The 61,990-nt window shown below is 43.5% G+C and overlaps 1 protein-coding gene across 1 annotated transcript; it reads right to left on the reverse strand.

The window, feature by feature from the left end:
* Window positions 1-38,723: 38,723 nt before the first annotated feature.
* Fzd4 (frizzled class receptor 4) lies at window positions 38,724-43,752 on the reverse strand. The gene is made up of 2 exons (XM_032893262.1): window positions 43,144-43,752; window positions 38,724-41,094 (listed from the first exon to the last, which is right to left on the reverse strand). Exons 1-2 carry the CDS (start codon window positions 43,429-43,431, stop codon window positions 39,766-39,768), a joined length of 1,617 nt encoding a protein of 538 aa, XP_032749153.1. The 5' UTR covers window positions 43,432-43,752; the 3' UTR covers window positions 38,724-39,765.
* Window positions 43,753-61,990: the final 18,238 nt, after the last annotated feature.

The following is a 61,990-nucleotide window of genomic DNA, read 5'->3' on the forward strand; positions in this document are numbered from 1 at the left end:
CTCCAACCCATCTCCTCTCCCACACAGTTCGCTCCCTCTATCCAACTCTAATGCCTATTTTTTTCTTCTTCCAAGTAAGATTCAAACATTTTGTTTCTTTGGGTCTGTGGATTGTAGCGTGTGTTATCCTGTACTTTATGGCCAATACCCACTTATAAGTGAGTTCATACCATGCATGTCCTTTGGGGTCTGGATTATCTCACTCAGAATATTTTCTAGTTCCACCCATTTGCTTGCAAAATTTATAATGTCCTCATTTGTTTTAAAGATTTATTTATTTTATGTATGAGTACAGTGTTGCTGTCTTCAGACATACCAGAAGAAGGCATCAGATCCCATTACAGATGGTTATGAGCCACCATGTGGTTGCTGGGAATTGAACTAGGGATCTTAACCACTGAGCCATCACTCCAGCCCAATGCCCTCATTTTTAATAGCTGAATAGAATTTTATTGCATGAATGAACCTCATTTTCTTTATCCATTCTTCAAGTGATGGAAATATGGGTTGTTTCCAGTCTCTAGCTATTATGAATAAAGCTGTTATGAACATAGTGGAGCATGCGTCCTTGTGGTATGGTGGAGCATCTTTTGGGTATATGCCCAGGAGTGATATAGCTGGATCTTCAGGTAGAACTATTCCCAATTTTCTGATAAACTGCCAACCTGATTTCCAGAGTGCTTGTACAAGTTTGCACTCCCACCAGCAAAGGAGGACAGTTCTCCTTTTCCATATCTTTAACACCATGTGCTCCTACTTGAATTTTTGATCTCAGCCATTCTGACCAGTGTAATCGGCTCTCAGGATCATTTTGATTTGCATTTTCCTGATAACTACAGATTTTGAACATGTCTTTAAGTGTTTCTTAGCCATTAGAGGTTCCTTTGTTGGGAAGTTTCAGTTTAGCTCTGTACCCCACTTTTTAATTGGGTTATTGGAGTTGTTGGTGTCTAAGCTCATGAGTCCTTGATAGATTTTGGATGTGGCCCTCTGTTGGATATAGGGTTAGTGAAGATCTTTTCCCATTCTGTAGACCTCAAGTAACCCCAGATACAATAAATCTAATAAAAAAGAAAGTGGGAAATAGCTTTGAACGTACAGGAGACACTTTACTGAACAGAACACCCACAGCTCAGGCACTAAGATCGACAATTGAAAATGGGAACTTATGAAACTGAAAAGCTTCTGTAAAGTCAAGGGTGCTGTCAATAGGGCACATCAGTGACTTCTATTGAGCTCTACTCAGGTTGACAAAGCCTGCCTTGTGTCACCTATCAGATACTATGCCGCTTACCCCAAGAATGCTTCACTTCATATAGTGCGTCTTCAGTGGTATATAAGTCACTTGTTTTTACTTTTGTATAAGTTGTTTATTTGCACATTTTTATTCACTACTTGATCAAAATTATTTCTTCTCCAATGAGAGATTCCAACCTAAGCCTTACATGTTTGCAGGTGTGTTGCCCCTAAGTCTTTGAACATAACTATCATAACTGTTTTAGTATCATTTCTAGCTAATTCTCATATCTAGTTATTTTTGTATTGTTTTATAGTAATTAAAGATTAGTATATTTATCTATTTATTTGTGTATATGTATTCATATGTGTTTGGGTACATGAGTGCCATTGTGTACATGTGAAAGTCAGAGGACACTTGTAGAAGTAGCTTTTCTCCTTCCACCATGTGTGTTCCAGAAGTTAAATTCAGTGTGTCAGGCTTAGCAGAAAGTATGTTTACCCACTGAGCATCCCTGCCTTTCCACCTTTTAATAATTTTGAATTGTGTCTTCAACAGTGTGATATGTTACAGAGACTGTTTTCTGTCATATTCATTCAAAAGCTGATACTGTCATTTTAGCCAGAAATTAATATGGTTAAGTTCAATCTCTGAATCCTTGTCTAATGCAGGCATTACTGGAAATACCTATTTCCTTCTTTCTGACTTAGACAGCTTGGAGTCTGTCTATTGTGTGAATACGTAGTTCAAGGACCAAGAAGAGACTTAGACCATCATGTGTGAGAAAATTTAGGTCAGGCCACCTAATTGCTATATAGGTTTTTGTCACTGTGACAAGATACTTGCCATACATAACTTATGAATTAAAGGAATTATTTCGGTTTATGATGTCATAGCTCTTAATACCATTGATTCTGGCCCATAGGGAGACAGAGAAAGCATCATGACTATAAAAACAAGCTGAAAGCTACTCATTCCATGGCATACAAGAAGGAGATAAGAGGGAGCAGAGAGACAGAGAAATATCCAGGATATGGCCCAAAGAATATTTTTTCATAGCCTTCTTCCTCCAGATAATTCTTGATTTCTAATGTTTCCAGAATATTCTAAAGCAATGTCTCTATTTAGAGATCAACCTTCAATACATGAACCCTTCTTAACTGAATCATAACAATTCTTTCTTGGACCTGTCCTGCTCCTAGCTTGTGGTAGGTATGGTCACTGTGGATGCTGCTGTTGGTAAGACTGCACAGTTCTAATCTTTATCTGTCCTGCTTAGTACTGACCACAGTATGTCTTCAACGGAAAAAAATTCTATTTAAAATGCAAATTTTACACATGACATTTCTTTGTCTCAGTGACTTTTTACTTGTCTGCTTTTTCTCTTTCCAATGCCTTCAGGTAATGGGGTTTATTTTTTTCCCTATATTTTCTACATTTGTAGTTTTTATTTGTCAAAGAATGGGTTGTATAGAAATTATTTTGCTCTAGAAGTGTGACATCCATATTTCTAAAAATGTACATTTTAGAAATTGTTCCACAGGAATTCAAAACGAGACTAGAGGAAAAAGCCATTCAGCATCTTTAACAATAGTACAGGGAAACCTGCAGGAGACTTCAGGAATTGGATGAAAAGGCAACTTGGCGTTGGGAGACTCAGACCCCTGCTTTCCAGGGCTCCAGTAAATGGCTGGAAACAGCCTGAACTGAAAGGTGAAGAACCCCTGTATATAGATGTCCTTTGTTTTGAGAGGCAAGATAATGATTTGGGATGATATTTTCACAGGAGGAAGAGAACATTGTGACTTATCCTGAAGGGTCACAGTAACACCCTGCTCTCTGCATAGCGAAGCAACAACAAAACAGAGAAATAATTCCCCACAAGTCTAAGTAAGTGAAATGGGGAGCATGGATGGTGTTACGTACAAGACGCAGGTGACTCATATGCTGCTGCACTGCCCAAGGCCAAAGGAGTGGGGTGGTACCTCATAATGGCCTCTTCCATAGAGTTTCTGAGCAACTGGAAAGCAGTTTGGCCTGTTTGAGAGACTTCTTCCCACAGTATTCTTGTTACTGCTTGTGTAACCTTTGGAAAGGGCTGTTGACATAAATTTTTTTGCAATCTACTTTTAGTAAGTGTTCAACCTCTCCTCTAGCCCACCACCCAGCAGAGGTAGTGGAAGAGAAAAGTTTTTAGGATATGAGAGAAGGAGAGCTATTCATCAATAGTTCTTTGGGGTGAACTCAGACTTCTTTGGCATTAGTCCAGTCCCATAGCAAACACCAAATATGACTCCGCAAGCCACAGACCCGTCCTCTAGGCAGGCAGACATCAAGCACAAACCAGCGGCTATAGTTCAATCTTGAAGAAACTGGAAAGCTCGCCAACCAGCCTGAAGCAAGCCTGCAGAAATATCGAGCTGCTGCAGGAACCTCCTGAGAAGTTCTTGGGCGAGTTTCTCTCAGTGGCCGCGTTTCTCTCAGTGGCCGCATTACCACAAGCTGAGCTCAACAGTGCTATGTAAGACGAATCAACACATGCGTGGCGTCAGTGAATGATAGCGAGGCAGAGCAAACCAAACCAATGCTTGGTGCTCGTCTCCCAATGTCTGTGGGGCCATATTTATCCTCCTTCACCACAGGTCCTGTCACATGTTTGCCATATTAAGAGATCCTTTCAACTGTGTCTGCTCCAGCAAAACACCCTTTCACTTTTGTCTGCTTCAGGAAAACATCCACGTGTCTGCTTTAACAAGGTATCTTTTCTCCTGTGTGCCCCAGCAAAACATCATTTGACATCACTAACTTTCTGAAGAAACTAAAAGTTTCTACTCCACGGGGCCTTTTGAACCTTGTGAGCTTCAGGAGCTTTCTGAGACGTAGAAGTTTTATTTCCTTTTTAAATCCCAATGAGCCACCATGCTCCTTCCAATAGTTTAATATTGGAATATTTTAATTAGGAGAAATTTGCTACAAAACAGATGTCTTGGGTACCTTTTCATCACCATAACAAAATACCATCACCGAGGCAACTTATAAAAGAAAACGCTTAATTCGGTTTAAAGTTCCAGAGAGTTAGAGTCCATGACCTTCATGGCAGAGAGCGGGGCAGCAGACAATCAGACGAAGCACGAGAACAGTAACTGAGAGCTTATGTCCTTATCCACAAGAAGGAGGCAGAGGGAGAGACATTGGGAATGGAATGGGCTTTTGAAACCTCAAAGCCTGCACTCAGTGACACACCCCCTCAAACAAGGCTACACTTCCAAATACTTCCCAAATAGTTCCATTGACTGGAGAGTAAGTATGGGAGCCATTTTCAAACCACCACAATAGAGTGAGAATACAAACAGAAACGGGAGTTGAACCCTGGGGAAGAAACAGACTAGAGGACAAACCAATGGCTAAAAAGATTCAGAGAGCCTGGAGAGTGTGTACAGTGACAGAAGAGAGTCACAAAGGAATGCTGGTTAATAACACTGGAGATTCAAATTAACTGGGGAAGGCAAAGCTCAAGGAGCTCCCAGTGGGTCCTCAGTCAGAATATCACCACTGACCTTTGCAGAAGCAATGAATGACAGGTTGGGGAATGTTTACAAGTGAAGGGAAGGTGTGGAGGGGTCCACATCATCCTGCATCTCAGGGGCCTCCAATGCTTTCCACCATTTTCCATACATACATTTCATAACCACATACCACGTGATTTTCAAAGAAAATCGTTACTGAGGGTTCTCCACCCATATCAGTTGGTTTACGATTCCTTAAATCCCTGCAGTGGTTTGAAAGCCATACATATCCAGTGAAAACTGTACTTTTGCTCTGGAAGTTTGATCTTTCCCCAGGCTGGCTGTAGGTTGTGTGCTGTTCTATCACAATGCGAGTCAGTGACATCAAACCATCGCTCTGTCCAGCCACCATCACAACCGTAGATGAGCAACACTCTGAATGATAATGGTTAGAAGTTTACTGTATGAGACGCATTTCTGACGTAGTTTTTGATTTATGATAAGTTTCCCAGGCCATAACCCCACCACAAGCTAAGGAGCATCAGCATACAAAACCATTTTTGCTAGCATGTTTTTGTGGCCATCCTTTAAAGCAAAGCCACCTAATTAATTATGCCTTCAAAAATTTCAAGCAAGCAATTAGCCAAAAAGGTTATGGCAGAAAATTTCAGTAGTATATTAGTAAATTTTCCTACTTCAAAAGATATAATTTCATTAAATCAATCTTCCTGTAGATTTGAATTCCAAGTTGTCAGTTGCTAATGTGTGAGTCTGGGCTGAATCTTCCTGAGAAGCAGGCTCCTGGCAGAGTTAATGATAACAATAGCAGTGCCAACCGTGTGATTGTATTCCTCAGGGCATTGCCGTAAGCTTGCTATGTAATAAATGGTGCCACACAGAACAATTTTGTCTTGTAGTACAGATATCTTTTTGCTTTTAGAGGGCAAAATAAACAAACAAAGCAAAACAAATGAACAGAAAGAAACAGAAATAAGGATGTTTGCTTGAACTCACTAAAGTGGCAGAGTTGGAATTTGAACAAACAAGGTACTCAGTGGCTGAAAATTATCATTATAACTTGTAAATTCATTTAAGAAATACTTTCAAAAATCTTTGAGCATGAGCATCAGTTAGACTGATCCAAGTTTGAAATTTATATGGAAGACTGAAGGTTAATGTGTTCTTTCTGAGTTTTAAAAAAATATGCTGAGCTGCTGAGAGTGTCTCGTATCTCGCAAGTGTTTGAGGATGTTGGTGGGAACTCAAGTGGGGATTTTAGTGAGTGTGAGTGGGGTTTTTAGTGGGTGTGAGCGGGGTTTTTAGTGAGTGTGAGTGGGGATTTTAGTGAGTGTGAGTGGGGTTTTTAGTGGGTGTGAGTGGGGTTTTTAGTGGGTGTGAGTGGGGTTTTTAGTGGGTGTGAGTGGGGTTTTTAGTGGGGTTTTTAGTGTGAGTGGGGTTTTTAGTGGAGTGTGAGTGGGGTTTTTAGTGAGTGTGAGTGGGGTTTTTAGGGAGTGTGAGTGGGGTTTTTAGTGAGTGTGAGTGGGGGTTTTTAGGGAGTGTGAGTGGGGTTTTTAGGGAGTGTGAGTGGGGTTTTTAGGGAGTGTGAGTGGGGTTTTTAGGTAGTGTGAGTGGGGTTTTAGGGGTGTGAGTGGGGTTTTTAGGGGCGTGTGAGTGGGGTTTTAGTGGGTGTGAGTGGGTTCAGCTTTACGACCTGGGAACGTGTCAGGCTCATGGCCTGCCTGTCTGAGGACAGCTCAGAACGAAGGGACAAATGGCACAGCAGTTGGGGACGCACTCGCATCAGTCCAGCTGCCTGGCAACTGTACAATGGAGACCATTTAACTGAAAGGGACAGTCTTCGTAAGAGACCAGGACTCAGTGGGACTGAGAGGCATAAAACCAGAATTGGGACTTAGAAAAAAAATAAACACAATACCAAAAACAAATGTTTACCACCACAGATAATGAATGATGTTCTGGGAAGACGGAAGGTTAACAACGAACTGGGGAGAGACAGACAGACCCAGGGTGTTGTAATGCTCAGTGCTGGCTTAGGAGTCAGAAAGAGGTTATTACAGAGCTGGCCTTGGTATAGTTCTTACTCCCTTTGAATCTCCGTTCCTTCGTAAAAACAGTGTTAGTGTCTATTCTGGAGTCTTGTGGTGAGGGAATGAGATAATGTAAGAGAAAGGCCAAAGGTATTACTCAAGTATGCAAAACTCTGCTCAGACTTGTCATATTATACAACCAAAAAAGTTTTTAAAAAAATTGAATAGAACCTATTGAAAAACTAAATCGCATAGCAGCTAACTAAATATTGTATAAGCATTTATAATTATGTCACACACACAACTAATGTGGAAATGATAACAAATTCTTATGAAGAGTATTAGATAAAAATGCACATGAGTATGATTTCTATAGAAAATTATTTATATAAAAAATTAACGGTGGTTGCTATTTGGATTGAACGATTACAGATGGTTTTGGTTTTCCCCATATATACTAAAACCCAGAGGTTTACAAACCTTTCCAGGTTTTCTGCCGTGAGAATGCATTGCTTGTGTGAAACATGGATGTGTGATTGGAGACAAGCCATCATGGATGTTTTAATGTGTGCGGCTTTCACCCCTGTCATCCTGGGGTTCTAATTTGCTGGCCCTCAAACCTGCCACAGGTTAACCCCTGAGAAAATGGCAACAATCCAGCAGAAACCCAAAACGTGTACCTAGAATGAGAGGGATTTGATTTCACTTACTGCGGGTGGATTTTTTTTTTTTTTTTTTTTTTGTCTGCCTGGGTGTGTGCTGCTCTGAGAGGAAGTATGTGTCATTGGGAAAGAATTTAATTCTTTGCACAGAAAATGACGGGCCAGTGAACAAGGGAGAAATAGAGTGCATGCTTCTCCAAGGTTCTCCTTCACACACAGGGGAGCTGGTCTTCCTAACATCGGTGGGGGGAGGGGGGGAGGTCAGTCATCTGCTCACCCACACAAACTTTAGGGCCATGCTGTGTTGGAAGAGCAGGAATATGGAGCCTTCCTGATCCTCTTGAGGTGCTGGTGTGTTTTGAGCTTTGGCTTATAAAGCTGGCATGTTTTGTGAGGAAGTTGACACCTCTATGAGCCTCAGTTTCTCAATTGTAAAATTCTATCCATCTGCCACCCCTGAGAGAAGATCCACTGAGAAAATGATCATATTTTGTCCCACTTTGTCCCCCCACAAGATCACATGTAAGCTTGCTGTCCATTAAATAAAATGACAGAGGTGTTCCAACTGTCATTTAAAGTACACGATTGATGTTGGCAATTTTATCTGTGAGCATGGCCCTCCAAGGTGTAGTGTGTGCATCTATATGCATAAATGTATGTCATATTTAGAGATGACCCTTTATTTTTCAGAAAAAAAACTAAATTAAGTGTAGTAAAGTGCTAAATCAAGATGGTGAGGAAACCTTTAAACTTTGCCCTAGAAACTTGTCAAATTGTTCTTAGCGTTTCCCAGAAGTATTATATGGAAGGCAAGGTAGCTTTGCCCTCACTAAATGTTAATTGCCTCTCAACACGAAGAGCAAAAGGTAGTTTTTGTTCATTTAACAGTAGAGTTGAACTATTTTATTTGAAGACCCTGACTTGACTGCCATTCCACAGTGGCAGCATCCCACAGTGACACATATTTTTAATTTTTAATTTTTGGATGAAAATAGCCTAGACACCAATAAGCTAAGGAGGAGTATTGATCTCAGCTGATATCCTGGCTAGTGTTGGCCACTCTCCAAGCCAATGTGTGTAAGCATCACCGGTTGTGTAGCAGTTTAACAACTGCCTGCCATACACTAGGCGTTATACTAGGACCTGAAAATGAAGCAATCAGAAGACATAGTTCTTCTCTCTCTCTCTCTCTCTCTCTCTCTCTCTCTCTCTCACACACACACACACACACACACACACACACACACACACACACACACACACACACACACACACACACACTTGGGTAGGATACAAAAAGAGAAGAAAATTATTATTATGCAGTAAAAACCAGATATGTGTCCCAAGGGCTGAGATCTAACATCCATCTGTTCTTAGCCATTTCATCAATGGCTAATTTAAGCCAATTAAATCAAGCTTAATTGTGGGTATGTGTAAAAATGAACAGAAATATGGAGCAAATGTTTGAGAGAGAAACACAGCGTTGATCAACATTTATTTAAAGGATGAAAGTGGCAAGGGGGTGGTGAGAAGGCTGTTCCTTTGTTACATGTGATTTTCCATATCTCCTTAAGATTGTGAATCAAGGATTCAGGGATACATTGTTTCAGTAGTGAATGTATGACTGCACTGTGCTGGAGACAGAAGAAAAGCCAACTCTTTCCTCCAACACCCACATTTTGCTATTTCATCTGTCCCTTTTTAAATGTCCCACTTTAAAATTATTGCCTCACTACCATCAAGACCTTCATTCCCTTCTCTGGTTCATTGTCTTCACAGAAGTTACCAAAACCTGGCGTTCCAGGGCTGGAGAGATGGCTCAGCAGGTAAGGTGGCATACTCTTCTTGCAGAGGACCCAAGTTCTGTTCCCACTACGCATGGCAGACATCTCGAAACTACCTGCAACTCTAGCTTTAGGAGATACGATGTGGGCTGGAGAGATGGCTCAGCAGTTCAGAGCACTGACTCCCCTGGAAAAGGTCCTAAGTTCAATTCCCAGCAACCACATGGTGGCTCACAGCCATCTGTAATAAGATCTAGTACCCTCATCGGGTGTGTCTGAAGAGAGTGACAATGTACTCATATACATACATACATACATACATACATACATACATACATACATACATACATACAATAAATCTTAAAAGGAAGAGAAAGATATGGTGCCCTCCTCTGGCCTCTGTGCTCACCTGCAGTCATGTGCACGTACACACACAGAGACACTCCATGGAATGGAGTTTTTAAAATAATTTTAAAGTGAGATTTTAAAAGATCTTGTATCTTATATAATTTAATTAAACACAAAAGTATAAGTCTCCCTAACCAGAGCATAGTCTCTATGTAAGCTGAAACTTCTGTGTCTTCATTTTATAACTTCAAACCCTGTGGCCTAGGATACCAAGCAGGTGCTCTGCGGGCTGACGTCCTGAGTCCATGGAACAGAATACCAACAGCATTGCTTCTGGATGGAGGGGCTACAGATTCTTCCCTTCCTCCTCCCTTTTCTCCTCTTCCTCTCCCCCCTTCTCCTCTTCCTCTTCTTCCTGTTACATGGTATATGAGCTTTTTAGTAGAAATATATTAATTTTATTATTTAAGAAAGCTTTTAAAATTAAAAACCGTAACATTATTACCTGGTTGTGGATAAATGGGACTCTGACAAAGAACACAATGGGAGGAAGATACGTTAGTGGGAGTCAAGCCAAGGAGTCCTAAGAAACCTGGTGAGCTGAAGACAAAGCCCCCCCCCCCCGCAGTTCCTACAGTCTTTTCTGTCACCTGTTTTCTTTCCAGACTCTGGGATAAATGCCAAGTCAGGGGTCACTGGCTTACAAAGGGTCTTCTGCTTCATAGTTTCCCATCCTCAAACAGTGGAGCCCAGAAACTCACCCTCATCTTTCCACCCAGCCAATGTTTTCTTTTTTGCATCTGGTTCCTACTTAGGTTTCAGCCAATTCTTTGTTGAGCCACTGGCCTCTTATTTTCCTTGGGAACTGGACTCTGTTTAGGCCATAAAAGGGATGAAATGCATCACCCGATACTTCTCTATTCAGCTATTGAAGCCGTGCCCCAGATGGAGGCCTTGAGGGCCACGCTCGCCCATTGTGGACAGCAACATCTACACCCATCCCTTTGAAGACGGCACATGTGAAAATGAACTCGGAGCTTTTGCCATTTTTCTCTCTCATTTTCCCTCTCTTCTGTTGCTGTGTACAGTGAATGACTAGGGAGACCCACAGCCCATCTACATGTTGAAGTGTAGCCTACCCTGAGGATAGAGGGACGGTGGCCAGTATGGTTCAAAAGTTAGGGGACTTGGATTCTTACTATTATCCTACCACTAAATTGCTACCTGATCCTGCTCAGACCATGTGGATTGTGCTCCACAGTCTTCATCTGTAGACCTTTGAGATGTTTCTACAGTCCCTGCCCAGGCCAGCTTTGTTAATTGAGGACCAACAGTGACACCTGGTGGTTCATTTCGAGCCATGCCGTTCGTTTCTCCACTGGTCAGCCGTAGAGAAACAAGTGTCTTCTTGGCCTGCTCACCTTCTTAGCCCCTGGCCCACCCTTGTCAATCATCATTGCCCTCACTTTGTCTCCTGGCAGACTCAGAAGAATTCATCCACCTCCCTCCACAAGTCGCTTCCAGCCGCCATCTAGCAGGTTCTATTAAAGTCAAGGTAAAAACCACAGTCATACTTGGGAATAAGAGAACTTCAGCCTTGGCTGTTCTGTCAGCTGGCCTGACAGCTTTAGAGAAGACACAGGCAACCACTGCTAAAGTAGTAGAAGTAGAGATTTGTGTCCTAGGGACCCTAGCTTATAAAACTATCAGACTCCAGTTTCATGCCTTGGTTTCCCTATGTACAAAATAAGAGGAAGTTGCCACTAATGCTATCTTCAAACATAGCTTGTGTGTTCATTGACTCATTCGTTGGACATTTAATGAGCATTGATCTGTGCCAGCAATGCAGACTTAAAGGCCCATGGTTACAGTTTTCAAGCCCCGATCTTGTGTAATGAAGAGGACGGATAGATAAGAAAACTCTCGATACCAGGCAGACAGATGTCATAAGGTAGATGGTATGAGAAATAGAGAAATGGCTCAGGGGACAAGAGTGCATCCTATTGAGGTACGTGGATCTGAGCTGAGATCTATAGCACTCACATAAAGAGCTGGGTGTGTCTGCTCAAGCCCTTATAATCCCAACATTGTGGGGATCAGAAACTGCAGGAGTGCTGATCATCGCTATAGCTACAGGTTCAGTAAGATGATTTCCACAGAATAAGGTGGAAAGTGATAGAACAGGATACTTAATATCCTCCTCTGGGCTCCATCGGTACACACACACACACACACACACACACACACACACACACGCACGCACGCACGCACACACAGAGCTCCTATTCAAAATTACTTGTTTACTGGATAACTAAATGAAATATTTTTAAAAAGCAAATTACTTAACGTGACAGAATAAATCTGTAGGTTTTTAAACTCTTTGCTCAATCCAGTTCGAGTTCATCCAGGCAAGCCTTACAGGTTGTCACATGCTCAGTGTTTTAGGATGTGATTTAAGTTTCAAAGATTTTACCCTTCTATAGTAAGTGGCTCCCTTCCCACGTGGTCTCTGCAGCCTACTGAGGAATTTCCCAGGATACCTCACTGATAGTCTTGATAATTCCGGGTTCACGAACTTCTTTTATTATAGCCCCGATACCTGTTTGTTTTAGGAAATGCTGTTCCTGTAGCAGGTCATGCTCCACCTTGGGGTGTATTCATGCTCTCAGACCTTTACAAATCCATACATTCCCCGAGGAACATGAGACAGAAAACAGTGGTCCAGGCTGTGGAAAAGGAAAGGCTTCTTAGCCTGGCCCATTAGCAACTGCAGTAAAGGAAGCTGCAGGCAGCATACTCAGTTCAGGAGGTAAACCCTTCCAAGTAAACTTGAAGCTGAGATCCCTTCCATAGTTAAGGCCACAGGAACAGAGGCGCTCCCAGAACCAAGACGGACCAAAATAGATCATCTCCATCTTACTTTCTCAGCAAATGCCTTCAGGAAGGGGATTGTTGGTTTCCTGGGATGGACCACCAACCATAGTAACAAGAAAGCTTTAGGGATACTTTATAAATAGGTGAAACACAGCAATAATCGATGGAATATTCTTCTCTCTTTTATCATGTGACATTGGTCAACCTAAACAAAATCAGTTTCTGAGCCTGAATTCTAGCTCTGGGTTTGCTAAACTACATGATGCTCGGGCAATGACTTAAACTCTTTGAGCCTTAATTTCGTCTCTAGTTTTTCTTCAATCCTTCCTTCCTTCCTTCCTTCCTTCCTTCCTTCCTTCCTTCCTTCCTTCTTTCCTTCCCTCCTTTCTTCCTTACCTCCTTCCTTCTTTCCTTCCTTCCTTCCTTCCTTCCGTTTAGTTTTGTTTTGGTTTACTAGACCTTGCTATATAGCCCAGGATAGCCTTGAACTTGTCATTTTCCTGCCTCAGTCTTCCAGGTGATGGGATCAAAGCTTGTGCCACCAAGGAGTCTTTGAAGTGGACAGAATGCCCTTGCCAATCATTATGAGTATTAAATCAGATTATAATTGTCTAGTACAGGGCACAATACCTGGATCAGAAAAAATAAATGATTCTGTATCCTTTCATGCCTGAGCAGAAGAAAATGTTTTAGAGAACTTTGAAACTTGACCCAGAGAATTTTCTTCTCATCTTGCTCAGTCAAACACACAAGCAAGTACTCTGGTGACCCAGATGAAGAGAGACTCCCAGACCTGCATCCTGGTTCATGTTCCCCATGTTTTTCATTTATTCACGTGACATATTTGTTTGTCTCCTATCCCTGCATCTCTTGAGATGTGTGGCATGTAATATGTATAGGCATAGAAGGTTTAGGAGCTTGAATTAAATTTGAGCTACAACATACTCATAAATGACTATAAAACCCTTGCAAGGTAGCTAGCTTTAATTTTCCAAGTACAAAAATGCACACCTAGCTTTCAATATTTGGCAAAAAGTAAAAATATTCAGTTAATAATTTTATATTAATTATACAATGAATCAATACTATATTGCATATCAGTGACTTAACTAAGATTTAATTTTAATTTTATCCATTCTTTTTCAATCATTTAATGTAATTATTGTAAAATTTGAGATCCTGTGTATAACTGGATTTCAGTCAGAGCTGAAGGAGACTATGTACCACTAACGGGGTGAAAGATCATTGAATACTCCCTAGACTCCATGCTCTGCACTCCTCACCTCTAAGGTTGTAAGGCACTTTATAAGCTGCAGTATCCTAGGATCTTACAAATGTCACGATATAGGTTTGTTTGTTTTTGAATGGAGATTTAGTAAATTACTATTATGGGACAAATATCTGAATTGGCATTTAGTCTGTAGAATAAATATAAGGAAAGATGGCTTTCCCTTTGCAAATGACAAAGGGAATACCGGTAGAAGTTAATAGATTTAGCTACAGTGGGTAACCGTGCTCTGAAGAAACAGAACTAGCCTGGAATCTGCACTTCACCCCCACCCTCCAGCTCTTTGTAAAACGAGCAATAGAAAAAGTAGTTCAAGAGCCACCCTGGAGACTTCCACTCAGTTGCCCCTAAGGTGTGTTTTCTTGTTTAATATAATCTTAAATTTTTGGGGAAAATCTTACATGGTTGAAAAAAAAAACATGTTTTCAAGAGACCCCTTGAACACTGGAGAGGAAACCCTTGCTCTTGTGAGGTTTGGTAGATCATTGACACCCAGTAGAAAAGTATTGAAAGTATTCTTCTCAAGGCTCAAGAAGTGAACAGGCGGGGAGCTGCTGGTGGTTAATTGTTCACCAGCTCTGGGAGATGTGCCTGGGAGGGCAGCGGGAGTGAAACATTGCCCAGCTCTGATTTAGATGCAGGAATGTACTGGGGAGGCAAGGAAGGTCAAGGGAGCAGTCGGCACCTGAGACAGCTCCCATGGGCAAAATTCCTGTGAGAGGAAAACGGAGTGAATTCAGAGAGGGAGGAAAGGGCCTCTGGCCTCAGAATTTGTTTCCTAACTCCTATGGTCTTTTCCAAAACCCGATTTTTTTTTTAAAAAAAAAAAAGCGGTGAGGTCATGTTTGGCTTTCCACCCCAACAAACTCTCCTAAATTTTATATCTGGGATCACAGAATGAGGGACAGGAGAAATAAAGATAAATTAATAAGATATTTGCCCTGGCCTCTGAGCCAAACTGGAGAATGGAATGAACTGACTTAAAGGCCCTGGGACCTGGGTTCAAGTGCTGGTTCTGTCTCATCGTGCAATCTTAGGCAATAGAAACGTCCCTGCGTCTCAGGTTGCTAAACTGGAAGAGTCCCGTGATAAAGCTTCTCTCCACGTTGCTGCCGTGGCTAACTGATAAGGAGAAAGCTCCTGCTTCCTTTTCCAATTGTTGTTTAGTTGAAAGGTAGTCAAGGCAGTATCTAGCTGTTTAAAATTGCCCAAGGTCTCCCACACCCCCTGGGAAAAGTCCCGAGGCTCCATCCCTGTGTGATCTGATCCTAGCTCATCTAATAGAGCATCCCTTCTCTCTGCCTCCTCCTCACTACCCCCATACCCCCACCTCATGGAAGTTTCTGATTTGTGACCCTTCTAGAATCAACACTGTAGGTGGTGAGGCTTGATGCTTTATTCCTTAACCTTTTCTGAAGTTCCCCTGTCACCCAAGGGAGTTACCTTTCAAAGGCCTCCCTCCCGTACAATCCTCCACGCAGCCTTGGTCCTCTCCTGGGCTTAGAACTTAGCCCACTGTGGTTCAGCTTGCTAGCCCCAGATAGAAGCTGACAAGGAGCATGTTGCATTTCTCTTAAAGTACAAAAGTTTGCTGGCTGCCTGCCTGCCTGGTTTCTGTTATAGAGACTCGGATTAAATTTCCCTTGGACTAGTTTGTAAAAGCCCTAGATGTTGGATGGGAAAGTGATTTGCTTTTTCTCTTGGCAGGGAATTCTCCAAGTGAGAACAGCGTTGAAAAATAACCGTTTAACTAGAGCTCCAGCATGGGGTATGCATGTGCCCTGTGTGTGTGAACATGTGCGTGTACGTGCCTGAGTCTGGCCAGGTTGATAAGCTCCTTCTCATTGGTTGACAAACTCCAGAGGCAGAAACCAAGATAGGAAACAGTTTTTGTAAATATGATGACCTTATTAGCAACATAGTTTCATGGTTGGAATTCAGAGTTGATTCCACACTCCCAGCATTTGAGGCAGATGGGAAATCTTAATCAAATCATCAGAAAGAAAGATTCTTGACCATTCTGGATGTGTGTGTGTGTGTGGGGGGGTGTTATTAAGAACATTATGGTAACTGTTACTTCATTTTACTAAAGACCTATTATGTGCCAAATGCTTGTTTAATGTTTACAACTACACAAATTCAGGGTTTTTTTTTTTAATTTTTTTTTTAGATGGGAAAAGAGGACACGAAGGAGAAGAGTCCTGTAAGACACTCTCCTTCTGTAGGAGCTGGATTTGAATTACCATGTAAGTATGTCTGCCTCTAGATATTACCCTATATCCTGACCTGTGGGAGGCATTCGTCACGCGCTGTTTTGATAGCAAATACGACCACCCTTCATGATTGTTCGACTTCTAAGAAGTGTTTATTTAAACTTTGGGGTTTGGTTGGTGTCAGTTTGGAAAACAGTTGAGGTGAGAAGTGAGCAGGTAAACAAGGCAGGCACCCCTAGAAGCTCCTCTTTCAGTCTTCCTTCTAAGTATTTCTTTTCCTGTAGCAGCAGCTAAAATCCTTTATGAAAAAGATGCTAAGCTGCATGAAAGTACTCCTGTTTCTATCTTTAGGGAACAAGTTAAACATGCCCAAAGTAATTCTGTCTGCCATCTTTTTTTTTCTTCTTGAACTATAACCTTAATCTGAGCATGCTCTCTAATGAACACCTTAAATATGTTCCAGAATGTGGCTACCTTCAAAAGGCTTTCTCATATGAATGTTTAGGCTTCCCCTGCAATAAAAGCCCCCTTCTTTTCTTCATAGAGGGAGTTGCTTTTGAAATAGTTACCACAATCCCCTGCCTGCTACAGGTAAAAGAATCTTTCTTCACTCTTTTGTTTCTTTACTGTGTTTGCTTTGGCTTTGCATGACTAAGATGCTGACTCCATGCTTTTTGTTGGAATGACTGGAGCTTGGTGCTTCACCCCATCCTCTCACCCATCAAAGGAGGAAAACTAAAATGAAGCAGATCTTGAGTCCATCACATCATATTGTCTACAACCAATTTCTTTCTAAACCTCACCAAAACACAAGCCTTACTTAGAGGCGACCTGTATTATACGAAGTTTGTTTGAGGGAACTCAAGGATAAGAAGTATGGCTGTGCTTCCTAAGCAGGTTGGGAAGGCAAAGCTGAGAAATCGGCATACAGACTGGAAGAGCTACTTCCTGGATTGCACTTTCTCTTGAGCCTGGTTTCCTCTGCATCTCCACATGAAGCCAAGCCTCTTATTTCCAAAAGACACAAACTTTAGTTAGGGTTATACTTTTGCATTTTTGTTGATGACTTGGGAAAAGGATCAGACCTTCATATTTCAGCCATCTCTACTTCCTTTCTCCTTGGAGAGACCTCTGAAAGGCCATACTCTCTCTCCCTCCCTGCATCAGGGTCACCAACAAACCTGGCTCATCAAGTGTTCTACATTGTCACACTAACATGTTAAAGCAGGAAAGTGTTTCTGTTCTCCTAATGATTTCCATCCTTTCGTTAGTTTGGAAGCGAAGCAAGGAAAGGGAGACCTGTGGTCAGTGCCTCCCCGAAAGTGTCAGTAAGTAGCCAAGGGTGCTTGAGCATAGTCTCAAACTACTTCTTAGATGAAGACTTACCAGAGTCCCTGAATTCTATTTACGGATTGATTTGAGATTGCTGACTGACCTGACTTGGATGGGCTCACTCAGCCCTGTCAGTTCTGCCAGAGGCCAGGAGTCACATGGATGTCAACAGGAAGGAACATGACAGAGGAAAACGACCTGGGACTGAACAGACAGCAGATACCTCAAGGCTTCTCTTTTTTGTTTTTTCAATGAGAAGAGAGTTATACCCTAGAGAGAATACAACATCACAGATTATATCAGAAGTGAAATTCTTATCTTGGTCAAATGGAGCTTATGAGGCTCCATAAGCTGGCTCTGCGGTGGACACTCTCCATTCATCGTTGAATAGCATCCCTGCAACAGTGAACTGATAGCAGGTCTGATCTAGGCTTTTATTAATACCACATTTTAGCATTACCTCTGCCCCTTTCTTTCTCTTTCTGTACTATCCGAAAAGAGTAAGACACGAATGGAAACGCTTCTGTGTGTGGTTCCATTTCCCAATCCTGGGCACTTAAATCATTCAGGCTCAACCTTAAAGCCTTTGATCATCAAGTTAATTTTTTCACACATTTAACAAAAATCTACATTAGTATAAAATGTATCTGCCCACTATATACCCATGTATAAAAGATATACCACACTGTGATCTATATTGGCATGTAACCACTTAGGTCATTATTATATCAATAGATATATTGCTATTATAGGCCACTCATTTAAAAATACAGCAGTTTTTTCTGGATGCTCAGTTGCTACCCTGATAATTGTTTGTGAAAACTCACTATCCTGGGATGAGGGGGGATATCCTTGCTAGGAGCTGAGTCTAATCACTAGATTTAAAAAAAGAAGGCAGGAATAGTGGTTTACATTTCTAATTCCAGCAATGGGAAGGCAGAGACAAATGGATCCCTGGGAATCAATGGCCAGTAGCTAACTTACTTGTAAGCTCCAGGCCAATGAGCGACTATGTTACCAGTGAGAGATGCCACTACAAAATGAGGTGGGTGTCACTGAATAAAAATACCCAAAGTTGTCCTCTGGCCTTCATATGTATGTGCACACACATGAACACATACTTAAACAGATACATGTACCCATATACTCCCATGAACACCTAAACACTCATATGTAATCTATGCTGGGCCTGAGGGATTTCAGGAGACATGGAATTGGGACTATATTTGGAGAGGGAGGATTTTTGTGAAGGTGTTTGTACAGCAAAGGCAAGGATGTCACTGAAATCATCTTCTGTCTGATGTATTTATTCTTCCTTACTCCAAAAAATATAAGTAACTCTTCCTGGATACCTTTCATTACCTTTTTGGAGAAGTGTTTCCTTGTGGGTCTGATGGTTGGTCAAACATGAACATTTCCTTTGAGGCCTGGTAGCTAAGGCATTTTCTAGGAAAATTACAGATCTTGATAGTTGGTCTGCAGTATCTTTGTACATTTGAGTCAGCCACCTTGTATCCTCAAGTGCCATTTACCTGTAGTTTTGAGGTTAATGAGGCTGGGACACTGTATGTTTGGAGGGTAGCTGGAGATCAGTGATCCAGAGTCCAAGTTAAAGTTAAATCTTTGCCAAGCTGTGCTGGTCCATCTGGTAAAGACGGATAGTCGTTCACATCCAAGGGGCTAACCACAGCTGATGGAGCCTAGGACACAATCCTACAATAAAATATCCATTCAAGTACACTGCTTAAAGGACCAGGAGTAGTGGCCAAGGAGCTGATCATATTTATTAACGGGCCAGGCCTGCTTGCTTCCACACTAAACACATGTCAACTGGCTACCTGTGGACGTGTGATTCATCTACGCAAATCCAGATCTCGTGGATCTCCTAGTCTGCTCCTTTCACACGATGTCAAACCTCCAGAAATGGAACGACTACTTTCGTAAATATAGCGGAACAAAGCCATACATAACTTGAGCCAATTGCTGACCCATGAAAGGTAAAAAGCAAAACTATCTTCCTTAGACAGAGACAAGAGCAAATAAAAGACATTGGGGGGAATTGTATCATCCTTTCCTTACCTCTCCTATAACTCTGTGACATTCAACAACTGGCTTCCCTAGTGGTGACTTCCTGAAAGCATAGAAAATTTAGTTAACCCTTCCCTCACATTTTTGCTTGAATCTGAATAATGGGGAATACAAACAAGCACACTGAGGAACAAGGCCATTTTCTAAGCATAAGTGATAGCCTTGAGTTGGAAGCAGGTATCCCTCATTCTGTTCACCTTGCTCAACCGTGCTAGGAGGAGAATGAACCGCACCAAAGTAAAGGAAGGAAACAGTGTTAAAGATTATCTACACAGAGATAATGGTTTTCCTGTTCTCAGACTGCCTAGTGTCCAAACATTCCGCAGCACATATAGGAGAGGTCAAGAAGGTAAACTACAAAGAGGGACATGAGGGGAAAAACTCTGGCAGTCAACTTCCTAGTCTATTCAACGCAAGCTCATATATCCTTGGTGACAGCAGTTCAGTTGCTATCTAGCAGTTATGGTTTTGTTTTAATATTCTCACATTCATTCATTGGAATTCACATCCATTAGTAGTTATACATGCATGGACATCTATGTAATATGTGTGTTAACATGGCACTTGCTTATAGTAGTAAAAAATGGAAAATAACTTAAGTTACCACCAGTTTAGGTTTAGATCAGCCATAGATTAGAACACAGGGACAAATATTATTTCTGTAATGAGGATTTGCAGAAATACACCCAAGATCAGAAGCAAGTACAGAAATAAGTGCCACCCTATGTGTTATGTAGTGGTGTTGTCACTACTATGAACATTGTAATAGTATTAGCAGAAAACTCATATTTTTATTACATGTGCTGATACGGTCAAGTGACAGATAATTATAATCACAGTAATATAGTATATGTGTATATATAATTTTGCATAAACATTATAAAATGCCTATGAGGGGAAAACCAATATTAAAATGTTTGATTTTGTGTTTAAAGATTTGTTGTTTACAGTTTTACAGCAAGCTTTGGCTCGTAGAATCTTTCTGCCCTCTGTTCCTCCACAAATGTCCCCTGAGACATTTGGAGTTGTGGAGTTTCTGGCGCGTGAACTGAAGAGTAGCAACAGTAGGCATGCGGAAAGAGGGAAGCAGCAAGAGGCCTGACCAGTATAGATGGGTGTACGGAAGGCTTTGGAGAAAGAAAAGAGAGGGGGAATGACATCATAATATTCTAATCTCAAAAAATAAAATGATTAAAAATATCGTTACAAAAAGACTTTTTTTTTACAAAATTTTTAGTTATGTGTATGTGGGGGAGGTATGTATCCTCGGAGGCCAGAGGTGCCAGACCCCTCTGCCATTGTAGCTGGAGTTACAATGTAGGTGCTAACCTGTCTCTCCAGATCCCCTCTTATTTTTCCTTTTTTTAAAATATAAGATGGGAAACCCATTAAACGATAAGGAAAAGCTTGGAAACAAAACTTTTGAAAGAATATCACTTGAGAATTCTGAACCACATGAATATATAACTCTTCAGAAATTCAAATATACATGCAACTTAGAAAAAGAAGAAGAATGTGATGAACGCTAGGAAAGAGAACCCCACGTCCCCCAGGAGACTGCAACAAGGAACGTAGGCCAGCCTGTAGAGCCTGGGGAACATCCCTGAGAAATTAACCTCGGAACTGGGATGAGAAAAATAAATAGGCAAAGGGCAAACAGGTGATGTGAGGCTGCCCGGGGGGAAAAGATATCATCGCTACCTCCTCCCCCACCATCCCAGAAAGAGCCAGCCACTCAAAGAACAGAAAGATACACAGCTGACTGGGACTCACAGGACGGCAGGCAGGCTGAGAGAGGACGCAGCCGCTGACTGCTGAGAGAGGACGCAGCCGCTGACTGCTGGGAGAAAAAGCAATGCACAGCCTATGTTTAAAGCAACGCACAGCCTGACTTTGGACTAAGAGCAGCACAAAGCCATTGAAGAGATGGAAGCAAGAAAGTGATGGGATCAAGGTTACAGTTTAAATGAGTCTAGGGCCAGTGAGGAGATGAGACCGGAGGAAGCAAGAGGGGATGCTGACAACGCGTAGAGCTGACAAATCACTGCGGAGAACAGCCTGGCAGTTTCTCTTTAAAGTTAAACATACACCTACCCTATGACCTAGCAATTTCAGTCTCAGGTTTGTATCCAAGTTAAACGAAAACATGTGCTCACAAAGATATTTGTACAGGATTTGATAGCGACAATATTTGCAAGATCAAAATCTTTGCTGAAAAAAAAACCTATCAGTTTTCTATCAAAAAATTTGATAAGCAAATAGTTGTGCATTTATATTCTGGGATACTACTCACTACTCAGCTGCACAATAGTTGATTCTTAAATCCAAAAAATGCAAAAAAAAAAAAAAACAACAACAACAACACAGCAGCAGTAAGTATATGTCTACATATGCTTCATAATTTCATGGATGTGAATAAAATTCTTATACGGAGAAAATAATCTAGAGTTCTAGAAGTCAGAGGGGAACACCGGCTAGAAGAAGGTTAAGGGATGTTCTAGGGTGATAGAAATGTTTTGTGTCTTGTGTATCGCAGTTACAAAGAATTTGCAATTGTCAATACCACTGAAGAGGATTACTGGCCTCGTGCCTTCCATTGTCTGTCTATTAAAAAAATAGGTATTAAGAAAGGCAGGAAGTGAGTTCAACAATTCAGGGAAGCATGGTGGTAGCCCAGCTGCCCATCATGGGGATGAAACAGTGTATGTAAGTTAGCACGCTCTGTATGGTTGCCGTTGAGACGCGTGGCTTTACGTAAACTGTGTGGCTCCGTGCAGAAACATGGACTTGGCTTAACCTAACTTCGAACTTGGGTGGTGATGTTGACCTTCAGAATCCCCCCGGGAACAGTCCTGCTTGTCTGCTGTGAAAATCTCGGGGTGATTCGTCATGATCTCCTTGTTGGTTTGTCACGGCTTGGCAGGGGATGGAAGCAACCTCTGCTGAGATGTATCAGACGACTTATCCTTGGGTAAAAAAAAAAAAAAAAAAAAAAAAAAAAAAAAGAGTGGGCAGGAGCTATTTTTGCTAGGGGTGAAGGACAATTTTCTACTGAAAACTGGACTTTCCTAAACCAAAAAAAAAAAAAAAAAAGCTTTAAGTTGTTGGGTTCCAGTCTTGAATTTACTTATTTATTTAGAATAATTAAAGCCTGAAGGCTATAGCAGCGAAAAGGAAGCAGACTGTCAGTTCCCAGAGCAGTAACTGTAATGATCTGTGACACCGGCCACCCAGGGTTCAGCGGAGTTTGCTTGGAGCTGGGAGTAGACAGTAAATACGTGTGGGCTGCTTGCAATCACGTGCCTCAGTGAGAGAGGCTTGGAGAACAGGCTAAGCGCCAGTCCAGCCGAAGCTATCTGAATGGCTGGTCACCAACAGTATCGCCCGGTTTCAACATCTTTCAGGGCATCCCCCCTCCCTGTGTTAATAATTCCATATTTAATTTCATATTTTTCCTCTAATCTACTTTAAATGAGCAGACAGCTTTTAGTATCGAAACCAATAGATACGGAATGTCCTGGTTGTGTACTTGGCCATTTAACCCATGAAAGGAAGACATCTTTTCACAGGACTGGGTCTTAGACTCGTGATCTTTAAAGTTATTCTTCAGCTGCCGGAGGCAGATCAGTGTTCCACTTCTATTCTCTTATGTCTGCTACCTAATTTTCCCCCCTATGGGTTGACTTCTACTATGGTGTCTCTTAATATGAGGTAGGATTTCAAAAGCGGACATGACCTGCGACTCTCAGAGGAGCAAAGAAGGACGGAGGTGGCTCTTGCTGAGTCAGCTTTTCCAAAGCATCAGGGGCAGCCATGTTGACTGAAGTGTTCCTGTCATGTCCTTATTGCTGTGGTTCCTTTGACTGGGCCCTGATTGTCCCCTGATTTCTACTCATTTCCAAGCCTAATCTCCCTATTTTACAGATCCCTTCCCTTGAATAAAGTCTGTTTTCATTGCAGAGATTCAAGATGGTGTATAGCCATCAAGCATTTCCTTCCCTGTCTCAAGTCTTCCAAGCAACGCTCTCAGTGTCTCGGTCACTCAGATCCCATATATTACTTGGGTGACAAGGATCTTGTAAGACACCTGAGTGACAGGAGCATGGAGTGTGCTCAAGGTTTAGGAGCAAGGGAGATGCTAAAACCTGCACACGCACTGCAGGGCTGCATCGCCGATGCTCCATGGAGACAGAAGCTTGCAAGCACCGGGAGTTAAGGTACCCTGCTACCTCATGATTTGCCACCAGGAGGGAGGTATGGCTAAAGGGGGAGTGAAAAACAAGACTCTGTGAGGCTAGAGGATTGGCCCTAGGTCACACAGCACAGAGCTCTGTGATTTAGATACTGGAATTGGAGCCAGGTCTTATTCGTACCTGGGGTTGCCCCTTTCCACTCCAATAAATCTGCTAGGCAATGAAGAGTAAACCATATGCCATTTCTGCCTTTCGGATTTGGATTTCAGCGTTGCATCCTTGATTTGGAATGAATCCACCTGAACCTAATGATGTAACCAGATCACTGGATTATAAATGTTTTTATTTATTTTTAAAACACAAGGTTTTTTGTTTTTTTCTTTTAAAGCCCCACCCCCCACCCCCAGCCCATGGCATGGAGAGCTGTCACGTCCAAACCTGTTTTGATTTAAGTGGAATAGATCCAGCTTGAGTGTAAATTCGAGACTGTTTGCTTATGTCACACTCTATTTTTCAAATTACTTTCACATGTCCCGGTTCACTCATCCCCCCCCACTTCTGGTTGGGGAAACTGAGGCCTGAGACTTAAAAAGGTGTACTCATGTTCATGTGGCCAACACCATTCCTTTCTGCATGTTTAGAGGACAAACTTGTGCCAATTAAGTGAGGTGACCTGGACTGTTCACTCTGACAATTTCATTTAGTTCCTGGGCTCATTCAGGTAAACATTAGCCCGCATTTCACTTCAAACTGTCTTTATGTGTCCTTAGATTTTTTTTTAACCTTAATTATTTTTATTCTGGATTCCACTTCACTGCCCTTTATTTCTCCCTTCCCTTTTTTCTGTTAGTCTTTCCTTTTCTTCTCTTTTTTTTTTTTTTTTTTTTTTGCTTCAGTCACAAAAACATTTGTCTGTCTCACACAGGGATAAAAATCATGTGACCGTGTGGCCTTTAAGGTCTTGGAAGCAGGGTATTTTCTTATGGATTTTTTTATTGTTTAGGTTGTTTTGTCAGGGTAATGAAAAAAGACTCCCAGGCCCCTTATCTCAGACCTGCTAGAGGGTGCTTGCAGTTTTGTTTTTCTTTCCAAGCTGGTTCCTTACAAATGCATGCCGAAGGTCACTCCCGGGTCCCAGAGATAGTGCTGGGTAATCAATCACATCCAACACAGCAGCATCAGCAGATAGCGTCAGTGCTGGAGCAGAGAGGAGCAACAGGGTAAACCGTCCTGGGATTGTGTGCCCAGCGCAGGTGATCGGATGGGCTGCCTTTTGTTCTCCAGAAGTTCTTTGCGAGTCAAAAATATCTTCTTGCTCAGTGGTCCTTCCTCCTTTCTGTTTCTATACTCCAAAAAATTAAATTAATAAATAAAATAAAATAAATACGCATGTACAGAAATGGCTCGGAAATTTCCCAGGTAATCTCATCATTGCAACTCTGAGAGCAATACAGACGTGTTTAATAGCTCCGAGGGATGGATCCACATGGGGCCCTCAGCAATGATTAATCCTTTCAAAATATAAACAAACAGAACCCCAGAAGGAACTCTGTGCTGCCTTTTCGGAGGACAAGCTTTGCAAGCTCGATTAAGTCACGTCAACTCTCCAGACCTCAGTTTTCTTGCACGCGATGGCAGTGGTGGTGAGCTCAGCCACGCATGCATGCTTAGAAGCCAGAGGTCAACCTAGGTGCCTTTCTCCACCTTACTTTTTGAGACAAGATCTCTCCATGAACCTGTAGTTTACCACCACTGCTGAGCTGTCTTACTAGTAAGTCCTTGGGATCCCATGTCTCTTCGTCTCCCTGCCAGGATTGCAGGTGTCTATCCATCTCCTCCCCTGCAGAGGGAGGCAGGGAGAGGACTGTTATATGGGTTCTAGGCATCTCATGCTTCTATATTAAGCACTTCACCCATCCAGCCACCTTCCTGGACTTAGTTTACTCAAACTAGCCTGAGCTACATAGTGAGACCCTATTCCAACCAACTAACAACAGAACAACTACTACTTTGTGACCGATCTTAAAATAAATACAGCGTCTGACCCTCAGGGGCTTTCCAAATGGAACAGAACAAATGGGTATATTAAGGGAAAACAATATCATTTAAAATTGTTATTTCATTTCTTGGTTGTGTGTGTGTGAGTATGTAGGTAGGTGTGCATGCATACATGTGCATGTGCATGCATACATGTGCACGTGCATGCCAGAGAGCATGTATGGCAGTCAGAGGACAACTTGTAGGAGTCAGGTTTTTCCTCCTACCCTGTGGGTCCCAGGGATCAAACTCAGGTGTCAGTGTTATTGGCAAGCAAGAGTGAGATACTCGGTAAAGCAAAGAAACCACTCTGGCTAGGTTATTTTTACGAGTCCTCTCAGCCTTAAAAGTTGACGGATCTGACTTGTTTGCTTGTCTTCATCCGAATTGCTTTGTGTGTTGATGTATTTTGTTCCTCCTTGATTACTTGTTTTAACATTCCTTTCCTCATTCTCATCCATAAGTAAGTATTGTATCAAATACTGTTTAATTGCCATGGCAACTATAAAAGTTAGATAACAAGATAACCAGATCACTGTATCCAACAAGAACCAAAAGGCTTAGAGAGTTCGACCTTTTCAAGTTCACACAGCTATGAAGTTGTAGAACCAGTATTTGAACCCCCAACTGTTGGTGTCTAAACTCGTGCACCTTCTACTACATGGTGCTGCTTCGGGCATGTGCAGCCACTAAGGATCAGCAACATAATTCGCACCACCAGGTATAAAATAAAAACACGCGTCTCTGGGCTGGCAAGACAGTCTAGAAAGTGTCACCCTGTATGATTGTCCAGGCCATTCACCCATGAAGTCAAATCTGCCAGCTACAGTGACTTTGTGAATGATACCTACCGCCAAACAGGAGACACATCCACGCAGTGTGTAGGCCTCTATTACGGTGGCAGCATTTTTCAGTGACCAGTTTTGCATGCAGCTTTTCTGATGTCCAGTGTGTATCACCTGAGTAGGACTGTGGGCTCTTTATGTGACTTTCCCAGCATACCCCCATTGTTTTTTATTAAGCAATACTTATAAAGGGATATCTGACGAAATTTGAGTGGCTAAGAGCACTGGCTGCTTTTTCAGAGGACCCAGGTTGGAGTCTCAGTACCAATGTGGTGGCTAACAACCATCTTTAACTGCAGTTCTAGGAGGTCTGACACCCTCTTCTGGTCTCTGCAGGCACTACATGCCTGGCACACACACACACACACACACACACACACACACACACACACACACACACACACACTCACTCACTCAAAACACCCATGCACATAAAAAAAAAAATCAAGGTTTAAAAAAAGTTCAGACCACACCCTTATCTTTACACTAAGAAGCTGGGGATGACTAAGGCAGTACAAATAGATCATGGCAAAATCCCTTAAAATAAAAATAGTTTTTAAAAGCATAAATGGGGACCTGAAGGTATGCTCTAACAAAGGACAGTGAAAGAAATTTGCTAGACCCTGGTCCCCCTTCTTGCAGCATGAAAGAAGAGGGTAACTCCCAAAGATCCACTGAAGATCAACTGTGTCTATTTCAGGTGCTTCACCACTGGAGTTTAGTTTTCCAACATCACAGATACTGTCTAGGAAAGATATAGACATCTCACCAGAAATAAAGGCATGGGAAAGTTTTGTAAGCAATTCAAGAAGTCTTGAAATGACTCCAGATCTTTATTAACCCTGTTTTCGACAGTGAGTTCTATAACTATAAGACATGGCCATACTAAAACTAGATAGAAATTTAGAGCTTAGTCCTCAGTGGATGAAGGCTGAGGTCGTTTGGGATAATGAATTGTTATAAATGTTTTGGAAGACGTAGATATCTGACTTCTAACCCTATCATTGAAGTAGTCGCCCCACAGCAATTTATTCCTATTAAAACATTGTACCAAGTTGAACAATCTACTGCCCCAGAGAGCTGCTGCTTGAGCATCAGTGAACGTTTGTGGAGCTTTTAGACAAGGCAGAGTGTCAGCTGATGAGCGGTTCTTGTCCATGCGACAAGGGTGTCATCAGTGTTCTCTGTCAGACATGGAAAAGTTCCTAGGACAGAATGCAGAAACTTGAAGAATAAATTGAAAAGATGTGAGGGAATGGGGGGGGGGTGTCTGAATGAGTAAGATCAGTAAGTACAGCCGAAAAGAAAGTGAAAGTGTGTGCACGTGTATGTGTCTGTGTGTGTGTTGGGGTGCAGAAATGAGAGGAGTTGGAGCTGGTTGGGTCACAGGAAGAAGGCATGAGAAATCTGGGAGATAGACAAACAGCCAGATTCCAGACCATGCACATCACACCGAGAGGTAAACTTAGGAAGAATGCTACCTCTCGTGACGTATGGTAGATCCTTTTCTAGTCATGGCACAAGAGGTCACATAGCCGCTCGTCCTGGATAGTCTTCTACCAGGTGTGGGCAGACTGAAGGGCATCATCTTTGAGATCCCAATCACTCTTTTCCTCAAAACATCAGATACTTCCCATGAAGAGCAGCTCAAAATGGCAGGTGCCATTGAGGCCTTAAATGCATCTTGAAGATGCCCATGTGATGTCTCCAGTAGAGAGGGACTACTACTCCCTTCCACTAGCAGACATCTGAACAGGAAGAGGTCTTCTCAGAGTGCTCTCTCATGGCATCGCCTCAGAGCTTCACATTTTTCACCCACTCTTCACATGCCACCAGTTTAACTCTTAGGAGGCAGCCTGGCTGTGAGGCGGAAGCGTCAGTCAAGGGGAGAGAGCATGGTCGGAAATGCATTAGGAAAATGTTGGCTGTTACCCACCCTCCCTTTGCATTCTTGGACTTTAGGGGTTCTCAGGAGTGCTTGCGAGGAGTGTGCTTTCTTCCAAGTCATAAACAAACAAAATGCTTGTTTCTGCCCTAAAGTTGTTCTACCTCTCCTAACCAGTAGGTGTCAGAAGACTCCTATTTTAAAACAAAACAAAACGTGCTTCAAAAATTATTTACTTAAGGATAATAATTTCTCAGTGTTTAGGTGTCTTAGTTGTTTTGTTGTTGTTGTTTTGTTTTGTTTTGTTTTAATTCAGCAAGAGGAAATATTGCAGCTGTGTGTAACCTACCACTCCAGAAACATACTTGACTGACAAAAATGGTTCTAATTCCTCACACTACCCATAAGTACAATGAGACCTACTAGGTAGGCCATGGCAAATTGCTTTTGTTGAAATATCCATAGTACATTTACATTTTACAGGAAATTCCATTGGGTTTACAGTCTTTATTTAATAGAAATAATCTCTGCGATTATTTGCATTTATTTCTGAAGGAGGATGTTTTTCCCTTCCTTGGAATAGGCTCAGGAAATGAGTGAAATGTTCAGGAAGTTAGCTAAATGCTGATGTAAACCCAAAAGGAAGATCTGCTGTTGGGGGACAGAGGGGCTTACAAAAACAAAAAAAATGCCTAGGAAGTGGGTTTCTCATTCATTATGGAAAACATCGTCTAGAATTCTCATTTTAAAGGAGGAGAGATAGGAAAGAAGGTGTGTTCCTGTGATACCTTTTTCAGGGGATCTGTCAGGCACCCCAGCTTTTACCGATAGTAGCGGATGGTGAAGAAACTGTTAAGCCAGAAAAATCAAGATAGGCAATGACTGGGACTAAGGCTCTATTAAATGAAGGCTTTAATAGGAAATTGTGTCAACTATTCCAGGAAATAAGTCTGGCAGGAAACTCCCGAGTCCTGAGTTTCTGGTGGGTCCCTGAGCACTCCATAAACGAATAAACATTTTCCTCTGCCCTAAGGAGTCTGGGCCTTCCTCTAACATGGTGTGCCACAGACCCTCAGCCCCACAAGGGAGTCTCACAGCGAAGACAAACCCACGCCCCCAGACACTCTGAGTCAGTGAGTCGACCTCTGTGACCTTGCATGCTATTAATCTGTAGCTGGCCATTTTGAGTGCACTGTATCAAATGAATAGAGCAAACAACTCCTAACCTCTAAGACAGAGGAGTACATTTCAGAAATAAAGTCTTAGTTCACTGATCAGGGTTGCAAAGGACAAGATTGCATCTTATGTGAAAATTGCAGATCGGGGCTGGGGATTTAGCTCAGTGATAGAGCGCTTACCTAGGAAGCGAAAGGCCCTGGGTTCGGTCCCCAGCTCCAAAAAAAAGAACCAAAAAAAAAAAAAAAGAAAAAAGAAAAAAAAAGAAAAGAAAAAAGAAAAAGAAAAAAGAAAATTGCAGATCCTGCCCACTGTGTCCCTCAGCACCTACCTTTCTGCCTTTTTTTTTTTTTTTTTTTTTTTTTTTTATTTATTTATTTATTTTATTTTATCCAAGCTCCTCCTTGCCTGTTTTCCAGCCCACAGTCCACACAGCAGCTACAGCAAAGCCCAGAAGGCCACCGGCATAGACACAAACTTTTCTTGCTTTCCACTGACTCCCCTAAAGCGAACCCAGGAGAGAACACCACCTCCAGGCACTTTCACAATTTAGCCTCAGCTGCCCTTCCCTCCTACTCCAAGAATCTCAGCCTCCAGTTATGCTGAAGTAACTTGGTGCCTGGCACCTACCTCCAGGCAACACAAGGTCAAGTTTATTCACACACTTATCCTTTGAGCTTGGGTAAAGGAGGGCAGATGGGCATGTACTCCCTTAAAGATCCCTAGAACAATCTATCTGGGGTTCTAGGATTATGGCCTGACAGTATTAACACAAGCAGCTTCCAAAGACATCAAGCAGAGTCACCTATAGAAATTCCCTACCAGGCACAAATGTTATAAATCAACATGTACATTTTAAAAGATGTCCGACTGGAGGTCGTTATCTGAATCTAATGATTCAATGTCTCTGATGGCACTTGTGTGTGTATGTGTGTGTGGTGGGGGTAAGCTTTTAACTTTCATGCTTTACATGTAGAATTTAGAGGGTCATTAAGAGGAACAGAGCCAGGCTTCTAAGGGTCACAGTGTCTGTTACATCCACTCTTCCTTTTCCCTTCTCTCTTCAAATGTGTGTGAGAAAAATTTGAATGGTGAGATATGAGCAGCTGAGAAAGGGTTAAATGATGCTGAATGTCCGGAAGCCACTCTATCTAAGCTGAAAGCTGACAAGGACATTTTGAGGCTTATGTCAGGAGGAAATGACATCATGGGTATGGTAAACTAGCTGCAGCAGTTTGAGGGAGGAGTCAAGGAAGGTGTATGTTCCTCACAGCACCTTCCCAGGATAGCGACTGGCCTTCATTCTGCTGTTCCTCCAGCATTTACAAATCAGTGTTTCTCCCGGTTTAAAGCCTGTTAATACAAGCTAAGTTCCTTCTCCGTTCATTCAACTGCATTTGGGAACTCAAAGCTAGAATTTGTCTCTTATGGGTTTGTAGTTTTGTTTTAATCATCTCCCCTCTCCATTCCTGGCATACTCCCATGCTGAATAGGCATCAGACTGATATTTGTTAGGGCAAAGAAGACATGGCAAGGGGCAGAAACCAAGAGTCAGTAACACCATGTGGAAGGTCTTTATTCTGTAACACGCATTTGAGGCTAGAGAATGTTCTCAGAGGCTAGTGTCCTAGCATTTTCCCAGAAAAAAAAATCCTGCCAGAGTGGTGGCTTTTGTTACCTGTGCTTTTATTTACCTGTGCCTTTCCCACCTGCTTTTCCAATTTTGCTCCCATTTTGCTACTTCCTTATAAGCAGACTCGAAACCTGTGTTCTGAGACAAGTGCAACTCTAGGCTGCAGAAGCACATAGAGAAACCCTGTTGGATGCTCAGAGGCTGCAGGGGTCTAATCTAGTGAGCGAATGGATAGTGTACAGACCACTTCAGATGGCACGGGAAGGCTCTCAGAGTTTAAAAAAACCAAAAACTAAGGTTGACATTGTGAGAAGGAACAGGGGCAGGGAAGTGCTAAGCTCCAAGATCTTCCCAGGACAGGAAGACAAGAGCTCCATCCTGAAGACAGAACACACATAAGCTAGTGGAAAAGACAGAACAGGCACTCCAGACAAGGGGCAAGCACACCCATCCACACACACATGCACGTGGGCATGCAGCTACAGATGCACAGGCAAGGAGGGGAGAGGGAAACCACAGAACTAGGTCCAGTCTTCTCTGTGACTTATCACTCCATCACAGGGCTCATACCCTGGCCACTGAGAGCCCAGCAGATGGAATGATGCAATCCTCAGGCCTTTCAGGAAATTCAGCCACCCAATCTTTTAATCTCTCATTAGGAAAGTAGCCTGGCCACAAGATTAAGTACATTCTTGGGTGAAAACAGGATTGGATGTAAAGGAGTCAGAATCTCATACGAGTGTTCAACTGTTCCTTGGCCTGCCTTAACCTGGCTGTTCAGAGAAACTGCAGCCTCAGTGGGGTCAGGAACAGAGAAGGTTCCAGAAAGCTAACCTTTGCAAAGAGAAACTTAATCTGTCAGGATTAGTAAACACCAGAGGCAAACATGGACTTTTCTGCTGTTCCTCCCCCTTCCCATTTAGCAAAGATCCCTCCCTCCAGGGAAATAAAGAGACTGGGAGTGACACCTGGTCCAGAGAGAGCGCCCGTTGCCAGCAGTGGTGGCTTCCAGGAGTGTACACCCACCTTCAAGGCTCCTGTACTCTGATCCCACCCTCTTTTATATCTCTCACACCCCACGAAAACCCCATTCCTCCCAAAAGACCTGTCCCCTGTCTCTTTGTTATTATCTATGTAAAGTTAACCATTTGTTCTCTTTGGAGTCTTATGCTCAACCTGTAGGTGGCTACCGTGCTTAGGTACTGTTGCAGAACTTGTGATCTTTTTCAATTTTATTGCCATTTCCTTCTTTCTTCCCCCCACCCCCACCCCCACCCCCAAACTGGGAGTCCCCAGAGGAAGTATTTAAAACTTCCTTCTTCGTGGGGACAGGATTCTTGGTGGGAGGCTAGCGGAACTATAAGCAACTGATGGGCGATGAAATGTAATTCACTCAGTGCTGTCTCTTCTCATCCTGGGAATGTAGATCAGAATCCTTTGCCATGGCAGGCTGCTGATCAATCAGCCGTGGATCTCATAACCTCAGGATGGAGAAACCTGAAGGAAGAGAGCAGAGCTCTCTAGGAACCTCGGGTGATGGCCAGGTCCATTTTGCAGCAGTTTGGGCTAAATCTCTGTAGGGCAACACATTTGCAGAACACTGGATAGATCCTCTCAATTCTACCAACTCTGCTGCTTGGAGAAGAAAAGCTAAGAAGTTTTGAGCCCTTCTCCCAGTGTAGTTTATTTCTGTGCACAGAACCTCCAAAAACAGGAGGCTGAGGCTGACCTCTTTGGTCAAGAGTCAGCTCAACTTTAAAATTATGATCGCATGTGAAGGCTAAAAATGGGAAAGGGAAAACTCAGTTCTCAGCACAGAAATGCTGGAAATCCTTAGCCTGCATTCCAGTTAGGGTCTTGGCCCCATGCACAGATCTCCCACTGGGGGTAGGTGGGTGGGAGATCAGCCAAGTTCGTTTTAAACTAGCTGAGTGTCAAGGATCATGGAGTTTACTCTAGAGGTGGCCAGTTCACAGATAGAACTATTTACTGTAGTGATTATGATTTTTAATCCCTAAGACACAGACGCTCACAGGCGGGACTCATGGTTGTGAAGGATGCCTGCCCAGTTGTCACATTGTCCTGATGAACTGTGTGTATTAATGAAACCAAAAGATAGAGTTTGTTTCAGTTCCCCAAGGTCTCCATGGCAAGAGATCTCTACAGGCAAATAAAAAATAACGGAATTTCACTCTCATACATCTTTGGAAACTAGAAACCTGAAATCAATGATTCCTTCTGGAAGCTCCTAGGAGAATTCTTCATGACTTTGTTCTTGTTTCAGGAAGACTCTAGAAAACTTTAATGTTTTCTTTCTTGACCTATGGCTACAGAACTTCAAAGTCTTTAAGTATGTGGCACTCCCTCTGTGCCTGTGTCTAAGTGTATCTCTACTTGACAGACAACAGTTACGGGATTGAGATACACTTCCAATGTAATATGAGCTTTTTTCTTTCTCATTTAATTGCATCTACCAAGTCCCCCTTTCCAAATAAGGTGATAATCACGGATATCCAGGATTAGGACTTTTGAGGGAGGACACAATGTAAACCACAGGAATATAAAATGAGACAAAATCCCATGTAGAAGAATAACAAAATCCCAAGTCCCAGATATGAGATCCTCTGGCCATCCATCTGCCCCACTGAGTTACTCTTACCCTCTGAAAGTCTTGGTTTCTCTCTCTGCAAGCAACACTTGCCCTACTTACTTCAGAAACACCCCAAGAATAAAACAAAGCCATGCACAGTATTTTCTATTGGAAAGTGTTTCTACAAGTGCAAGGGATTAGTATGAACTCGTTCCAGATTGTGTTGACTTTCCTTTAACTTCGTAACTACTTAATAAGTGGGTAATGGAATGAGAAACACAGCCTGACTTACAGGGAAGAGAATTTAAATTACACGCCTCCCTTCATTTGGGTTTGAGATAAAGTTATACCAGAAATCTGCAGATAAGGAGAGTAATATTACAAATGCCTCTGGAGAACTTTTTACTCACCCCCAAGAAGGGTGGCGTTCAAATGCAGCTAAAAGGTGGCGAGAACTTTAAGCAAAGCAAGAGGGATAATCTCAATGGAGACATCAGCAGCTGTCCTGTTTTCTGTGTGGTCCATATTACTAGGTATGATGACAGTGTCCTGCTGACTTTGTTTTGTTTTGCACTGTTGGGTGTCAAGCCCAGAGCCTCACATGCGCTGGGCAAGCATTGTACTACTGAGCACATCATACCTTCAATGCTCACATAGCTGCATAGTCCAGAGATTTCTCTGGATATAGGGACAGAGACCAGGCAACTTACAAAGTTAGCCCAAAATGACAGCCCCACAATCACCACTGGAAGAATGAGATATACAAAAAAATAGATCCACTGTGTAAGAGACTTGGAGCTCCAGTAGCAGTAAGAAATCTGATTTTAAACCTCAAACTGAAAGATGACCACTCTTGGAAATACCAAGAGTGGGAAGGTATCATTGGGATAACAGCTTGAGAACTATGGTTATGTCCAAAGCATCATGTGATCTACTTGCTTTCATTGACCTTAGATTGTGGGGATTTGATGACCCAGGAGAAGTCCCACAAGGAAAAAATAGCATGAGTCAAAGAGCCTCTCTCCATTTGCCAAACAAACCGATCCTTCCCTTTCTCAGGTCTGGGCACGCATGCTTCCCAGGGACTGTCATATACCTTCAGAAACACAGCACAGCACACACCTGTTAATAAACAAAACTTTATTTTCCTTTAATACAAAAATTAAATAGCAAGTTTTTTTTAATACAGTGATAAATTAGAAATTTACAGTACAGACATCAATGCAGACACACTTTTGTACATCCTTAAAAAGGGGGATCTATTTCCTTGGGAATTCAGCAATTTGTTCAGGGCATGGATAGCAGGGGTTTGCCTGGTACCTCTACACTAAGCATCCGAATGGCCCCAGTTGCCTCCAGGGTTCTGCAGTTACTGAAAGGCATGAGGATCCACGTAAAAGGCAGAGAGCAACTGGGTAAACTGCTGCACAAAAGACTTCTAACTGTATTTTGTCGGCTTGCAGGCTGGGATTATTATTTTAGTTCATCTTTCTTATGAAGAGCCAAGGGGCCTCATCCCGAGGCCTTCTATAGCCTCACGCCATCCCTGTGAGGTAGAAGAAACTCAGAAGTGTCTGGATGTAGCACTATGGAAACTCTAGAAACCAACTTACCGCTCCCCACAGCCACAGTGAAGTCAAGGCCTCAGCCTGTTAAACTCTCAGGATTTGGAAATGTGCACAACCTGGGAGGGGAGACAAACCTGAGCTTCGTGGGGCAGAGTTGTTGTCACCCTGTTTCAGCTTTCCGGGATGACACTAGTCACTAGCGGAACATTCCAGGAGATCTGGCAGGCACAAGTGCTTTGAGGAAGTGGCTCATTCGAAACTCTTTACCAACTGCTCAGGAGACTACTAGGAATTGAGCGCTGCTTAGAAGGAAAATAAGGCAAATGAAAGACAAAGACGAGTGATGATGATGATGATGCAAACGTGATTTTTAGGGGAACAAGCATGTCTGGGTGGGGTGGGGGCGTGATACACTTCCTCTTGGCACTGGGCCATTACTGCACAAACTGCATGTGGAAAGGCAGGAGCAGAGAACTCGATCCAGGAGCCAGTGGAACAAGATCTATTACTTGGGACTTCAGTATCTGATCATTTGTAGGAGCAAAATGCTCTCTCGGGAGTTCCAAGTTCTTTGTCCTAGGCATGAAGGGAAAAAGATAACCTGGGTCCTTTGACAGACACACTGCACACTCAGACGGGGACTCTGAAGTCAAATACAATAAGAAGACAAAGAGCACTGCCCAAGTCCAGGGGCTCATCATGACTGGCAGGGACGGCAACTTTCTCCACTGCCCTCCGTCTCAGGATAGAATTTACACATGAAGCACTTCCTGCCAAAGTCCGTGCCCTCTTGGTTTCCCTTCCTAACTGCCACTCATGGGTGAGACCTCTTTCAAGTGTACCTGCTCTTTGGGGACTGAGGATGTCAACTTCATCGCGATGTCCCATGGCCCAACATTGCACTCAATACCAAAGGCACTAAATTCTGTGAGCAAAGGGCTGAGTACACAGTTGGACGTGTTAAATGTGACCACAGGTCAGAATCTGGTAATGATAGGTCTCTGGTTCTGGCTTTATGGACACGAGGGTTAGGGTACACGTGAGGGAATGACAGAAAGAGAACTCTAAGGAAATAAGTGTCTGTCACCTGTCCCTTGTTTCAGGCCTCTGGGCACCGCGCCAGCTCCGAAGCCATCTCAGCAACCAGGAAGTGGGTCACCGTAAAGGAAGAAAGATACGATCAGCTGAGTAGCTCAGCCAGGTGGCTCTGGCCACTTCTACCCCACACAGGGCTCCTGTGCTTTATGGGCTGGCGTTTATGAAGCAAGATCAAGTAGTTTATCAGAGAGGAGGTTGGACAGTGGTGCCCTTAGTTGTGCTTAGTAGAATATCTGAAACTTGAGGACTTTCCTTGAAAATTACAATTGTACGTACTTACTCCAGATCTCAGAGGAAGGAAAACAAACCTTACTTTCTCCTCAGCATGCCGCTGTCCTCAAAATATGCCTGTGTAAGTCCCACGGAACAACCCAAACCCTGACCCTCCTATCCCCAAAGCCACAGTTAGATGCTGGAGCCAGTTCTTGGGACCTACTCTGTTTTCCTAGGGAGTTTATATGAAGATTGTCATGAACCAGAGCTGGTGCTTTCTGTCATTAATTTAGAAGGAATTATGGGAGAGGTAGAGAGACCTAGAAAGAGATTTGTGGTAATGATGGGAAGAAGTGATACAGGTTCTTGTCGGGCATTGTAAGGGACTCCTCAGTCACCGAGTTCATTTCCTGGAAAGTGGAACCATTCTCTCCAGTGTGCATGAGATAGGAAAGGGAAGGCCGGAAACTCTGTGGTGTTGCTGAGACTATTAAGCTAGTCTGAACTGCCAGGTCCCTTTGCTCAAACATTAACTTCCCCCTGAAAAGGCAAATTGCTTGAGAAGATAGAAAAAGTGTCAGTACACTCACTGGCTCTAGAATTCAGAACGCAGGTGGCTGGTTTCACCTAAGGGGTTGCTGTTGCCATGGTTATTGTTGAAACAAGCCCAGCACCTACAGCTTGCTCTTTGGAGGCTGCAGTCCTGGCCCTACAATCACTGAAGCATTACAAAGAGAATTGCTTTAGGAAGCCTGCACAGCCTGGCTAGTCAACTACTGCCTTGCGCTTCATCCCTTTCCTGTGCCAGAGTCACTGCACAACTCCCAAGACACCGAAGCAGAGCGTGAGTAAGGGCAGAATCTGCCCTTGGGTGCACACTCCAGGGCCCTGGACAGCTATGGGAACTGTCTGCAAGCAGCACGGGGCGTGTCCATTTCGCCTCTCAGAAGCAGCACATTCAGGAGTTAAACTGGCCCTTCCGTGGATCAGTTCTCATGCTCCTGGAGCCTTATGCCCCAATGCAGTTTAGGTACTCAGACTGAAAATGATCAGGGGCCACCCAGGTTCACCGAGGTCTCTATCTCACAAGCCCCACGACTCTCCTTTTCAAACACAACTATGGGTCTTATATGCATCTTGGTAACAGACATCTACAGAACTTGCAAAACCAAAGGGTGTGGGGAGAAAATAAAATATACAGTCAGAGACAAAGCTCAAACCGAGAGGGAGGGAGGGAGGGAGGGAGGTATGGGGAAGGGAGGGAGGGAAAGGGAGGAGAGAGAGAGGGAGGAGGAGGGAGGGAGAGGGAGAGGGAGAGGGAGGGAGAGGGAGGGAGAGGGAGAGGGAGAGGGAGAGGGAGAGGGGAGGGAGAGAGAGAGAGAGAGAGAGAGAGAGAGAGAGAGAGAGAGAATGAATCTGAACACCTATTTGGGATTTGGAGTCGCTGACATGTTTCTCCACAAAGTGTGACTGGACAAAGCATTAAGAGCTCTCTTACTACAAACTCCACTCAATGAACAACTGCAGTTGCTGAAGCAGGCGGGCGTGAAACACAAGGAGAGCAACCTGTGGCATGTACAATGTTTTGTCCCAGAGATCTGGTGATTAAAAGGCCTAAGGCAGGTTAAGCAAAAGGCCAGTCACGATTTTAAAGGAACTTCAGCTTTTGATAGGTTGCTAGCGGGTACCCCCTTGTGAGGGACTTAAAGCATAAATTTTAAAGGCTTTGGATACCCCAGAAAAGGCAATTAAGACTCGCGCTGTTAGACTTTGCAGCTCATTTCACTCGGTCTACACCGTATCCCCTGCTAACCAATCCAGCTTCTGGCTGGCATTCTGGAGGTTCATTAGGCATCATATAAATACTCCAGGCCACACTGCCTCCAATGAAATCTTATAAGGAGCCTTTGCCCATTACTAAGGAACAATTATGCACCAGGTATTTGGATCCGCTGTCCTTAGTTGCCTTTGCAAAGTTGAATAAGTCTCCATTGTGGCAAGCAGACCAAACTCTGATAACATTCTTATGCTACAGGGGGGGAAAGGCACTATCACACTAAGAATGCAAGTTGACCACAGTTTTAAAGTCAATTGAGTATACTATGTCATGGTCCAAGAATGTGCTTTTAATTGTAATTGACACACACAAATTACACAGTTAATCTGTGTGAATGCAAAGTTGCCAAGAAATTTAACATTTCAGTTCTTCCAGACTGGCGTCTGCCTAGATGCAATCACACAAACTAAAATATTTTAAGTCCCAATTGCTAACGTGGCTAAATGCAATAGGTCTCTGGGGTCGGTAAGGTAAGTCAACTTAGTAAATCTCATTTTCCTCTGAATCAAGTGATTGTCAGAAAATGAATCACCTTTCCTTTTCCTCTCATTAGGCATGCTGCAGTGCAAAAAAATTCCTATAAAAATAACTTTTTTTTGAGTCATTAGTGTAAAGTGAAGAAAACAGGGGCTGCCTAGAATTAGGGACGTTGAAATTTAAGAACAGAGAGAAATCCATTGGATACCTTATGTGTGTTAGTACAGTACTTTTGTTTGCTCAAACAATTCTGTTTTACGACAAAGGCACTGAAGGATTTTGACACCACCTCTTGGGAGTGCGCTCCAGAGTTCTAAACAGCAGACAGTGGAGGCCAGAAGATGTTTATGTTAGGCCAGCCAAACTATAAAACTCTGCACCACGTCTCCCAACCCAGCATTTCCAGTGTTTATAGATCACTTTGCTATCTGCAAGACCTAGTTACTATTTAAAATTTAAAAGAGTTTTAAAAATTAATCTTTCTCCTTGCACGCTATTAACTCACAGCTGAAGTCCCACCCAGTAGGAGCAGACGCCATCAGTCTTGGACTTAGGAATCTCAGGCGGACCTCCTCGGACTCCGAGCTGTGACCTGCTAAAGTGATCGACGTTTTGATTTTTCACAGCTTTGAAAGCCTCGAACTGGCTTTTCCATTTTGGACCATTCCAAAGTCTACATCGAAATCATTAGTGTTCTGACGCTGAGTTGGGTGAGGGGTGGTGGGCTGACGTGTGTGTGTGTGTGTGTGTGTGCTGAAGTGTTTCTAGTTTGTTCAAACTGAGATTCACTGCATCATTCCCTTCAAAATGAGGAAAGTGGAAGCTAGCTAGACCTACACCACAGTTTCGTTGCCCTTCCCTGGCTTCACCCAACCATTCCCCCTCTTCTCTCTCTTTACCTTCCCAGAATTCACCAATCGGTTAGAACATTTTTGCCACGTGTGAAGAGTTTTGGCAGACCAAATCCACATGCCTGAAGTGATGCCCACGAGCAAAGACATAAAAATTTTCAACATTTCGACTGCCATGTTTGAGTCATCTGCAGAATACCGAAAGAGTGCCCAGTTTGAGATTTCATAGAAATAACAGGCAATCACACAGGTTGCAGGAACCGTGTACAGTACCGAGAAGACCCCGATCTTGACCATTAGCCTTTCCAACTTGTCTGTCTTGGTCCCATCTTTTTGAAGATTTGACCGAATTTTGAAGAGGGCCACCAAGCCTGCAGCAATGAATAGAGTTCCAATCACCAAATAGGTAAAGAGAGGTGCCACCACAAAGCCGGTGAGGGCATCTAGGTTTTGGTTCCCGACATAGCACAGGCCAGTCAGCTCATCGGCATCCACTAGTCTCATAATCAGGATGACAATGGTTTTCATGGCAGGGATAGCCCAGGCTGCGATGTGGAAATAGGAACTGTGCATTTCAATGGCTTCGTGACCCCACTTGAGTCCGGCTGCCAAAAACCAAGTGAGTGTCAGAATAACCCACCAAATGGAGCTGGCCATTCCAAAAAAGTACATCAGCAAGAAAATTATTGCACATCCTGTGTTCTTAAGTCCCTCTTGGATGAGAACGGGTTCTGCCGCCTCTTCAAAATCACAGGATATCCTTTCCCGGCCTACAGTAAGCCGAACAATATAAGCAATGCTATAAATATTATAGCACATACTGAGGAATATGATGGGGCGCTCAGGGTAAGAAAACCTGGACGAATCGATCAGGAAGGTCAGCACAGTGAAGGTGGTAGAGATGAAGCAGAGGCTGGCCCACACGGCCATCCAAATATCCGTGAACTCCTTAGCTGAGCGGCTGTACAAGCCAGCATCGTAGCCACACTTGAGAACACAGTTCAGGCTCCTTTTCACCCAGATGTACTGATCGGAATTGGTTCCCACGGAGTGGCACTCTTCCCCCGGCTGGATGGGAGTTTTGTGGGGCAAGGGTACCTCTTCGTCACCTGGTCCTTCCATGCACATGTGGTTGTGGTCGTTCTGGGGTGGGAACTTGCTGCAGTTCAGGCTGTCCGGCCAGGCAAACCCAAATTCTTTCAGGACTGGTTCACATCGTCTCTTGACTGAAAGACACATGCCACCGCACGGGCCGATGGGGATGTTGATCTTTTCTGTGCACATTGGCACATAAACCGAACAAAGGAAGAACTGGAAAAGTAATGACAGGAACAAAGAAAACAATGAGTGGGATTTGACCAAGAGCACAGAGCTGAGAGAATGCTTCCAGGCAGTGTACGTATCTACTTTTAAGCCAGTCTACTGGGAATATGCCTGTTTACTCTGACCTCAAATGCTGTTGCCTAAACGTCTATCACTTTTACACAGTTTTCCTTAGCTGGGCTCTACTGCTTCTTTGCACAGGAGCGTACACGAGGAAATAGCCAAAACGTGTCTGAAGAATTACATAATCTTTTTTCACACAACCCTTAGGAAAATAAACTTTTAAAAAGCGACTTCCAATATTTCTCTCCTTCTAGCTACCATTTGAGAGAACTAAAGAGTCTAATAAAGTGACCTGGTCACTTAGGTGCTTGACTTCTATCCTTATTTCTTTGTCCCCTTAAAATATAGATCCTGCTATCATTCTATTTTCCCCTAATGTATATTTTAATTGTAAAAAGTCAATCCCAAATTTAAACATAAAATGAACTCATTTGAGACTCTTGGACCCAAGGAGGAAATATGGGTTGTGGGGCAAGAGGGTCCTTGGTCTCCAGGGATTTGTTTGGCTAGCAATTCTTCAGTGATTAATAATGAAACACAATAGGAAGATGTAAATGTTAAGTCCCTGAAATTGCAATAGCAGCAGGGGAGAGTCCAGTTGCTGTCCTCAATTCCTCCAGCATTGATAAACAGTCTCCTTGGCTCCTTACAGATGTTGTCTATGAAGTCTAGAGTTACAAGTAACTATTTTCCAGCATGTAAAGGGATCCAGTTCTTGTCTTTCAAAACAGCTTGGCTGCCTCCCCAGGATACATGTAATTAAAAATATATATCCCTGCAAAAGCTGTTTCTCCAACAAAATTGCCACTGATGTCAACTATGTGCTGTTTCCAAAATGAGAGTGAGAGGATCATTTCTTAAGCTTGTCTAACCTAGTTTGGAAGTTCTGAAACTTCCACAGGGATATTTCACCAGCAACAGGTCTAATCCCAACCATCTTCCCCAAACCACAATTCAGCTTTTACAATGACCTATGTAAAAACCTGAGCCCGTAAATAAACTGTATGTCTGTTTCTTATCTCAATACAGCCAGAACTATAGATTTCTTGAGGTTTCAAGCTGGAGAACTCTAACCTCCATTTTTGTTTTTTTAATAAAGCCACTCAGTCTCACCAACCAAAAACATGACTAGTGTATGTTTTTAAAACTTCATTCCAATCCATTTCCCGTTGAGTTGGTTGCATAAGAGAAATTATAACATATGTGCTGTATATGCAAATTAATTTTCACTTATTATTGTAGGAAGAATTTCTATATCATTACACATTACCTAAGTTTTAACATCTTAATGACTGCCAAGAAAAGGAAAGGGGAGGGAGGAGAAAAAGTTCTTTAAACATGCAAACTACCTTCCTGGAGTTTTTTCAGTCTCTCCAAACACTAAACATGCCTCCAAAGCTAAGGACTAGAAAGAACTCAGGCCAACCTAACCACTCTTTCCTGTATGACCTCTAAAAGTGCAGGACGATGGTGGGGCATTCTGCAGAAAACAGGCAGATATGGTTTATTTGGTAACCTATACCCAAAAATTACAAGCAGAAAGAAGGTCGATGAGTGACCTGGAAGGACGAAGTTCTGTCTCCTTATCACGCCTTCCAAGTTTTAGGTGCAACCAGCTGCTCTGCCAGGACTCGCCCACCAAGCAGCGGCTGCCGGAATCCTTGGCAAAGATAACCCTCAACTCCACTGGGGTTAGGGGCTTGGCCAGACATGGGCAGGGGAGAAAAAACGGAAGGGCGGGGTGTAAGAATAGGTTCTTTCGCGGGCCAGATGACTTACACAACGTTTTGGCTTTCAGTCTCCAAGAGGGACAGAAAAGTGGGGGGTGGGGTGCGGGTTGGAGATCACTTTTCCAGGAGTTGTACCCTCAAGTTAGAAAGGGAGCAGAGGGCTCGATCTGTCAGGGATTCCGAGGAAGGAGTTCGGGAGACCCTGTCTACCGAGTCCTCCAGGGATGGGGGTAGGGGCGCCCACCTGCAGCTGGCTGGAGCAGCCGTACTGGATGAGCGGCGTGAAAGTTGTCAGCTGCAGCTCGGCGTCTGTCTGCAGCTCGTGTCCCACTAAGTTGGGCATCTTGGTCACGTTGTAGCCGAGGTTCTGGCACATGGCGATGCGGATGGGGTCGCAACGCCGCTCCTCCTCGTCCCCGAACCCCAGGGCCGGCCGCAGGAGCAGGAGCAACTGCAGCAGCAGCAGCCCCAGCCTGAGCCTGACGCCTCCAGGCATCCCCCGGACGCTTGGCCCTGTGCCCTGCCAAGCCATGGCCAGAGCCGCGGGCAGCAGCGGCGGAGGCTGCTCTAGCAGACACCCCCAGTTTGCACAGGGGCGCCGGTGGCCGCGCAGCTCCCAGCTCCGGATAGGGAATGCGGTAGGGCGCCAAGGGCGACGAGGGGGCAGCGGCCGCTTCTCCAGCAGCTGTACGAGACTGTGCGGGATATCAGACGTCCGGAGCCGGGGCCGAGGGATGGACTGCTAGGGTCATGGCTGCAGGCGGCGATCCCAGAACCCGGCGCCGGCCGAGTCCGGCTTTTCGGCGAAGCCCGCCTGCACTCTACGCCGCGCTGTTCTCACCGCCCCAGCGCTCTGCGGCGCTGGAGGTTCGCAGGGCGGGGGCGGGGCGGGACGGACAACGCGACTGTCCAATGAAAGGCCCCCCTGGGCAGAGGGGGCGGGAAGGGGTGTGGCCCCATCTCCCGCTGTAAGGGTCAGGCCCCCGCCCGCGGCTTGATCCTCTCTCCCTTGCTCGCTCCAGAGCTGCCCCGCCCCGCTTGGCTTCCCGGCGCTCGGCGTCCTCCCACCCGGATCCATTGCACACCGTGGCCAGGCGTCGATGGAGCCCCGTGGCTCCTGCCCAGCCAACCTGCTCTCCTCTTCCAGGTGAGACGTGTTCCCACATCTATGCCCCTTTCACGTCCTTCCCTTTACAGCTGTCACCTCTGGCCCAATGGCCACCTCTGTATCAAGCAAAATAATGAACACAAAGAACACGGTATTTGGGGTGTACACAGATTGTGGCTTTAAATCCTCGCTGTGTGACCTTGAGCAAATTGCCCAGCCTCTCGGCGTCAGGTTCCTCATCCGTAAAGTGACTTGGGAGGATTAGCGATAAAGCCTGAAAGGCTTAGAGCTGGTGCCTGGTACAGCGCGAGTTCGCAGAAATTTTCACCCCTAGCCAGCGGGGCTGGCGCCCGCCCACCCCCCAACCCCGCCCAGCGCTCGGCGCGACCTGCGCCCGGGAGCAGCCGGTCTCCAGCCCCGGTGGGGGAGGCGCTCTGGAGCAACAGAGCAGCCGATGGGCTCGCGCTCCGATTTCCTCACCGTACGAAATGAAATTCCACAGGGGGATTCGAAAGGAAATGAGGCCGGGACGCTCCGTGCTTCTCGGCCCGCCGCCCTTCCTGTCTCGGGGACACGGTTTCTAAATAAGGTTGGGAGGGTGAGAGCGCGGGAGGGAAGAGGCTTGACCTGTGCACCCGAAGCGAGGAAGGCGCACAAACCACAGGGACGCCCCTTCCCAGACACGGGACACCCTTCCCCTGCATCCTGCACTCTTCTTGTTCCCATTCTTGCTCAGTGTAGAGCTCTGGGGATCAGCAGATGTTTCCACTCGTGTTCCAATCCCGCTTCTCCTCTTTTCACCCACAAAGAAAGGACTTTGTGTTGGGTCCACCTTCTCTCTGCTTCCCATTTGGCCAGTGGAACTCTCAGCAGGTGATTTCCTAAATCATTTACTTGTTACTTGATTGGTCAACCTAATAGGAGCCTCCAACTGGCCGCGCAGTAGGTCAGTTTCTGAGTGAAGTCCATGTTCTCTTCCTGCCACAAAGTGTTTCTCAGTACATGAGGTAATGCCTGCAGTGTAGATCATCTAGCAAAGTGACCGATGAATAACGCTCAATTACTCCGTTATCACTTTTTTGTTTATATCTGGGATAGATTGTGAAATGTAGATTACAAGACTACCCCTTGCTTGTCAGTCTCCTGCTAAATTTTGAGGAGACTGTTAATCAATAAAGGGATTCCAACCCCTCTCCTTCAGATGTGTTTGCCTAAGCCCCTGCCTGTGTTTTTCTGATGTTCTTTGTGCCTTCCCATTTCAGTTGATCGTCTGGCACACGGCTGAGGTAAGGTATGAGTTGGAAGGATACATGCACTCACGTTTTGTATCTTCAGTTTTCTTATGTTGGCTGGACCCGGTTGAGGGTAAGAATGGAATCAGCTATCTTGGGTGTTTGCCTCTGTGCCTGGAACTGTTGGGCATATGAAAGCTGCATCATCTCAAATCATTGTCAGAATCTGGTAGTGAATGTTTTGGCCCTTTAAGTGGACTGGGGAATGAAACCAAAGCATTAGTTAGCAATGATAGGACCAACCAAATGCGAGCCCAGCCTTTTAAAGCTGGAGGACAAGACTACTTCCCAGGAGTCCAGGACCAGGTCGAGTCCTCTGTATGCAGGTACTGAAGACCACTGGCTTACACGGATGCATAAATAATCAGATGAAGAGAGCAGTGGCCTATTCATTGTTTGAGAGGGACAAACCAGATGAACAGATTAAATTGATACACAACCCCCATTCACCAGGATCACACAAGAGGCAAACAAAACAAACACACTGGGCATGGTAAGCCCACAGAGAACCATGAGCAAATTGGAGGTGGAGGTAGCTGGGTTTGGAGAGCTACTCAAAGAGATGACCTGTAAGACTGTGAGCTACTTAAGAAAGTGGGCTTGGAGCACGGCTGGCACTTTGCCTAGAGCAGGGTGTGTGCGTGGTTTATGAAACAGTGAACTTCCTGAAGTCAAGGAGGACGGTGGATCTGTTACTCACAGAGCGCCTGGCAAACAGGCAGGACATCGTTGGTGCTAGCTGAAGGGGCACTGTTATCAAATCAGTAACAGATTTCATAAGAAACCCTATCGTGCACCAGCGTTCCATGACTTATACTAATAATGTTATTGCAATTTTCACAACCATCCAAGAAAGCATTTTTTAGAGAAGTCAAACAGTCTGACCAAGGTGCCTTCCTAGGTAGTAGAGAGGGACTCAGTTGCCCATTTGCTGTAGTCTAAACTCTGTGCCCATGTTCCAGTTCTCAAAGAGGAAAGTGCTTACTTTTTACCCTCTTCTGCCCTCGAGGATGGCCTTTTCTAGGGGGATCCTGACCTCTTCCCTTAGGCCTGGAATCTCTACTTAGGCGTGTTCGAAGCAACTTGTTTCCTTTGAGGACACGTGAAGAAGGCCCTGTTCCATCAGAAGCTTTTCCTGTCAACAGCTTTTCTTTCTAACCAGGGAGCTCATCATAGGTATTTTCCAAAAAAGAAAGCCAGGGGAATCACATTTCAGTCTGAATGTGGAGAGAAAACAAAGACCGGGACTTGAAGCTAAGTCTGAATGGCCCCTGGGTCTCCTTCTGGTGGACTTGTTCACACGGTGTGTAACTGCCCCTGGTATCAAATATGGTGTGCTTGTCTTTGTTACAGAAAATACTTCTCTGGGGGATTCAAGCAGAGGGCTATTGCCCGGTGTGACAGGCACAGCGTGTCTGAGAGGCAAAGATAGAGACGCATGAAAAGAACCTTCATTTACCCTAAAGTACAGGTCACTAGCCTCTGGTGGCTTTGTCCCAAGTGCAGGGCAATTTCCTTGGTCCAGCCTTCTAGTTTTTAGGATGCAAACCCTTTGGAGCCTCAACAAACATGACTTCTGTGGGTGGCTGGGCAGTTGGAGGGCTCAGCATTTGCAATCAAATGAGAGGCTGGGATCCAGTGAACTCCTGCGATGTGTTAAGTTTTCAACCTGACATTTCCGCACTGATATATTTGTGTAATGGTGCCTGAGTTAAAAGCTCCATTTGGAGGCCAGCAGTTAGGTTTAAAAAAAAAAACTACCACCTAAGGGGTTGGGTGCGGTAAACATGCTTTCCCTCTGAAGGAAAACCTCTCATTTGTAGTTCTTTGCTAACCCAATTAAATGTTGAAGTGGTCACCCCAGAGCCTGCTTTTTATTTCCTGAGAAACAATCCAACTAATCCATATTCAGTAGCTTCTAAGAAAAGTCTTCTTCCAACCACTCATGAAGAAACCAGCTTCTTTGAATCTAGACAGAACATTTAGAAATCACAAAGAGCTGTCTTGATAGAAAATGCAAGAGAGCGATTCATTATTACCCTGGTTGGTTTGGGAGGGGAAACTCACTGGGGTTAATACACGTACCGATTGGGAATTTACTATGGAGCCTCCCAGTTTACATTGGGAGACACCAAGCCACATCCCATCAGTTTACAAGTAGCTTGGACACTACACTTCACACCCAAAGCTAACTGTAAAACAAAAACATGCAACGCTGGGCCAGGTGGAGGAGAACATTAATCTCGCTCCAAGCTGAGGAATTGGAAGTCCTGAAAGACTAAAAAACTGCTATTAAAAGGCAGAGTCAAAGTCCCTGCTTAGTCCATTCTGTTACTAGCCTGCATAGAATTATCACCACGGGGCTCTCAATGTCAAAGAATCAAGTCCTGTTCCGTCCACCACACTTTTAGCAAGTGTGAGATGAAACATTGGAAATTGTTATTAGTGGTGATGATATAGTAAACAGATGGGCAGCCAACGATGTCTGTGGGAGGCTAAAAATTAATGCAAATGTACCATATGCCCCCAAAGGCTAATCTCATCGCAGTATTCATTTTCACTCGATTAGCTCATATATAGTAACAGGTTGTTATCATTTGACTTGGGTACTCGGACAATGCATTTATAGTTCACAGTCACACGAGATCAAAACAGAAACACATTTCTTTATGGTTGGTGCTTTTTCTTGGCCTCCCTTAATTCCATCCACTTCCACTGTCATACACAGCGTTCTGTATGTATTATAAAGCTGTAGCTTGCTTACTCTGTCTCCGTCAGAGGCACTGCCATGTTCACTGATCCATGGAAGTCACTTAAGAATGTGGGTGGATATAGAAAACTACCAAAATGTAGTTAGGTCCTGTCCTCGTAACTCAGGCATGACTTACAGTGTCCAGCTTTCTTCTGAACTCGGTTGTTTGACAATCATTTATCTCTTTAGGTTTTACTGTGCCTATTCTTAAGCACTCTAAGATGAAACATTTGTCTGGGCTGTAATGGTGGTTTAAATTAGAGGCAGATAAGTTTATTTGCTTCACGAATAATCATACTAATATTTTTTTTTATCACTGTGTATCAGCCATTTGAAAGTTGTCAGCTGAAGTCATTGAGAATCACATGTAGCCCAGGACAGAGCAAAGCTCTCAAGCCAAGATGGCTTAAGTTGGGGGATGACTTCTTGGTAAGAAAAATGAGGAGAGCTTAGTTTTGAGGGATGGGTACGTTTCCAAGAGACCAAGGGAGGATGGCGGTGAAATAGTAGTTTCAGAAGCACACTCATTCTCCTCATTGGATTCAGTGAAAATGAATAGGAATAAAAATAGCAGGCAAAGGGTGACCTAGCCACCATTGTACACAGGCACTAGTAAAAAGATAGAGGGATTTCATATCTTCTGTCAAGGGAAGAGGAGGAACAGCTATGTCCTGCGAAGTGAAAACATCTTTGCCATTTTACCATTACCTTAATCTGGAAGCTAAGTATGACTAGGAGACATGTGTTGGAATGCTGAATTGATATGGAGAGTTATATCTCTTGGTACCATGTCAGTTTAGCTAAACTGGAAAGTTCTTTGGAATATTGCAGGAATGCATGTGAACACATGCATGTGCGTGCGAGTGTTTGTTATGTGTGCATGAACACTTGTGTATACATATTTGTGTGCTGGTGCACTCATCCATGTATAGGTGTGTGTGTGTGTGTGTGTGTGTGTGTGTGTGTGTATGTGTGTGTGTCAAGACCAGAGGTTGACATCTAATGCCTTCCTCTATTGCTCTTAACTTTTTCTTCTTCTTCTTCTTCTTCTTCTTCTTCTTCTTCTTCTTCTTCTTCTTCTTCTTCTTCTTCTTCTTCTTCTTCTTCTTCTTCTTCTTCTTCTCTTCCTCCTCCTCCTCTTCTTCCTCCTCCTCCTTCCTCTTCCTCCTCCTCCTTCTCCTCCTCTTCTTCTTCCCCCATTTCCTCCTCTACCTCCTCTTTCTTTATCTTCTCCTTTTTCTACCACCCTCCTTTCTCTTCCTCCTTCTTTGAGCCATGACCCCTCAGTGAGCCTGGAGTGCAGTGTTTAAGCTAGGTTAGCTAGCCAGAAAGCCCTGGAACTCTTCCTGTATCAGTCCTCTCCTCCATCCGTTGCCAGTGCCTTGGTTGCACACTTGTCACCCTGGGCTTTCATATGGGTACTAGGATCTGAACATCCTCATGCATGTATAGCAACACATTACCAGTTAAATTGTCTAGCCTACTCATAGGCTTGACCATTTTTCTAAGGATTTCCTTCCCCGTATTATTCCAGATTAATGGTGATCCTAAGGAAAATTAGCACGACATTGGAAGTAAAGGAGAAGCAGTTGTTTGATGCTCTGAAAGTCAGGCGTGAGTACGAGACAGCATGAACACTCAGACACTGACACTCACGTGCTGCCATGCCTGTTAGCATGCAACAACAGCTGGATCTGAAGTCCCTCCAAATGCTAATGAGTGGGCCCTGATAGTCACTGTGGACAGAGCTAGAGGAGGTTCAACAGTACATCCCAGTGAGTTCCATTTTGGCCTGGATTTCACACATGCCATACCAGCTTCCAGCCTTTCTCCCTGATTGCATCCCTGACTGGGCTTAGGTGAGCTCAGGAACAATAGACTATGTCACAACATGGAGTATGTATAATAAACTCTTTAATCTACCTCACTCATAATTCCCCTGACTAGTATATCTCATAAAAAGATGCATTAAATGTTAATCCATGAAAACTGCTCCTCAACTTATAGGGAAGCTGTAGCAAGCACGTGGCATACAGGTGACTGGACCTTAGTTCTTTGACCAAGTATGTCTGGGACTCTTCTTTGATGTATGTATGTGCCTGTAACCAGCCTGTTATACTAGATCTTAGCATCTGCAGCACGCATTTAAGTGACAGAGAGGCACTTCATGGTTTTGCATATGTTATCTTGTTTAATCCACCATACCCCCAGAACAGATATTAAATCTGAATTACTTCTCTCCAGTTCCTCCAGTCTGGACTGCCCAGTCTCCTTCCCTGGCTCTGCTTTTGTACTGCTCACCGATGATCCAGTCTCTATGCAAGAGTGAGCTTTTAAAACCAACTCCACAGGTTATGATCCTCTTAGATTTAAAAGTTCTCAGGTTTTTTCCTCATTGTAACTGGAACAAAATTTAGCAGGCAGAGAAGGAGAGCTCCCTTTTCAGTGATTCTTGCTTTTCTACCATGGTACACCACTGTGTCCTTTCCTCTCGTCCAAAAACATTCTAAGCTAGTACCTGGCTGTCTTCTCTGCCTAGAATGTTTCCCACAGCCCTTGGCAGGTGTCATTGTCTCCGAGAGCTTCCCCAGACACTCATGTCTCACCCTTCCCTTGATCCACTTACTCCTTTTTTTTATTAATTTTTTTTATTAACTTGAGTATTTCTTATTTACATTTCGATTGTTATTCCCTTTCCCGGTTTCCAGGCTAACATCCCTCTAACCCCTCCCCCTCCCCTTCTTTATGGGTGTTCCCCTCCCCATCTTCCCCCCATTGCCGCCCTCCCCCCAACAATCACGTTCACTGGGGGTTCAGTCTTAGCAGGACCCAGGGCTTCCCCTTCCACTGGTGCTCTTACTAGGCTATTCATTGCTACCTATGAGGTTGGAGCCCAGGGTCAGTCCATGTATAGTCTTTAGGTAGTGGCTTAGTCCCTGGAAGCTCTGGTTGCTTGGCATTGTTGTTCATATGGAGTCTCGAGCCCCTTCAAGCTCTTTATTTCCTTCAAAATTGTTCCTCCCCTCTTTTCTCCAACTTGCCTGTGCTGCCACAGTAAATCGCAGAAACAATATCTGACTCGGGTCCATTTGGCTGTGTGGGCTGTGCTTTATCTGTTGTGTCCACCTTCTGCCTGTCTTAGCTTTATTTTTCCTGCAGGTCTTCTATGTTCTGAATAAATATACCATAGGACATTAGAACTGAAGGGAACATATATAATTAGTTATTTCCCTGAGAAGTCATTTACAGTAAGGTGACGACTTACCAACTACTTATTGAGGTTTCACAGTGTGTATTGCTAAGGTAGGTGGAAAAGGTAGACATTGCAAATCACTCACTTATATCCTAGTGATTTCCAGATATCTTATTTCAAAACACAACACAACAAAACAAAACTAAACTAAACGAAACAAAACCTGGTCTTGCTTCAATAGCCCTTGAGTTCTCAGTTTCAAGAATCCGAATGAAGCTGGATGCAGGGCAGGTAGCGTTATGTGTCCTGAGGAGGCTGAGGTAGGAGGAGCTAGACTAGTGGGGAAACACTGCTGCAGAACAAGCAAAAGTGACTGAATTGTAAATGTCTTTTATTTCCCTGTTTACCTACTTTGCTTTTGAGAACCCACAGGCCATGATGTCAATTCTTTAAATTCTAAAACCAGGCAGAGGGAAACATGTTAAGAAAATGTTTTCCAGGCTTATGCCAAGGAAAGACAGGAGCCGATGGCATCTGATAGCCAGAGGTCTGCAAGGACCTTTGCAGATTGGCTGCCACAGAGCCCTGTTTAGCAGATAAAGAAGGATGCTGGAGCCCTATAGGAATGACTCACAGGGCTAGAGCCACTTGTGATTCATTTGCTCCATCAGTCTGTCTTTCTCTTATCTCCTTTGTTCTGTAGACACAGCAGAGGCCCACCAGGCTGACTTGAGGCTTCCGGACGGTAGAGAGAGCTAGTACATAGACTGCCCTTCTTTGCGTGACAGTACTGAGGCTCATATTGTCCATCCACTCACTAAGGACCAGTGCCTCACTTACCTGCCTGCAGCGACTAAGCCCTCCACCTCGGCAGTCAGCACTCTTCCTTCTTATCAGAAGATTGTTTCTCAGACAAGTGTTGTGTTTGATGTCTGCTTCTGTGACTCTGTTTACTGCTTCATGTGGAGGCAGACTAATGAGGTCTAAATTACGCATCCATACCACGTCAGGGTCAGCAAGGTTGGGAGCCCAGAGGATTTCACAGTTGTTACTGCTGTGGCCACAGACTTTCCTGTCACCCAACTTTGCAGTTAAATGATTCAGAGAGAAAGGGGAGTATCAGTTAACTGCCCCCTTTAGTACTGCTAGGATGACATAGCAAGGCCAGATCCCAGGGCACCTGACTTCACGGTACAATACTTCATCGTGGTAAGACCGTAACATAACACAGTGATATCATAACACTGACCCAGCCAGAGCATCTTCCACCATGGAAATTAAATCCTATTTTGTCTTTAAAATAAAGACCTGCCACAGTATCTGTCCCCAAGAAGAACAAAAGCAAACATAAAATGCCTTTATCATTCTAATAGTTTCATGAGAATCAAGAGGTGAAAATATGAAGTTTCTTGCTTTTGGGTGAAGAAAATGCTGTTAGGTCTCCTTAGTTCACTTTATGTTACGAGTAAAAATGCATACATTAATGGTGTACAACACAGTATTTTGATATATTTACACTTAGTGAAATGATAATCAAAATGAAGCTCATTAATAGATCCATAACCTCACACAGTTACCATTTTGTATATGTGTCAAAAATACTTAAGGTAACTTACCTCAGCAGAGGTCAAGTGTATAATACTGTACTACGTACAAAGCTGTACAGTTTATTCATCATGCATAAGATCTATATACTGCATAATATTTTATCCTTTGACTAATACTTCTATATCTGTGAGGTTGAAGCTTTTAGGTTGCATGTGTAAGAGAGAATACAGTACTTGTTTCTCTGAGCCTGGCTTCCTTCACTTAGCACAGTGTCCTCCAAGCTCATATTTGGAGTGTGACAGGATTTCCTTGTATTTTTATAAATCAGACTAATATTCCATTCTGTGTCTGTGTGATGTTTTCTTTATACATTCATCCACTGATGGATACTTACTTTAATTCAATACCTTGACTATCACGAACAGTGCTTCAGTCAACGTAGAAGTATTGCTATCTCCTTGACAAACTGATTTCATTTTCCTTGGAGCTGTGTGTGTGTGTGTGTGTGTGTGTGTGTGTGTGTGTGTGTGTGTGTGTGTGTGTGTATGTGTTTGTCTACCCAGTGAGTTTAATAAGGCTGCTAATGAGCATAATGGGGGTTGTTTACTAAAATATATCAATTTATCAATAACTGTACCTCGGAGGACAATAACAACCTCTCCCATGGTATGCATTAACTACTTATGGACCTGTGAGGGGAGCAACTCATGAGCCCCCACCCATGTATGATGAGATATTGACAAACCCAGTCCTGTACAAGTAATCACAGCTTTAGTGAGTTTATGAGTGCATTGGCCATGTCATGCCCAGAAGACACTTTTTGCAGCACATCTCTGAAACCTCTGACCCTTAATGTTTTTCTACTCCTCCTACCATGATGTTCCCTGAACTTTTGGAGGTCCCGATGATATTTAGAATAGCAGGTATGATCTCTGTCCTGTTGTTAGGCATCAAATCAAATGAGAGGGTGGCTGGTTACCACTATAATAGTCATGCCACTATTGCATTGTTGGGCATATCTTGCCATAAAGTCAATACTGTAGTTAGCATGGTAAGACAATTAATAATTTTTCCAGAAGTCTACATAGCTCCTTTCAACACCATAAAGCTAGATAGCAAGGAGGACTGTTTTAGCTCAGATCCAGCTTGATTTATCAAAACTTGCAACTCTAGTGTGTAGTATCGTCAGGAATAGGGTCTTATGATCTTGTCCTGATGGGCAAACAAGAGCATTGTTCATTTTATATGGATTATGCCTAAAAAAAAATCTATTACCAGATCGATGTCAAAATATTTCCCTAGTATTTAATAGTTCCAGGTCATACATTTAACTCTTTATTTAGAGTTTTTGTTTTCTAAATAAGTAAGGATCTCATTTTACTGTTACTATATGCATATCTATATTTTACAATACAATTTATCGAGGAGATTTTCATTAAAAATTCTTCATCTTCGACTTTTGGAAAATTGATTACGCTTTCAGGAAGCCCTATTTCTATTTAACTTATGAATTTTTTTGTTTTTGTTTTGAAAAAAAGTCAAATTTCTCCTTTGGCACAACCCAAAGGTCTGATGCCTCCAACAGATGCAGAAATGTAAAAGCCAATTCCAGGTCTTCCAATTCCAGGTTATTTTTCATTACCCCTGGGAGCACTAGATGTAATGCCAGCACGGATATACTATTTTGATACTAAACACATTTCTCAGAAACTCAGGCAGCATGCCATTTGAAGGAGCCATTTCACATCATTGTCCCTCGGTGTGGAACCACCGCTGCTGTCCTTCAGTCTAGGCTTTGGTGGCTATGGAGAAGAATTGCTTTGTTTAGCATTTGCCTCCCAAATGTGTTAGGGAAAAAACACATTTACAAAATCCAAAAGTTATTTGTCTGTTGAGGCTTTCAGTCCTACATAAATAACTTTCTCATAAGAAAATTCTGCTGTAGGTCAAAACCCGAGATAGGGATTTGTGTTCAAGTGATTTCTTGAGTGTTGTCAAGGAGAAGGCAAGTGAGAAAAACTGACTAAAGCACAGAAAGGGGCTAAACAAGAACTTGGCCCTGGATGATGTCTCAGTTCAGACATGGAGGATGCTGAGGGACGAATTACACTGCAAGGTGACTCCCAAGCTATGGTGAGGTGAGCTTGCCCTTTGTAACCCTGACGTTCAGTCAGAGATGAGTTTTGTGTGTGTGTGTGTGTGTGTGTGTGTGTGTGTGTGTGTGTGTGTGTGTGTGTACAAAGCCTCCTGATCTGGCTGGCTCTCATATACTCAACTTCTCTTCTTTTTGGCCAAGAACAATTTTCCAAAGAAGGGGATATCTGTTTATCATATTGGACAGCATCTTTCCCAGCATCCAAGGGTACCTGCCTAGGTTCACTGGTTGGTAGAATGATCTGAACGAGGTATCATTTACGATTCTGATATAAGACATAAAATCACTTAAACATGAGTATTGGTTCACTAATCTTAGAGTTCTCAGAGAAGCCTCACTATATATTCCTTTCCACAGACACAATTAGTGAGTACATAAAGGTAACAATTATATAACAAAACAGCCCCATGGCTTAAAGTGGCTTCAACCAAAGTTGATATCCAAGCACAGCATTCTATTTCTGTATTCTTCCGGCCTATTGAAGTACATAACCTTGAATGTTATGCCATAAATAATATTTTGTACTCATTTATATTATATGGTAATGGCCATATAGTTCATTGGTCTTATAGAATGGCCAACAGATGGCACCAGAAACACCACACTTAGTGCAGCTAATTTATGCAATATGTGTTTATGTGTTGAAACTTCAGTCTCTTTCCATATAGGTCTGCCACATTGAAGAGTGATTCGTAACTCCAAATCCAAACTTGATACCTTACAGTTCAGTTATTTTGCTATTTGAGTTCTTTCTATGGAGTACTTTGAGTGGGGGGTTGGGGAAGGATGATAGGGCTAGTGAATTCAGAAAGAAAACATGTATTCATTAGTACAGGAAGGAAAAATGCCTGTAGACCCGCATCCTTTTACCTTTGAGGTCTCTTGAGTATATAAATTCTGAAGATTATTAGGAAATATTTGAATAACAGGATAAAAAAGTCAAGGATCCTGCTTCCAAAACATGAACTCTGTTCTCCACTAAAAACAGACTTGGATGGTAACCAAGTCGTCCAAGGATCGCCCTTGCCCGTGTCTGACCACAGGGTTCCACTCTGGGAAAGGGCTTCAAGTCTGCTGTTACCATTTTCAGATTTGTTTCTTTTGAAGTTTGCACTTTATTGTTGATGAAGGGAAGTAAAGGAGGAAGGGCACTACCTCTTCCAGATTAGTTTTTCTTTTCTTTGAGAAGACCAGCTTCTAGCTTCTTTCTGAGAGCAGACTTTATTCTAAGAAGCAGGATGAGTTAGCTGGGAGAGTGCTGGGCTGAACTGGGCTGCAGAACACTCTGCATTTGCTCATACTTCTCTAACCATTACTTGACTTTCCAATCATATTAAATATTGGGGGACTGAGTCCCAGAAAAGTCATTAGGCTAGCCGGTTACTCAATCTGGTTTCTATGACTACAAGGTCAAGGCTAAACCTAGGATTTGTAATCAGCTTGCTCTTCTACAAGTGTGTACTGATCCTTTTCAACTCACCAGGAGCTTCGGTTTCATCCATAGCTTCCAGGCACGGTTAGCAGATGCTGAACAGTACGTGTGGAGTGTGACGTCTTGAGCACTGATTGGGACTGGAGGTGTGGCTTGGCACCAAGGTCAATAGGAAGGGAGGGTAAATCTCACTTTGATAACAGTCCAAGGTGGAAGGTGACACGGCTATTATACAATGTGTTAAACAGCCCAATTCTTATGTTTTGAGGGAAAAGCAAATACCAAGACCTGATTAGCCTTTCCTATACCTATCAGCAGCTTATTATACTGTGAACATTGTGCCTCTGGGAGCTTTCCTTTGCAAACAGAATGATTCCAGGCTCTGGAGTGCCTCTTTATACTGTATACACCCTGCCACACATGCTAAGATTTCTTCTCCCTCTCTCCCTCCGAGACTCTGTTAGTTTGGTTCTGCTGTATTTACTACCACCACTGCTATTAATGTTATTGTTATTATTAAAATGGGGGTCTTTATTATGTAGCCTAGGCTAGCCTCATACATAGTTCTCCTGCCTCCTTTCCCCAAGTGCTGGGATTTCAGGAATATACTTGCTTTTCCCTTTTGACAGCAGGGCTGACCAAAGGGAGTTTGTTTTACTTTTTACATAAATGCTAGAAACCAAGCCTTGTGGCAGAGATCAACAGAAGCCAAGTCTGGTGGCACAGGTCAAGGACCTCCCGGGTTATTTAAGTACATTTGAGACCAACTTCAGCAACTTAATGTGAAACTGTCTCAAAAAAAAAAAAAACCTATTCATAAAAAAGGGCTGAAGATGGAGCTCCGTGGTAGTGATGTCTACCACGTGTGAAAGCCTGCTTCTATCCCTGCTACTAAAGGAAAAAGGCAGTAGAACTGGTCAAGGACACATGTACATTATTTTATTACATATATGAATGTGTGTGTGTGTGTGTGTGTGTGTGTGTGTATGTATGTGTGTCCCCGCACCCACATCATGAACGAGAAAAGTCAGGAAAGAAAAATAAAGGACAATAATCCCAACTTAGTACTTAGGATGTGAAAGGCCCTCTGCTAGGTCCATTAGATATCTTATCTCCTTCATCTCTGAGATGGGAGCTGTGCTGTGTAACGGTTATGTGTGAACAGATCTGGCTTCTCACCAAAGCCTTGATTCTACCTCACGTGTGACTCTGGACAAATCTATGTGACCTTCCTAAGCTTTGTTTCCTCACTGAAACAACATGCAAAACATTCTCAGTTAACTAACATCACCGCAATCACTCCAATGAGCAGATCTTATCTACTTCATACTACTTGAAAACAATTCAAGGTCCTAAGAGGTTAGACGAAGTTAGCTTCAAGCCAGTTCTGATGTAATGTTTGGGCACCTGTTATTTCTTTTCCCCAAGAATGCATTTTTATCCTAAAAAAACCATTCCCATTTCCCTTGCCCTTTATCCCATTTTGTTCTGGAACGCATCATATAAAGGTCAAAGGAGAACTCTGGAGTCAGATGATCCATTCCAAATCTCTCTATGTCACCTACTAGTTGTGTAATTTTTGAGATTCTTAACCATGTGGATTAGTTTCATCTGTCACAGGATTGATAAAGACATTTGCCACTTGGATTCTTAAAAAAGATTAAGTACATTATTGCAAACAAAATGCTCATCGCATGGTCTGATAAATGCAAATGTTCAACAAGTGTAAATTATTCTTGCTCTTCCTACCTCCAGCTACAGGGCTGGAGGGGATAGCTCTGATGTGTCTGGTTAAGAGTGTCCTAAATTCCTGTGTATCATGTTCAGCCCAAGGCAAGATCATGACAATTTTCTTATAAAGAGCAGATGCCTATTTTTCTGGCTTTAAAGGCTATGCCATCTCTGTGAATTCTATTCAATACTGCCGTTATGTAGAGAATCAACCATAGGCAGTCAGTCCATCAAAGAATGTCTATGTTGTGCTCTAACAAAGCCGAAACTTGATCACGGAAACTTACATTTTATTTGATTTTCTGGTGTTATTAAAATATTACTCATCTTGGGTTCTTTTGCAGGCATTTCCAAATGACCAAACATTTTCAAGTTCATCTGCTATTGAAACACGGGAGCCAGGCTGAAATGGGTCTATCATTCAATGCTCTGTACACGTGACCCACAAAAGACAAAGTCCTGTTGGGAAGGAGTTTGTGCCTCTTCCTTTTCAGCCATGATTGGTGATGCATAGAGAGATCTGGGCTGTGGCAGAAGAAAATGAGATGAACAGTAAGAGGAATCAGAGCCAGGAAGAGCCATCTAATAGAGCAAGAGAAACCTGGTCCTGCAGGCTTTGCCTCTAGATTAGCTCTTATTTGGTCCCATGTGCCCATGCATCTTCCTCACCCACTGCTAGCTAAGTGAGCTTTTTGTTGCATCCGATTCAGTTCTGATACCCTGATATAACTTGTTCTCCTCACACTGTCCACAGTTATTAAAGGAAAGTGAAGGCTGGCATTTACTTGGTACTTACCATGTGCCCGGTGATTTAGTCCCTGCTTTCCCATGTGATCTCTTTCTATATGGGGTGATCCGTCTGAGGTCGGCATTATTAACATACTTTAACCAAGAATACAGACAGATTTGTTGCCAGTTGATTTATTTAATACCCCGTTTGCCCTTTTAAGGATGTAGAGTGGGCATTTCAGATCTCGTTTCATGTCCACCTCAGTCTCCGAGGAAGAAACTTGGAAGGGAAACTTTGTCAAAGCACACTTAATCCCTCTTCTGGGAAAAAGGGCATGTCCTGATCAGGAATCCTCAGTGCTCCCTTTGGCCCTTTTAGGCAGCGGGGAGTGGCAGTCCTGGAGTTTTTGCCCAGCTGCCTGGAAGAGAGTGGATGAGCAGCTGAGGCTGCTGATCAACAGCCTGGGTTAATCCAGGCTGCAGCTTGTAGTTCTCCTGCAAGACCCATCAAGGATCTTCCTTCAGCAGTATCGTTTCCCAGCAGCTGGCTGACTTGGGGTTCCAACGCCTGCCTCCTGGCTGTGCAAGCAACTTCAGCAGGTAGAATCTGGCTGACCTGAGTAGACACATCTTGAGACGCAGGAAGGCTTGCATACACAGAGCTTTTGTGACAGAGGCTGAGAAGGAAGTCAGGGGAAATCATTAATCCCCATATCCATTAGCAGTCCTCATCTGGAACATCGACTCTTTGAGTTTTGGATCGAAGTCAAAGAGCTGCCAAATTAATACTTTGTATTGGACAACTTCTGTGTCTTGTTTCATTTCTTACTAAAGGAGCTGTCATGGTTTATGTTAGGCACTTAACCTACATTACTTTTAATTATCTGAGCAGTTCTGCCTAGTAGATATAAAATGTCACCAACTAAAGAGATGAACAGAGGTTAAAAAGTAATGAAGACTGGGAGGGAAATCTGCCTCTGCTTACACAACAGTGGGGGAGGCTTGTAACTGAGAGGGCCACGTTTTATCGCTTTCAGTTGCTCAGACAGCTCAAGACACCAGAACCAGAAATGAAACTTCAGGGCTGCACCTCAAGTTCTCTGACTGTTTGAGAGGTGAGAAGTCACTACTTTGTGTTTGATCGAGGTATCATCAGCACATTACTAATACGTGGCCCAAAGCAGGGGAATCAACAAATTGGTGCTGAATGCACGAATCAATGGATCCACATGCCTTTCAATAAAATGTCAACACTGACGTCATGAGCTTAAGTTCTTGATTTCATAGTTAAGTTCTTTCTGGAATTCTCCCTACTTTTGAAATTAACTTTTATTTATGCAATGTTTTAAATTTTGTGTTTGTGTGTGTGTGTGTGTGTGTGTGTTTGTGTGTGTGTGTATGTTGAGTTGTGGTTTTTTTTGTGTGTGTATGTGTGTGTCTGTTGTGTTGTGGGTTTTGTGTGTGTGTGTGTGTGTGCGTGTGAGACAATGTGCACATGAGTGAAACAGCCACCAGCAGAGGCCAAAGAGGGTTTGGATCTCATGGAGCTGCTGCTACTGGTAGTTGTGAGTCACCCCAGGTGGCTTCTGGGAGCTGAACTCTACAAGGGCAGTGCATGCTCCTAACCACTGAACCATCTCTTTAGCCCCCACAACACTTTGTACTGCAAGTGAGTAGAAGGTTACCCAATATACAGATTATGAGTAAGATACTGGCTTACTGAATGCAACACAAGGGTCTGCAAGAGTTAGCATCTTCCAAAAGTTACTCTCATAGGACTTCTGCTCACTTAACTTTGGTATGTGTGAGAGGGAACAGGTGCACATATGTGCTCATGCATGTAGAAGCCAGAGGTCAACACCCAGTGTTGTTTCTCAGGGGCCATCCACCATGACTTTTGAGATAAAGTCTCTCACTTGCCCTGGAATTAGCTACATAGGTTAGGCTGGCTGGCCAGGGAAGCCCAGGGTTCTTTCTGTCTTCCTCCTCCTCAGCAATGGAGTGCCAACATGTCCTGCCTTTTTACATGGATGGTGGGAATTGAACTTAGACCCTCATGCTTGCATGGCAAAGTTTTTATTGACCGTGCTATCATAGTAAATTTAAATTATTGTTTTGTTTTTAGACAAGCTTTTAATAGGTACCTATGTTGCCAGGTTAGACCCAATTCTTGATTTTCTGGCCTTAGCCTTTCAGATAGCCAAGGGTATAGGCATGGGTCACAGTGTCAGGCCTGGAACTTCTGGAGTATTAAGCAGAGAAAAGAATCTGACTCCGTGGTTTTCATTCAGGCGTGTGTGTGTGTGTGTGTGTGTGTGTGTGTGTGTGTGTGTGTGTGTGTGTGTGCATGAATGTGCATTAAACCTTAACCAGTTACCAAATTTTGTCTGCTGAGAAAGTTAAGTAGAGACCCCTACAATGCAGGCCTTTATCAGGGTAGCGGGTATAGGGCAAGAGGGAAAATTGCAGACAGCAGTAGGGGTGGGGGTAAAGCTGGAACTTTGCCTAGTCCTTGCTTCACAGGCAGAACCCCAGCCCAGTTCCCTTTTGCTTGCTCTGTGGGGCAAGGCTGCATTAGCAAGCTATAAATTCCACCAGTATAAGGATGAGGAATGTGGAGATGAATGTGAGGAAGTCTTTATTCCAGAGGAAAGGGCATGATAGTGGGCCAGCTGGAGATGGAAGACAGAGCAGCTCCCAAGTGTGAGCCAGCAGAGATTTGAAATTAGAATCTTGCTCAGCCTGCATCTGGATTTTAAGAACTGGTTGTAAGTGATAGGGCTGACGAGTAACTGGAAATAAGTCTGCAGAGACCTGAGGTGACACGGGATTGATTTGTCAGGAAAAATTATTAATGTATTCATCTGATCATTTGAGACCTGTCCCTCTGGCAAGAGAAGCATTTGTCCAGGGAATTAAACTCAGAAGATTAAAAGTAGCAGAGGGCCCATAAAGATGAGCAGACAGTCAAGTATCCAGAGAAAGCCATCTGGGTTTGCCATCAAAGGCAACTTGATAGAGATAGGGAGTGTGAGCAAATGGCCCACTGGCCTGGGTATTGTAGGTGATGTCCTCTCTTCAGACCAGTGCTTCTTACTTTGGAACTAAGAGTGAAGGGTCATTTTCCATTAGGAAATGAGATTTAGAAAGG

Source organism: Rattus rattus, chromosome 2 (assembly GCF_011064425.1).
Source record: "Rattus rattus isolate New Zealand chromosome 2, Rrattus_CSIRO_v1, whole genome shotgun sequence".
NCBI lineage: Eukaryota > Metazoa > Chordata > Mammalia > Rodentia > Muridae > Rattus > Rattus rattus.

Coding starts and splice junctions, on each gene's coding strand:
- Fzd4 (XM_032893262.1), bottom strand. CDS start 43,431: ATGGCTTGGCAGGGCACAGGGCCAAGCGTCCGGGGGATGCCTGGAGGC. Junction 41,095..43,143: donor GCTGCTCCAGCCAGCTGCAG/GTGGGCGCCCCT, acceptor TTACTTTTCCAG/TTCTTCCTTTGTTCGGTTTA.